General features: G+C 31.2%; 1 protein-coding gene and 1 long non-coding RNA gene across 3 annotated transcripts; both read right to left on the bottom strand.

Moving 5' to 3' along the window:
- Nucleotides 1-23638: 23638 nt before the first annotated feature.
- On the bottom strand, nucleotides 23639-48737 carry LOC119614007. Of its 2 annotated transcripts, none has more exons than XR_005232290.1 (4): nucleotides 48450-48737; nucleotides 45787-46391; nucleotides 40081-41182; nucleotides 23639-23766 (listed from the first exon to the last, which is right to left on the bottom strand). It is a non-coding gene; the product is annotated as an uncharacterized LOC119614007 (long non-coding RNA). The 2 variants fall into 2 exon arrangements; XR_005232291.1 differs by having other exon boundaries at nucleotides 48620-48728.
- A 4234-nt stretch (nucleotides 48738-52971) lies between these two features.
- LOC119614006 (protein alan shepard-like) lies at nucleotides 52972-55804 on the bottom strand (the record flags this gene model as incomplete). Its single annotated transcript, XM_037970084.1, has 5 exons — nucleotides 52972-53361; nucleotides 53469-53638; nucleotides 53760-53915; nucleotides 53984-54360; nucleotides 55628-55804. Coding segments are annotated over 4 exons (863 nt in total), but the record flags the coding sequence as incomplete, so codon positions are not given.
- Between the last annotated feature and the right edge of the window lie 1471 nt (nucleotides 55805-57275).

Below are 57275 nucleotides of genomic sequence, written 5' to 3'. Positions count from 1 at the left end.
TTAGTTAGTTAGTTAGTTGTAGTTAGTTAGTAGTTAGTTAGTTAGTTAGTTAGTTAGTTAGTTAGTTAGTTAGTTAGTTAGTTAGTTAGTTAGTAGTTAGTTAGTTAGTTAGTTAGTTAGTTAGTTAGTTAGTTAGTTAGTTAGTTAGTCTTAAATGGAAATTTAAAATCTCAACTTCCGGGATGTCCGACTTTGCTTTGCTGCGATTGCATGGATTAATCCAGAGGCTTAAACAATTGATTCTTTTATTAGGATTATTTTTATATTACTTGGTATATTTTCTAATAGCAACAACTATTTTCTATGTTCATATTGCAAAACTGTTGGTGATATAGAAACATGTATGTAAGTGTTTACATCGAAAAGTATCCTGCAGGTCATTGAACCTAGTCCCATTTATTAATTAAAAAGTATCCAATAATAACTTAATTATAAGTTATTACGAAAGTCTCATTTGACAACCTTAGCTTAAGCATGAACTAGTAAATTCATTAGCGAAAAGGGGTTTCTTGGTGTCTAACTGAAAGTTAATGAAAAGGTAAGCATTTACACACAATCTTCCAAAGAATTTTGGAATAGAAAACCTACTATGAATTCAGTTAAATTATAAGTTGACTGGTGGCATTTGCCACCTTAAAAACTATAGGGTTCGTATAACAAATATCATTTGAATCCTTCTTTTGTTTCGAATACTATCAGTGTGAGTGAGTGCATTAGTGCATTGTATTAAAAAATTGCTGTAAAATATAAAACAAAAAAAATAGAAAACTATTTGCTTTTTACTTTATTGCACACTGTAATTGAAAAGGACTTATTAACCAATGACTAAAGCTCAATTCAAAATATTGCAATATTAAAAGCTATTACTGTTATTAAAATTTACATATTTCAATAATTAATAATTTAATTGATTAGAAAATCTATTTGGTAGATTATTTCTAAAGACACAAACTAAAATAGGAATGCCTATGAAAGGATCATAGTAAGGTTGTTATAACAAGACTTCACCTAAGTTAAAATGTATGTTAAATAAAAATAAAAACTTTATTTAAGACCTTCTACCTGCAGATCATTTGTACTTCAAGCTCGTCTAACAAAAAAATTATTGGTTACACTACCATTATATGAGAACATTACAGGCAACCCTCTACCACAATTACTTCTACTCTTGGCCTGTTTATTACTATTTTGTTTTGTTATAAATATTTTTCATGAGTATGTGAGATTGTGTGATTTTTCCATTTCTTTTCTTCCTTTTTCAGTTTTTTTTTTTATCGGAAATGTGCTGTTCTGCAATATCCTCTCAAATATGAACCAGCTGAACGTAACAAAAATGTTCACAATAAAATTTTTAGTCCTCCAAACAACAGCAGAAAAAAAACAACAATACAAAGCAAAACGAAAAAAAATTAAATATAAAAACAATAGAGTGTTAAAAAATAGAACATTGGTAGTTTTAATTAATATTGAAAGCAGTCAGTATATAAATGAGTGAGTGAGTGAAGCAGACACGTATGAGAAATAAACCAAATAGAAACAATGAAAAAAATCCACAGACTTTTAAGTTTTTTCTTCATAAGTATATGTAAGTATATTTTTTAAAATGGTTAATATTTTCTAATGATTTATTCATGATGATTGCTGAATCTTCGTTACCAAGGAAATGGGAGGAAAATAGGGAAATAATATGGTAGATTAACTAAAATAAATTTTAGGTAAAAAATACACTGATATTCCATATAAAGACGTAACTTCTCCTTCAGTGATCTGAAATTAATTGGTCGATAGTTGTCTGATTTACATATGGAAATCGATTTCGCTAATTCTGTGTAAAAAATATTTAATATTTGATAAAAAAATCCTGATTATTCAATGAAATTTTAAATCTACTCAAACTCGAGGTAGTATACGCAATGCACAGTAAATAAATATTACGTATACGTCCACAGAGAACAAAATGTTAATGTTTTATTTTAAACAGAAATTATAAATGTAGAAAGTAGAAACAAAAATTTCTTTGTTCATTAGAACTGAATTAGAACTGAACTCGAACTGAACTAAACTGAACTAGAACTGAACTAGAACTGAACTAACTGAACTGAGAACTAGAACTGAACTAGAACTGAACTAGAACTGAACTAGAACTGAACTAGAACTGAACTAGAACTGAACTAGAACTGAACTAGAACTGAACTAGAACTGAACTAGAACTGAACTAGAACTGAACTAGAACTGAACTAGAACTGAACTAGAACTGAACTAGAACTGAACTAGAACTGAACTAGAACTGAACTAGAACTGAACTAGAACTGAACTAGAACTGAACTAGAACTGAACTAGAACTGAACTAGAACTGAACTAGAACTGAACTAGAACTGAACTAGAACTGAACTAGAACTGAACTAGAACTGAACTAGAACTGAACTAGAACTGAACTAGAACTGAACTAGAACTGAACTAGAACTGAACTAGAACTGAACTAGAACTGAACTAGAACTGAACTAGAACTGAACTAGAACTGAACTAGAACTGAACTAGAACTGAACTAGAACTGAACTAGAACTGAACTAGAACTGAACTAGAACTGAACTAGAACTGAACTACTAGAATGCACTAGAACTGAACTAGAACGAACTAGAACTGAACTAGAAACTGAAACTAGAACTGAACTAGAACTGAACTAGAACTGAACTAGAACTGAACTAGAACTGAACTAGAACTGAAACTAGAACTGAACCTCGAAACTGAACTAGAACTGAAACTAGAACTGAACTAGAACTGAACAGAACTGAACTAGAACTGAACTAGAACTGAACTAGAACTGAACTAGAACTGAACTAGAACTGAACTAGAACTGAACTAGAACTGAACTAGAACTGAAACTAGAACGAACTAGAACTGAACTAGAACTGAACTAGAACTGAACTAGAACTGAACTAGAACTGAACTAGAATGAACTAGAACTGAACTAGAACTGAATAGACGAACTAGAACTGAACTAGAACTGAACTAGAACTGAACTAGAACTGAACTAGAAGAAGACTGAACTAGAACTGAACTAGAACTGAACTAGAACTGAACTAAACTGAACTAGAATGAACTAGAACTGAACTATAACTGAACTAGAACTGAACTAGAACTGAACTAGAACTGCAACTAGAACTGACTAGAACTGAACTAGAACTGAACTAGAACTGAATAGAACTGAACTAGAACTGAACTAGAACTGGAACTTATGAACTAAACTGAACTAGAACTGAACTAGAACTGAACTAGAACTGAACTAGAACTGAACTAGAACTGAACTAGAACTGAACTAGAACTGAACTAGAAACTGAACTAGAATTGACTAGAACTGAAACTAGAACTGAACTAGAACTGAACTAGAACTGAACTAGAACTGAACTAGAAACTGAACTATAACGAATAGAAATTGAACTAGAACTGAACTAGAATCTGAACTAGAACTGAACATGAACGGAACTAGAACTGAACTAGAACTGAAACTAGAACTACTAGAACTGAACTAGAACTGAAACTAGAACTGAACTATACTGAACTAGAACTGGAACTAGAACTGAACTAGAACTGAACGAGAACTGAACTAGAACTGAACTAGAACTGAAACTAGAACTGAACTAGAACTGAACTAGAACTGAACTGAACTGAACTAGAACTGAACTAGAACTGAACTAGAACTGAACTAGAACTGAACTAGAACTGAACTAGAACTGAACTAGAACTGAACTAGAACTGAACTAGAACTGACTAGAACTGAACTAGAACTGAACTAGAACTGAACTAGAACTGAACTAGAACTGAACTAGAACTGAACTACTGAACTAGAACTGAACTAGAACTGAACTAGAACTGAACTAGAACTGAACTAGAACTGAACTAGAACTGAACTAGAACTGAACTAGAAACTGAACTAGAACTGAACTAGAAACTGAACTAGAACTGAACTAGAACTGAACTAGAACTGAACTAGAATGAACTAGAACTGAACTAGAACTGAACTAGAACTGAACTAGAACTGAACTGAACTAGAACTGAACTAGAATGAACTAGAATGAACTAGAACTGAACTAGAACTGAACTAGAACTGAACTAGAACTGAACTAGAACTGAACTAGAACTGAACTAGAACTGAACTAGAATTGAACTAGAACTGAACTAGAACTGAACTAGAACTGAACTAGAACTGAACTAGAACTGAACTAGAACTGAACTAGAACTGAACTAGAACTGAACTAGAACTGAACTAGAACTGAACTAGAACTGAACTAGAACTGAACTAGAACTGAACTAGAACTGAACTAGAACTGAACTAGAACTGAACTAGAACTGAACTAGAACTGAACTAGAACTGAACTAGAACTGAACTAGAACTGAACTAGAACTGAACTAGAACTGAACTAGAACTGAACTAGAACTGAACTAGAACTGAACTAGAACTGAACTAGAACTGAACTAGAACTGAACTAGAACTGAACTAGAACTGAACTAGAACTGAACTAGAACTGAACTAGAACTGAACTAGAACTGAACTAGAACTGAACTAGAACTGAACTAGAACTGAACTAGAACTGAACTAGAACTGAACTAGAACTGAACTAGAACTGAACTAGAACTGAACTAGAACTGAACTAGAACTGAACTAGAACTGAACTAGAACTGAACTAGAACTGAACTAGAACTGAACTAGAACTGAACTAGAACTGAACTAGAACTAGAACTGAACTAGAACTGAACTAGAACTGAACTAGAACTGAACTAGAACTGAACTAGAACTGAACTAGAACTAGAACTGAACTAGAACTGAACTAGAACTGAACTAGAACTGAACTAGAACTGAACTAGAACTGAACTAGAACTGAACTAGAACTGAACTAGAACTGAACTAGAACTGAACTAGAACTGAACTAGAACTGAACTAGAACTGAACTAGAACTGAACTAACGCAAAGGTAATGTTCCGGTTTTGAACTGAAGGATGATACACATATGTATATTACGGTCTGCTAACATTTGGGCTGATGATCACAGAAACATGTACCGAATAAAACTGGGCCTAGAAACGACCAGAATATGCAGAGAGCCATGACAGCGTAATATTACAAAAACAGCAATAAGATATAATTTATATATTTTCGTTTTTAGTCATAAACTTGTTTAAAAATTTTGAATTTGAATTTTTGCTTATTTTTAATATCAAACTTCTTGAAACCGTTTCTGATAGATTATTAAAGATTTGGATCCCTAATATATGTATCTGTGGTCTTCAGAATTTTTTTTTGCGACACACATTCAGACAGTGCATACAAACACTTAATAAAGTGATACAATTTAGTAAAAAATACTCTTTATTTTCCAACTTGTTTAAGAGATCAAAAGGTTTTAGCGATTAAATGCCTAGAGTAGAATTTGTAATAAACATAAACAGGTTTATTAAATCAATCTCTATGAAAAATAAAAACTTTCTGTTTTTTTTTTGCCAAAAAAACTGCCCCCTATTACTGTTATTTACATTTATTTGCTGTTACAAATAAAAAATTATTACATTATTTAGATCACGAAAATGTTATCCCCGAAGCCATGTATTAATATCTTAAAAACAAAATCGTTATTAAATGTCTCCCTAGTTTTGAAAAGAAGAAAGGAATTCATTTTATAGAGGCAAGCAAATAAACAAAATAAAAAAATGTCCTTCTATAACAACAACATTGAAAAATAATTTTATTAACAAAAAAATTAAAAACAAAAAACGCCAAAAAATAACCCAAAGACATAAAACTGAAATTCAGAAGATAGTGAGTGGTTAGAGGTGGCCTAAAATAAACACTTGGAATCAGTGGGAAAAAACATACACTGAAACACTTACCACAACAGGAAAAACACAATAAACGCAAGGATGCCCAACAGTAGCAGCAGCAGCGGTGGCAGCAGCAACCGGGGGCAAACCGTAGGCGTTCACACACAAATGATCCGTTTTAAAAATTTTCGTTGGTGGTGGTTGGGCCAACAAGGACGATGATGCTGCTGTACAAGTATAAAATAAAGGTTGTTGTTGTTGTTCTTGTTGTTGCTGCGTGGTTACTGCTGCTGCCGATGTTGTATTATTGTTGAGGGCTGTGGTGTTGGTGGTGGCGTTGTTTGCAGCAGCTGCTAAGGACAACAGTGACGATGTTGAGGCCGTTGTGTTAATGTTGTTGGCAACTGTAGCAATAGTATTTAATATAGATGTTGTTGGTGTTGTTATTAAAGTGTTTGATTGCAAGTTGTTGCTGTTGTTTGTTATGGAAATGTCGCCTAAAGGTTTTAAAGTATTATTAGCAGGAATAATAAAGTTTGCAACAGTATTACTGTTGGTGGTGTTGGTTTCTGTGTTGCTGTTAGTTGCACTTCTACTACTACAACTTGTTGTTGTTGCTGTTGTAGTGGTGGTTTCTATAGACGTTACCAAATACTCAGATTTGATTAAAGTCTCTAGTGTTGTATCAATATTTGAAACAGTTGCTACTTTTATTTCTTCGTCACTTTGTTGTGTTGCTGCTGTTGCTTCTGGACAACTTAAGAATGTGGGGAATGGCGGTGTTGTTGCTTCTGTTCTGGTGGTGGTTTCACAGTTTGAAGGTGTCAGGTTTTCTAATGTGTCCGTTAATGTTTTAACAACTGTTGCCTGTGGTATTTTTAGTTGGTCTATCAAAGATGTTTTCGACGTTTTCAATGTTGTTGCTGTTGTCACTGTTGAAACAACGTCTGCTATCGTTTTCGTTGTCTTTGTTGGTAATGGATTTTGTCTTGCTGCTACAATTGTGGCCGTTGGTTGGTTGTGTTGTAGATGTCTTTGACTATGACTGGTTATAATCTCTATATGTTGGGCTGGTTTTATTGATATGGGCGATAATTTTCTTTTTATAGACGCAATTTTAATGGTTTCAATTGGCACTTTTTCACTCAAAGAAATAAAATTTATTTGATTTTGGAGTTACGTTTTTTTTCCTCTAGTATTGATTTAAATTTTTATTTTATTTTTTTCGTTTTTTATAACTTTGTTGTTTTCTACTTCACTTTGCAATTTGTCTATAAACCGATAAAAAAAAGTCTAAACTTTATTGATTTATAAGTTTATACACGTTCTGTCCATTTCAAAATTTATGTGTAATTTAAGTTTGTATTTTCTTTGGTGTTTTCTTTTTTTATTACCTAAAATTTATGTATATGTTAGCAATTGCTAAAAAAAAGCAAAAATCTTGGCGTAATGTCCTACAGCAACAAAAAATTTGTATTGAATTGTGATCAAAACTTTTCTTTTTCTACATTTTTTTTCAAGGGAAAATAAATGTACCAAAATCATTGGAAATAAATAAAATAAATAAATATTTATATGGCCACAAAGTATCATTTATTATTTATAATAAAAATAAATATTTATAGTGAACAATGTATCCTGCTATTTTTTGTTCTAATTATATTTTGCAGTAGTTTTTTTTCAGAGATCCTGCAGCAGAAATAACAAAAGGAAATAATGTTTTAAAATGTCATAGAAGATAGAAAATAAATATTTCTTTAGGCTCAAATATTTCTAAAAAATTAAACATTTATTTCAAAAACTATTATTGCCAGGAACATAAATAGGAACCTTGATTACGAGCCAAGGAAACAAAACTAATTTGCATTATGAACTTTAGGATTTCTAAATAAAGATAAATTCATTACAAAAAGATAGGACTGTAAATAGGTCCCCCAGAATTAAACTAAATAGAGTTTATTGCCGGAAACGAACCAGAAACCCTTAGATTAATAGACCAACACACAATCAACTAAAGAACAGAAGCAAGAGAACACTATATCATAATAACTATGGACTAGTTTGGAATAATCAACTGACTAGCCCATTATATCTATAGTCTTGAGACAACAGTTCCTTTAGTTCAGGGACAGTAGTATCTACAGTTCAGATACTGTAAACTATATAATCCAAAAACAATAATCTCTATATTCCTAAGCCTAAAGACCCTATAATCCAAAGACTACAATCTATTATCTCTATAGTTCAGAGACTATTGTAAGTATAGTCCAGAAACTATACACTCTATAGTTTTGGAACTGCAGTCGCTATAGTCAAGATAATATAGTATTTATAGAGCAGAGTCTATAGTGCTAACGAGCACAAAGGATTGAGATCAGAGACTGTAGTCTCTATAAATCAAAGACAATACTATCTATAGTCCAAAGACCACAGACTCTATACTACAGAAACTTTACTCTGTTGTCTCTATAGTTCGTAGACAATTGATAGTATAGTCTAGAGACTATATCCTCTATAGTTTTGAGACTGCAGTGCCTATAGATCCTATGGCCTCTGAAGTTTTGTCCATATACTATAGTTTCTACACAGAGTGAAAAAGAAATATACACGCCTGGTACCAAATTGACACCAAAGAGTTTATAATTTTTCAATACCATCCGTTGTCAATTTATATACATACATACGTACGACAACACTATGTAATGTTGACAACATTGCAACAATTCGTTGTCGAAATCTAAATTTTATACACATCCGTTGTCTAAATGTTAACAAACGTGGTAAGCTCACTATTGACAAACAATCCGCTGCCAATAGTGTACGTATTATATACTTTAACAATGGAGGTTATTGAAAAATTATAAACTCCATGGTGTCAATTTGATACCAGGCGTGTATATTTCCTTTTCCCTCTATGTACTTTCTACTAGTCAATGGACTAATTTATGCACTAGTCTATGAACTAATCCATAGCCTAGCTTATGGACATTTTTCTAGTTAATAGACATGAAGTAATCAATGGACTAGTACATTGACTATTCAATTAACTAGTCCATTTACATTTTGATTAGTCTCGGAATTAGTATATAGTCCATGGATTAGTATATGGATATTATGGATAATCTAAGAACTAGTCCATAGCCTAGTCTATTGACTTATATACGGACTAGTCTATTGAGTAATATATGAACTACCCTATGCATTATATACTATGTCTATGAACTAGTCTAAGGACTTCAGTTTCTGGACAAGTCTATTGAGTATTCTATTGACTATTCTCTGGGCTATTATATAGTCTATGAACTAGTCTATTGATTAATCCATTGAAAAGTCTATGGATTAGTACTATTCTTTTTATAAGTATAGGGACTGAACTTTTGATAAGTCTATAGGCGAGTTTTTTCATTAGTCTCTGGACTAGTAGTCTTTTGATTAATTTTTAGGCCAGTATATTGACTAGTTTATGAACTTTTTGACTAATCTCCAGTATAGTCTATTGACTAACCTAAAGACTAGTCTAATTAGTAATCTACTGACTAGACCATAGACTGGTCTGCGGACCATTCTATTGACTTGTGTCTGCACTAAGCTATTTATTAGTTCATGTTTAAATTTGTTAGCTATTTCGTTAATTTATTCCGAAACAAACTTTTCAATTACTACTACATACCTCCTGCATTACTTAGTAAGGACTTACAAATAACTATATATATAAGCACTTACATAATTGTTAATGAAAAAAATTTTCTCAAAACTAATTGTGCGAGCAATGAACGCATCCTCGTAGGCTATATTTTTTTTCAACAACAAAACCTCTTACTTAACTCCTTATTTGCAAGTGATCGGGGTAAGTACTTATCTAACTCCCTACTTGTAAGCGATCGTGGTATGATACTATTTTAATGAAAATATAGTTAAAAATTTTATACTATATTGATGTATAATAAGCTTATTAATACTTCATTTTTAGTTTATTGAGGCCATAGAACGATTTTTTCAAACATCTATATTGACAACAAAAGTTTTGATCTTTTTAGTTAATTTTTAAAACAGGTTTTGTAAGCATAAACATTCTACACTTATTCAACCAATAAATAAAGAAGTCAATTTTAAAATTTACTAATTTACAATTATTTTTATGGAACAATGTAAATCTAATCAAAGAATAATTTCTTTATCATAGACTGTACAAATAAACGAATTTTATTTGCAAACGTTGAAAATTTCAAATGGAGTCTTGGTTTGGGGTTTTCGAGATGAATAAGTATATAATTTGTGTACAAGTATTTGGTATTATTAAAAAAATACTGATCTAGGACTATACAAATATGGAACCACCATCAAGGTTTAAAAATTTTTGACTGAACTTAAAATTACAATAAAAAAGTTCTTAAAGCTTAAATAAAAACTTTGAATACTTCTATCAAACTATCTGTTGGTATCTATCTATATGTATATAATAATATTGAATGTGTATTTGCTTAAAGCTATTAGACTGCTAAACAGCTGGTCCGAAATTTTCGAATTCTCAATATTTCTCAGAGTCTTCCTGTATGTCTGGGCTACTACTGCTTTTTACTTTAAAACTTCAAGTGGAAAGGTGCCTTAGAAATTACAATAGCTCAAATTTCGTATGAACAACATCCATCTGAACAATGGATACAAAATGGGCGTGGCAGCTCCCATGTAAGAAAATCTGAGAAAATATAATAGCTCAATTATTTAGGATAAAACTTAGCATATAAGCAATGGGGCGTAGCAGCTCCCATATAATATAAATACAAAAATTCGTTTATTTGGAAAACTATTAGAGCTTTAGAACTTTAACATCCATGTGAACATTTGGGGGTGGAAACGGGCGCAATTAGGGGTCTTGAATTCTTACATATGAATTGCACAAACGAGACTTTGGCATCTATGTGAACATTTGGGTAACAAATAGGCGGACTAGCAATTTATCTAAAAAACTATTAGAGCTAGAATTTTCAAATTTTGCATCGAAAACTTTAACATCCATGTGAACATTTAGGGAGGAAATGGGCGGACTTTCATACAGGGCGCTTGTAACCTTTCATATAAACAAAATGTAAAAATTCGTATGTCTAAGAAACTATTAGAGCTAAAAGCGTCAAATTTTTTCACAAACAACTTTGACAATCTTATGAATATTTATATAATATATAGTTCGCTAATAGCTGTAGGGGGCATGGCATTCCCCATATGAATTAAAAACAAAAATTCGCATGTCTAACAAACTATTAGAGCTAAAAGCCTCAAATTTAACATGATGAACTTTAACATCCATGTAAAAATTTAGGGGGGAATGGGCGGGCTTTCATAAAGGACGCTCGAAACCTCTCATATGAATTAAATACAAAAATTCGTAAATCTGAATACCATTAGAGCTAAAAGCATCTTTTACACTAACAACTTTGACAACCAAATTAATATTTATGCTCTTATTCATAAACTTTTATCAAAGGTTTATAAGTAAATTTTTCATAAAAAATTTGTTCTATAAACCTTTGATAAAGGTTTATGAATAAGAAAGTTAGATAATATATTGGCGGACTTGCAGTAGGGGTGCGTGGCACCTCCCATATGTATTATCAAGAAAAATACGAATATATGAGTAACTGTTTAATCTAGAATCTTTAAATTTTGCACGAAGGACTTTGACATTTATGTGGACATTTTGGAGGACCTTCAGTAGGGAGATTGGTACCTTCCATACGAATTAATGATATACGAACAAAAATTCGTATATCATTAAATTTTGCACAAAGAACTTTGACATCCATTTGAACATTGGATAATAAATTGACGACCTAGAAATAGGGGGCGTGGTACCACCCATATGAATTAAATATAAAAATTCGTATATCTGAGAAACTATTAAAGGTAGACGACCTAGCAATAGCGGGCATGGTACCTCCCATATGAATTAAATATATGGGAGGTTGCAGTAAGGGGGCGTGTCCCATATGAATTATAACTACAATTGTTTATCTAAGAAACTATTAAAGCTAGAATCCTCAAAGTTTGCACAAAGGACTTCAGCATTAATATGAGCATTTGGGGAACAAATGGGCGTACTTTCAATGTATTCAATTGGGAATAGGGAAAACTAAATTTAAGTTCTTTTGTTTAGGTTGAATAAGTGTAAAATTTGTTAATAAAAATATAATAGTTATTTACTTCAATGGTTGCTTCCTTTGGGTAGAGTTAAATCCTTGATTTTTATGAATTTTTTTTTTAACTTTCTACAACTTCAGTTTGTAATAAACTAATTAATTATTAATTATTTCTAATTATTTTAATAATGATTTTAATTAAGTTTTTTTTTAGTCAAGGTTTATATCTATTTTAGATTTTCTTTAATGTTTTATTATTGTTGTTGTTTTTATTATAAGCTTTTAATTAGTTGTAAGTTTTTGTAGTGCTTTTTTTATAATTTATTGTTTAAATATTAGCATTTAGCTGTAGTTTTAAAACTTTGTTTGTATTTTATAAAATTTGTTTAATAAACTATTAATAAATTGTTTGCCTTGTTTAGGGGAAATGTTTCATTTAGTTTTGTAAACATTGAGCTTTAGTTTTTAAACATGTTTTTTTAAATAATTTGGGTCATTTTAGTTTATCTTGTTGTTCTTAAGTTTAATTTTCATTTAAATTGCAGGAAATATTGAGGTTTTGTTTTTGTTGAGTTTTAGTAGAACTTTTGTAACAAATTGTTTTTTATACTTTTTTTTAATACTTTTAGTAATTTTGAGAATTTTTTTTTTAGCATTTAAGTTTTTATTATAATTTTTTTTATTTTTATTATAATTTTTATCAATTTAATTTATAATATTTTTGTCAACTTGTTTAAGATTTAGAAATTTTTATAACTTTTCTAAAATTATAACTTTTTTTAGAATTTTTATTATAACTCTGCTATTAATTATACTTTTCAAGTATGGTTTTTGTAATAAATTTTTAATATTTGTCTACTTTCTTTTAATAATTTAGGCAATTTTCTTTAAATCATGCTCATTTCTGTCAAATGTGTTTGTTTATAACTTCCTGGTAATGGTTTTTTCAGTTAATAGTTAATTTTTTTATAATTCTAGTAGATTTTTTTAACATTAATTTATTATTTAGTTTTTTATATAAATTTATTTCTAAAGTTTTTTTTATTTTTTTAATTATTTTCTAATTATTTAGTTTTTTTTTACGAAAGCCTTTTAATTTTATTTATTTTTTAAGCCGTTTTTTGTTAATAATTTAAGCTAAATGTTTTATATATTTAAACACTAATTATTATATTTTTTTTTTATTTTTTTAAAAACATTAAGCCTTTTGCAAATCCTTTAAGCCCTTTAAACTTCACACTTAAGTTTTCCAAAGGAATTTAAGCCAAAATTTCCTTGTATTATTTTTATAAAGTTTTTTTTAACGTTTAACAATTTTAAAATTAACAAAAATTATATATTAAACAATTTACACATTTCATAAACGTGTAAATGAAAACAATGACGGAATTATTGATGGACTGACTGTGACTGACTTTAAATCAAATAAAAAACATATATAATGCAACACTTGGTAAATTTAGCACGTTCTGGAATAATATTTTTGTTTTTATTTAAAACACGCACTATTTTTTTATTAAATTTAACTATATGCCTTTAAATAAAATTTTATTTTTTTTATAAAATTTTTCTAAAATAAATATAAATATTTCTATATAATAATTTTGCCGTAGTATTATATTAAGCTTGTTTTTTTTATATCTCGTTTTTTTATATTTTTATAGGGGAATAATATTTTTGGCGTGTTTATTTTAACTTGACAATCGTTGGTCGAATGAATGGTATTGTGAATTTAATATTGAGTAAGGTTTGCCGCCGTTTAACAGAATTACAATGTGATTTTTTTTCCTCGTATATATATATTTATATATACATCAATTCTTTAGTTCTGTTCACTGCTATCAATGTGTATTTCGGTGTTTCTTTCATTTACAAACAAATTGCACACATACGACTTTTTTTCTATATTTTTGGAGATTTTTGCAGATTCAAACATCAGTCTCTACTTGTTACAAAAACAAACACATCATTTTTATCTTTCGTTTAAAACGAATAACAACGAATCCCTTAGATACAACTACAGCTTCTCTGTAACATTTCAAACTTTATACGAAACGAATAAATGTATTCGCGTATTTGTAACGAATATGCAGCAACAGCTCAAAATATCTTATTATTTTCATTTTCTTCTATTACAGTTTCACAAGCCGGCATTTAAATATTTTATGTGTGTACAAGTATTTTTTAACAACAAAAAAAACTTAAATTTCCTTCATTAAGCGCAGGTTTAATGAGCAGCAACTGTGAGTAAGAGAACAGGCACGCGCATGCTTTTGTTTAAACCGGAAGTGGTCGTTTAACAGACAACACGAAACGACTACATTTCATTTTAGCAGCTGTTTAATGTAGACAAAAAATTCATAATGCAAAAAAATGTGGATGATGTGAATTTTTGGGTGCAACCTACCTACCTCTTGCCCATATCAAGTAGGCGATTTTATCTAACAGATAATATTTGTTTTCAAATCAAGAGATTTGTAGTATTATATAAGAGAGCAGTTAAAAACATCGGCAAATTACTCTTAAATTAGTGATCTCTTACTATAAAGGGTAGTTTTACAAGAAATCAAGCATTCTGACAGTAGAATTCTATACCAGCTATGATTTCTTAGATGTTATTAGAGCCGAACTAGAACTGAATTAGAACTGAACTAGAAAAAAGCTAGAAGTAGAACATAACTAGAACTAGAACAGAACTAGAACAGAACTAGAACAGAACTAGAACAGAACTAGAACAGAACTAGAATAGAACTAGAACAGAACTAGAACAGAACTAGAACAGAACTAGAACAGAACTAGAACAGAACTAGAACAGAACTAGAACAGAACTAGAACAGAACTAGAACAGAACTAAAACAGAACTAGAACAGAACTAGAACAGAACTGGAACAGACTGGAACAGAACTAGAACAGAACTAGAACAGAACTAGAACTGAATTAGAACTGAACTACAACTGAACTACAACTGAACTACAACTGAATTAGAACTGAACTTGAACTGAACTAGAACTGAACTAGAACTGAACTAGAACTGAACTAGAACTGAACTAGAACTGAACTAGAACTGAACTAGAACTGAACTAGAACTGAACTAGAACTGAACTAGAACTGAACTAGAACTGAACTAGAACTGAACTAGAACTGAACTAGAACTGAACTAGAACTGAACTAGAACTGAACTAGAACTGAACTAGACTGAACTAGAACTGAACTAGAACTGAACTAGAACTGAACTAGAACTAGAACTGAACTAGAACTAGAACTGAACTAGAACTGAACTAGAACTGAACTAGAACTGAACTAGAACTAGAACTGAACTAGAACTGAACTAGAACTGAACTAGAACTGAACTAGAACTGAACTAGAACTGAACTAGAACTGAACTAGAACTGAACTAGAACTGAACTAGAACTGAACTAGAACTGAACTAGAACTGAACTAGAACTGAACTAGAACTGAACTAGAACTGAACTAGAACTGAACTAGAACTGAACTAGAACTGAACTAGAACTGAACTAGAACTGAACTAGAACTGAACTAGAACTGAACTAGAACTGAACTAGAACTGAACTAGAACTGAACTAGAACTGAACTAGAACTGAACTAGAACTGAACTAGAACTGAACTAGAACTGAACTAGAACTAGAACTGAACTAGAACTGAACTAGAACTGAACTAGAACTGAACTAGAACTGAACTAGAACTGAACTAGAACTGAACTAGAACTGAACTAGAACTGAACTAGAACTGAACTAGAACTGAACTAGAACTGAACTAGAACTGAACTAGAACTGAACTAGAACTGAACTAGAACTGAACTAGAACTGAACTAGAACTGAACTAGAACTGAACTAGAACTGAACTAGAACTGAACTAGAACTGAACTAGAACTGAACTAGAACTGAACTAGAACTGAACTAGAACTACTAGAACTGAACTAGAACTGAACTAGAACTGAACTAGAACTGAACTAGAACTGAACTAGAACTGAACTAAACTGAACTAGAACTGAACTAGAACTGAACTAGAACTGAACTAGAACTGAACTAGAACTGAACTAGAACTGAACTAGAACTGAACTAGAACTGAACTAGAACTGAACTAGAACTGAACTAGAACTGAACTAGAACTGAACTAGAACTGAACTAGAACTGAACTAGAACTGAACTAGAACTAAAACTGAACTAGAACTGAACTAGAACTGAACTAGAACTGAACTAGAACTGAACTAGAACTGACTAGAACTGAACTAGAACTGAAACTAGAACTGAACTAGAACTGAACTAGAACTGAACTAGAACTGAACTAGAACTGAACTAGAACTGAACTAGAACTGAACTAGAACTGAACTAGACTGAACTAGAACTGAACTAGAACTGAACTAGAACTGAACTACTAGAACTGAACTAAAACTGAACTAGAACTGAACTTGAACTGAACTTGAACTGAACTAGAACTGAACTACCACTGAACTAGGACTGAATTAGAGCTGAACTCACCACCTTAAACTCCCAGATAAAAAAATTTTTGACCTTAATAAAATCTGCCCAACATTTCATAATGAAAAATTGTTTCTCCTATTAATGGTTGACGCCATTTCTAGCATTTTAAATATTTCAAGTTATTTTTGTTTTAGTTTAATGTGCAGCTCTTGAAAATATGTTTAATTCATAATAAAATTATTTAGTTACAAGGGTATAAACATAAAGAAAAACTATTTTCAAAAGTGTTTATTGTAGTTTTTGTTTTTAGTTATAAATAAAAAGGAAACCATTAACAATACAACACATTAAAATTGTATCCTTAACGAAAGTGTTAATGTTGTTTTTGTTGTTATTTAAACTTTTCATACAAACACTAACATTACATACATACGTTATGCCACATTTTCTCACGCATACAAAAAAAACCAAAATGGATAAACATACATAAATATATATTTTATTCATTTAAAAGAACTATAATAAAAAAATATTGTTAGAAAACTACACAAACGATAAAATCTCTAAAGCAAACGAAAACACAAAGTTTAACAGCTCATGCTTAAAATAATCTATTCAGAAGTTGGAACAATAAGCCAGGTGAACTTAAGTGATGTGTACAATAATAAACACACTCTACTGTAGTGGGTATAAACTGTTAACATTTGTCAAATGTACATAAACTTTAGTGTAAATTTTCTGACTTAGTTTTAAGGGACGAAATTTTGAATTTTTCGAAAAAAAAATAGGCAGAAGAAGATATCGAACTAGAAACAGAACTGAACTAGAACTGAAACTAGAACTGAACTAGAACTGAATAGAACTGAAAGAACTGAACTAGAACTGAACTAGAACTGAACTAGAACTGAACTAGAACTGAACTAGAACTGAACTAGAACTGAACTAGAACTGAACTAGAACTGAACTAGAACTGAACTAGAACTGAACTGAACTGAACTAGAACTGAACTAGAACTGAACTAGAACGGAACTAGAACTGAACTAGAACTGAAACTAGAACTGAACTAGAACTGAACTAGAACTGAACTAGAACTGAACTAGAACTGAACTAGAACTGAACTAGAACTGAACTAGAACTGAATAGAACTGAACTAGAACTGAACTAGAACTGAACTAGAAACTGAAACTAGAACTGAACTAGAACTGAACTAGAACTGAACTAGAACTGAACTAGAACTGAACTAGAACTGAACTAGAACTGAACTAGAACTGAACTAGAACTGAACTAGAACTGAACTAGAACTGAACTAGAACTGAAACTAGAACTGAACTAGAACTGAACTAGAACTGAACTAGAACTGAACTAGAACTGAACTAGAACTGAACTAGAACTGAACTAGAACTGAACTAGAACTAGACTGAACTAGAACTGAAACTAGAACTGAACTAGAACTGAACTAGAACTGAACTAGAACTGACTACTAGAACTGAACTAGAACTGAACTGACTGAACTAGATGAACTGAACTAGAACTGAACTAGAACTGAACTAGAACTGAACTAGAACTGAACTAGAACTGAACTAGAACTGAAACTAGAACTGAACTAGAACTGAACTAGAACTGAACTAGAACTGAACTAGAACTGAACTAGAACTGAACTAGAACTTGAACTAGAACTGAACTAGAACTGAACTAGAAACTGAACTAGAACTGAACTAGAAACTGAACTAGAACTGAACTAGAAACTGAACTAGAACTGAACTAGAACTGAACTAGAACTGAACTAGAACTGAACTAGAACTGAACTAGAACTGAACTAGAACTGAACTAGAATGAACTAGAACTGAACTAGAACTGAACTAGAACTGAACTAGAATGAACTAGAACTGAACTAGAACTGAACTAGAACTGAACTACAACTGAACTAGAATTGAACAGGAACTAAACTAGAACTGAACTAGAACTGAACTAGAACTGAACTAGAACTGAACTAGAACGAACTAGAACTGAACTAGAACTGAACTAGAACTGAACTAGAACTGAACTGGAACTAAACTAGAACTGAACTAGATCGAGACTAGAACTGAACTGAACTAGAACTGAACTAGAACTGAACTAGAACTGAATAGAAAACTGAACTAGAACTGAACTAGAACTGAACTAGAACTGAACTAGAACTGAACTAGAACTGAACTAGAACTGAACTAGAACTGAACTAGAACTGAACTAGAACTGAACTAGAACTGAACTACTGAACTAGAACTGAACTAGAACTGAACTAGAACTGAAATAGAACTGAACTAGAACTGAACTAGAACTGAACTAGAACTGAACTAGAACTGAACTGAACTGAACTAGAACTGAACTAGAACTGAACTAGAACTGAACTAGAACTGAACTAGAACTGAACTAGAACTGAAATAGAACTGAACTAGAACTGAATAAGAATTTTTAAGAACATTTTCTAAGCCTTAACCCAGTGTAATTTCAAATGAAAAGTAGTCCTTATTTTTACTCTTTGCCACAGGCCGCCTTTAATCCTATTATAGTCCATTCTGTGCTATTTTTAAACTTTTATCTCTCAGCAAAATTTTATCTAAATTACTTCGGTATAGTTGACTTATTTTCACAATGTTTTTCTAAGAAGAAAATCTTAATGATCTTTTACACACATGCAACGTATTTTTTCCAAAATTAATGAGTAAAAAGAAAGTAAGAAAAAATAAGCTTTTATAAAGATTTTGCTGACTTTTAATGTTTGTTTTTGTTGTGTACTTGAGATGCAGGTAAATTTTTCATATGAATTCACTTAAAATAGTTGAGATATTTTGGTTTTCTTAACTCTGTTGTTGGGGCTGATCCACTCATTAAAATGCGTAACACATTATTAAAAGATTCGATATGGCCTTAAAAGTGAGGTTATGTGTGTTTATTAGTATGGCACATAAATTTGAACCAAGAAATTTATAAATATATTTTGTATTATAAATTGAGAACAAAAACTTTTATATTTTATAAAGCTAAGTATTATGCTAATTAGTGTCAACTTGTCTCATACTAAATTAGTGCTACCCTAATGTTGCTTAATATTTAATACTTTCAGCTTAGAGAATATGGTTTGAGGACAAACACCAAATTGCAATAATACTTACAACTAAGAAAATCACAGACACAACTATTAAATAAAGCAAATTTTGCTATAGCAATGATCGGCAATTATTAGCACCAGATGCCGAAACCCATTAGCTATTTACATGTATACAGCACTCTAATCAAAGCCAAAATGACAAAAGGAAACAAAAGCAGAGAATAGAACATACAATCAATGTATTTTAAGCAGATATGTATGTGTCTTTTTTGAAAGTGTGTGAATTAATAGCCCATCTTGCCGCCCACTATCCTAACTGAATACGCAAAATATACATTATTATTTGAATAGGCTCCCCAAAAATTAGTCGATATTAAACATATACACAGTAATACAAAGACAAAGTTATGAAAATATCATAAATCTTCTGGAATAGGCAAAGTCAAACAAACAAAAATCTTAAGGATAATGGAGAGTATATAAAATAAAATCAAACCGAAGAACAACTTTCAAATAAATGTTTATGATTATTTATGTATGTATAAAGATATGGTCTAATAAAGTCAAATTGACGACATTCTGGCCATACGAACAAAGTCCATGTTACATGTAGACATTGAGACGTGATATGTTTATTAAGGTTTATCTATACGACTTGTATATGGATTTTAATAATTATTAACAATAAAGTAACCGTAAATTATTTGAAATAAATTTAAGAAACTTTTTTAAGCACAATTAGTTATGTGAGAAAAATGCTTGTTTTAGAAGTTTAGGTTTTAGACTTAGACATTGAACTAGAACTGAACTAGAACTGAACTAGAACTGAACTAGAACTGAACTAGAACTGAACTAGAACTGAAACTAGAACTGAACTAGAACTGAACTAGAACTGAACTAGAACTGAACTAGAACTGAACTAGAACTGAACTAGAACTGAACTAGAACTGAACTAGAACTGAACTACAACTGAACTAGAACTGAACTAGAACTGAACTAGAACTGAACTAGAACTGAACTAGAACTGAACTAGAACTGAACTAGAACTGAAATAGAACTGAACTAGAACTGAACTAGAACTGAACTAGAACTGAACTAGAACTGAACTAGAACTGAACTAGAACTGAACTAGAACTGAACTAGAACTGAACTAGAACTGAACTAGAACTGAACTAGAACTGAACTAGAACTGAACTAGAACTGAACTAGAACTGAACTAAAACTAAACTAGAACTGAACTAGAACTGAACCAAAACTGAACTAGAACTGAACAGAACTGAACTAGAACTGAACTAGAACTGAACTAGAACTGAACGAGAACTGAACTAGAACTGAACTAGAACTGAACTAGAACTGAACTAGAACTGAACTAGAACTGAACTAGAACTGAACTAGAACTGAACTAGAACTGAACTAGAACTGAACTAGAACTGAACTAGAACTGAACTAGAACTGAACTAGAACTGAACTAGAACTGAACTAGACTGAACTAGAACTGAACTAGAACTGAACTAGAACTGAACTAGAACTGAACTAGAACTGAACTAGAACTGAACTAGAATGAACTAGAACTGAACTAGAACTGAACTAGAACTGAACTAGAACTGAACTAGAACTGAACTAGAACTGAACTAGAACTGAACTAGAACTGAACTAGAACTGAACTAGAACTGAACTAGAACTAACTAGAACTGAACTAGAACTGAACTAGAACTGAACTAAAACTAAACTAGAACTGAACTAGAACTGAACCAAAACTGAACTAGAACTGAACCAGAACTGAACTAGAACTGAACTAGAACTGAACTAGAACTGAACGAGAACTGAACTAGAACTGAACTAGAACTGAACTAGAACTGAACTAGAACTGAACTAGAACTGAACTAGAACTGAACTAGAACTGAACTAGAACTGAACTAGAACTGAACTAGAACTGAACTAGAACTGAACTAGAACTGAACTAGAACTGAACTAGAACTGAACTAGAACTGAACTAGAACTGAACTAGAACTGAACTAGAACTGAACTAGAACTGAACTAGAACTGAACTAGAACTGAACTAGAACTGAACTAGAACTGAACTAGAACTGAACTAGAACTGAACTAGAACTGACTAGAACTGAACTAGAAACTGAAACTAGAACTGAACTAGAACTGACTAGAACTGAACTAGAACTAGAACTGAGAACTTAACTAGAACTGAACTAGAAACTTAACTAGAACTGAACTAGAACGAACTAGAACCTGAAACTAGAACTGAACTAGAACTGAACTATAACTGAACTAGAACGAACTAGAAACTGAACTAGACTGAACTAGAACGAACTAGAACTGAACAGAACGGAACTAGAACTGAACTAGAAACTGAAACTAGAACTGAACTAGAACTGAACTAGAACTGAACTAGAACCTGAACTAGAACTGAACTACTAACTGAACTAGAACTGAACTAGAACTGAACTAGAACTGAACTAGACACTGAACTAGAACTGAACTAGAACTGAACTAGAACTGAACTGAACTAGAACTGAACTAGAACTGAACTAGAACTGAACTAGAACTGAACTAGAACTGAACTAGAACTGAACTAGAACTGAACTAGAACTGAACTAGAACTGAACTAGAAACTGAACTAGAACTGAACTAGAACTGAACTAGAACTGAACTAGAACTGAACTGAACTAGAACTGAACTAGAACTGAACTAGAACTGAACTAGAACTGAACTAGAACTGAACTAGAACTGAACTAGAACTGAACTAGAACTGAACTAGAACTGAACTAGAACTGAAGTAAAGTAGACCAAAAATAAATTATTGATGCTTTGATATTTCATAAATATCACCTCTTGTAATTAAAAAATTTCATACTAAAGAACACAATAACACGGTTCACTGTATATTCCATAAGTTAGACAACATCGTAAAAATCATCTTTATCGATTACAATTTCCTTAAGTATTTTTTAATTTATTTCACTTCTTTTTCTTGAAAATCATATAAAATTATTACAACGGCACTACACAGACATACAATTTAAAATTTCATATTAAAAGTACCTACTTCCTTTCTTATGAATTCTATGCTATTATTAAGTTCTTCCTTTTATTTTTGCTCTCAATTGAATTTTTCTACTTTTTCTTGTATTTTTTTCGCTAGTGTGTTGGTGTGGGAGAAGTCAGGAATAAAAGGGTCTGCCCACATAGATACAGTCATAGGCATATAAATACAAAACTCAATTTTTATACATACATACATATGTATGTTTGCATGTACCTACTTCTATAATATACAAGTAACTAGTAATTTGTTTACTCAACTCTCGCTTGTTCGTATACAGATACATATTTATTCTTAATAATAAATGGAACAATATCTACAATTAATAATAATTTAAAAACATAATTAAAACTTCCACCGCCAGACTGACAAACGGTGGTACGGAAAGACAGAATACGAAGGAACTCACTGGTACACACTTTTGCATTCACTCATTCGATATCGTGTACTTACTCATTCATACAGCACCCACTTTTGCAATTTGTATACTTTTTTTCTTTAGTGTGAGGTTTTATTTAGGGGTATTCACAGATTACAAGTCAAAGCGGACTGTTGCATTTAGCGATGAAGGGGAATACATAAGTACTAAAATACAGCCAAATTTAGGAACTAGAACTATATTAACTGAAACTGAACCAGAACTGAACTAAATTTTACCCAATATTGATATTAGTACCAGTTTTAAGAATGGTTTGAGTCAATTATGGACAAGATCTATAGAAATTGTTGGAGAATCAAAGGATTTTTTCATATATAAAATTTTACCTTAGCACTAATTTAAATAATAACGATAACCAGCTATTCAAGGAGATTATAAAGTTTTACTATAATAGTGTATCTAAGCAGACTTTGATGTCCCTAAATGTTTAATTGTATCTGCTCTCATATGAAGTCAAATTTCATCGGTATATGAAAATATTGAAATGACTTAGATTTGAAATCACTCGCAATATGCGATCAAAACTTCGTTGTTAACTGAGATCTTTTTAATCGTAATTAGTAAAAAATTAATTAACAATTTAAATTATTAAATTACTCAAATTACGTAATACCCTCATCAAATTATATATAAGAAAATTATTTGAAATTTCATGAAATTTTTACTTACATTGGCAAATGTTGGAGGACGTGTTGGTTGTTGTAACGGTGGCCTCATACCTCCATGTGGAGGTACTTGAGGTAAAGTTTGAGCTGGACTATAACGTGGCTGATGCATCATTGATGATAAATCTACAAAGATATAAAATAGAAGTAATTTTAGAAATTTTATTAAACTTTTTTTGTTCATATAAATTATAGAATGCAAGGTTGTTGTGTCGATGTTAATAGTTTTATGTGAAAAGATTAACTTTTAAACGAAATGCCTCCAGAACAGTTAGTTAGTTAGTTAGTTAGTTAGTTAGTTAGTTAGTTAGTTAGTTAGTTAGTTAGTTAGTTAGTTAGTTAGTTAGTTAGTTAGTTAGTTAGTTAGTTAGTTAGTTAGTTAGTTAGTTAGTTAGTTAGTTAGTTAGTTAGTTCGTTAGTTAGTTAGTTAGTTAGTTAGTTAGTAGTTAGTTAGTTAGTTAGTTAGTTAGTTAGTTAGTTAGTTAGTTAGTTAGTTAGTTAGTTAGTTAGTTAGTAGTTAGTTAGTAGTTAGTTAGTTAGTTAGTTAGTAGTTAGTAGTAGTTAGTTAGTTAGTTAGTTAGTTAGTTAGTTAGTTAGTAGTTAGTTAGTTAGTTAGTAGTAGTTAGTTAGTTAGTTAGTTAGTTAGTTAGTAGTTAGTTAGTTAGTTTAGTTAGTTAGTTAGTTAGGTAGTTAGTTAGTTGTTAGTTAGTTAGTTAGTTAGTTAGTTAGTTAGTTAGTTAGTTAGTTAGTTAGTTAGTTAGTTAGTTCGTTAGTTAGTTAGTTAGGTTAGTAGTTAGTTAGTTAGTTAGTTAGTTAGTTAGTTAGTTTAGTTAGTTAGTTAGTTAGTTAGTTAGTTAGTTAGTTAGTTAGTTAGTTAGTAGTTAGTTAGTTAGTTAGTTAGTTAGTTAGTTAGTTAGTTAGTTAGTTAGTTAGTTAGTGGTTAGTTAGTTAGTTAGTTAGTAGTTAGTTAGTTAGTTAGTTAGTTAGTTAGTTAGTAGTTAGTTAGTTAGGTAGTTAGTTAGTTAGTAGTTAGTTAGTAGTTAGTAGTTAGTTAGTTAGGAGTTAGTTAGTTAGTTAGTTAGTTAGTAGTTAGTTAGTTAGTTAGTTAGTTAGTAGTTAGTTAGTTAGTTAGTTAGTTAGTTAGTTAGTTAGTTAGTTAGTTAGTTAGTTAGTTAGTTAGTTAGTAGTTAGTTAGTTAGTTAGTTAGTTAGTTAGTTAGTTAGTAGTTAGTAGTTAGTTAGTTAGTTAGTTAGTTAGTTAGTTAGTTAGTTAGTTAGTTAGTTAGTTCGTTAAGTTAGTTAGTAGTTAGTTAGTTAGTTAGTTAGTAGTTAGTTAGTTAGTTAGTTAGTTAGTTAGTTAGTTAGTTAGTTAGTAGTTAGTTAGTTAGTTAGTTAGTTAGTTAGTTAGTTAGTTAGTTAGTAGTTAGTTAGTTAGTAGTTAGTTAGTTAGTTAGTTAGTTAGTTAGTTAGTTAGTTAGTTAGTTAGTTGTTAGTTAGTTAGTTAGTTAGTTAGTTAGTTAGTTAGTTAGTAGTTAGTTAGTTAGTTAGTAGTTAGTTAGTTAGTTAGTTAGTTAGTTAGTTAGTTAGTTAGTTAGTTAGTTAGTTAGTTAGTTAGTTAGTTAGTTAGTTATAGTTAGTTAGTTAGTTAGTAGTTAGTTAGTTAGTTAGTTAGTAGTTAGTTAGTTAGTTAGTTAGTTAGTTAGTTAGTAGTTAGTAGTTAGTTAGTTAGTTAGTTAGTAGTAGTTAGTTAGTTAGTTAGTAGTAGTTAGTTAGTAGTTAGTTAGTTAGTTAGTTAGTAGTTAGTTAGTTAGTTAGTTAGTTAGTAGTTAGTTAGTAGTTAGTTAGTTAGTTAGTTAGTTAGTTAGTTAGTTAGTAGTTAGTTAGTTAGTTAGTAGTTAGTAGTTAGTTAGTTAGTTAGTTAGTTAGTTAGTTAGTTAGTTAGTTAGTTAGTTAGTAGTTAGTTAGTTAGTAGTTAGTAGTTAGTTAGGTTCGTTAGTTAGTTAGTTAGTTAGTAGTTAGTTATTTAGTTAGTTTAGTGTAGTTAGTTAGTTATTGTTAGTTAGTTAGTTAGTTAGTTTAGTTAGTTAGTTAGTTAGTTAGTTAGTAGTTAGTTAGTTAGTTAGTTAGTTAGTTAGTTAGTTAGTTAGTTAGTTAGTTTAGTTAGTTAGTTAGTTAGTTAGTTAGTTAGTTAGTTAGTTAGTTAGTTAGTAGCAATGGACTTTTATGTTTCACTAAAAAATCGGTTTTTGATGGGGAATTCAAGTGATCACAGATTTTCTTTCTTTTGACCCTAGCGCCTCTAGTTTAGGCCAGAAAACGGACTTTTATGTTTTCACTCAAAAAATCGGTTTTTGATGGGAAATTCAAGTGATCACAGATTTTCTTTCTTTTTGACCTAGCGCCTCTAGTTTAGCCAGAAAACGGACTTTTATGTTTTCACTCAAAAAATCGTTTTTTGATGGGAAATTCAAGTGATCACAGATTTTCTTTCTTTTTGACCTAGCGCCTCCAGTTAAGCCAAAAAATCGGTTTTTGATGTGAAATTCAAGTGATCACAGATTTTCTTTCTTTTTGCCCTAACGCCTCCAGTTAAGCCAGAAAATGGACTTTTATGTTATCACTCAAAAAATCGGTTTTTGATGGGAAATTCAAGTGATCAAAAAATCGGTTTTTGGTGAGAAATTAAAGTGATCACAGATTTTCTTTCTTTTTGCCCTAGCGCCTCCAGTTAAGCCAGAAAATGGACTTTTATGTTATCACTCAAAAAATCGGTTTTTGATGGGAAATTCAAGTGATCAAAAAATCGGTTTTTGGTGAGAAATTAAAGTGATCACAGATTTTCTTTCTTTTTGCCCTAGCGCCTCCAGTTAAGCCAGAAAATGGACTTTTATGTTATCACTCAAAAAATCGGTTTTTGATGGGAAATTCAAGTGATCACAGATTTTCTTTCTTTTGGCCCTAGCGCCTCTAGTTTAGCCAGAAAACGGACTTATATGTTCTCACTCAAAAAATCGTTTTTTGGTGGGAAATTAAAGTAATCACAGATTTTCTTTCTTTTTGCCCTAGCGCCTCTAGTTTAGCCAGAAAATGGACTTTTGTATTTTCACTCAAAAAATCAGTTTTTGGTGAGAAATTAAAGTGATCAAAAAATCGGTTTTTGGTGAAAAATTAAAGTGATCACAGATTTTCTTTCTTTTTGCCCTAGCGCCTCTAGTTAAGCCAGAAAATGGACTTTTATGTTTTCACTCAAAAAATCGTTTTTTGATGGGAAATTCAAGTGATCACAGATTTTCTTTTTTTTTGGCCCTAGCGCCTCTAGTTTAGCCAGAAAACGGACTTATATGTTCTCACTCAAAAAATCGTTTTTTGGTGGGAAATTAAAGTGATCACAGATTTTCTTTCTTTTTGCCCTAGCGCCTCTAGTTTAGCCAGAAAACGGACTTTTGTATTTTCACTCAAAAAATCAGTTTTTGGTGAGAAATTAAAGTGATCAAAAAATCGGTTTTTGCTGAGAAATTAAAGTGATCACAGATTTTCTTTCTTTTTGACCTAGCGCCTCTAGTTTAGCCAGAAAACGGGCTTTTATATTTTCACTCAAAAAATCGGTTTTTGATGGGAAATTCAAGTGATCACAGATTTTCTTTCTTTTTGCCCTAGCGCCTCTAGTTTAGCCAGAAAGCGGACTTTTATGTTTTCACTCAAAAAATCGGTTTTTGGTGAGAAATTAAAGTGATCACAGATTTTCCTTCTTTTTGACCTAGCGCCTCTAGTTTAGCCAGAAAACGGACTTTTATATTTTCACTCAAAAAATCAGTTTTTGGTGAGAAATTAAAGTGATCACAGATTTTCTTTCTTTTTGCCCTAGCGCCTCTAGTTAAGCCAGAAAATGGACTTTTATGTTTTCACTCAAAAAATCGGTTTTTGATGGGAAATTCAAGTGATCACAGATTTTCTTTCTTTTGGCCCTAGCGCCTCTAGTTTAGCCAGAAAACGGACTTTTATATTTTCACTCAAAAAATCGGTTTTTGATGGGAAATTAAGGTGATCACAGATTTTCTTTCTTTTTGCCCTAGCGCCTTTAGTTTAGCCAGAAAACGGACTTTTATATTTTCACTCAAAAAATCGGTTTTTGGTGAGAAATTAAAGTGATCACAGATTTTCTTTCTTTTGGCCCTACCGCCTCTAGTTAAGCCAGAAAATGGACTTTTATGTTTTCACTCAAAAAATCGGTTTTTGATGGGAAATTCAAGTGATCACAGATTTTCTTTCTTTTTTACCTAGCGCCTCTAGTTTAGCCAGAAAACGGAATTTTATATTTTCACTCAAAAAATCAGTTTTTGATGGGAAATTCAAGTGATCACAGATTTTCTTTCTTTTTGCCCTAGCGCTTCTAGTTTAGCCAGAAAACGGACTTTTATATTTTCACTCAAAAAATCGGTTTTTGATGGGAAATTCAAGTGATCACAGATTTTCTTTCTTTTTACCCTAGCGCTTCTAGTTTAGCCAGAAAACGGACTTTTATATTTTCACTCAAAAAATCAGTTTTTGGTGAGAAATTAAAGTGATCACAGATTTTCTTTCTTTTTGGTGAGAAATTAAAGTGATCACAGATTTTCTTTCTTTTTGCCCTAGCGCCTCTAGTTAAGCCAGAAAATGGACTTTTATGTTTTCACTCAAAAAATCGGTTTTTGATGGGAAATTCAAGTGATCACAGATTTTCTTTCTTTTGGCCCTAGCGCCTCTAGTTTAGCCAGAAAACGGACTTATATGTTCTCACTCAAAAAATCGTTTTTTGGTGGGAAATTAAAGTGATCACAGATTTTCTTTCTTTTTGCCCTAGCGCCTCTAGTTTAGCCAGAAAACGGACTTTTGTATTTTCACTCAAAAAATCAGTTTTTGGTGAGAAATTAAAGTGATCAAAAAATCGGTTTTTGGTGAAAAATTAAAGTGATCACAGATTTTCTTTCTTTTTGCCCTAGCGCTTCTAGTTTAGCCAGAAAACGGACTTTTATATTTTCACTCAAAAAATCAGTTCGTGATGGGAAATTCAAGTGATCACAGATTTTCTTTCTTTTTGCCCTAGCGCCTCTAGTTTAGCCAGAAAACGGACTTTTATATTTTCACTCAAAAAATCGGTTTTTGCTGAGAAATTAAAGTGATCACAGATTTTCTTTCTTTTGGCCCTAGCGCCTCTAGTTTAGCCAGAAAACGGACTTTTATATTTTCACTCAAAAAATCGGTTTTTGATGGGAAATTAAGGTGATCACAGATTTTCTTTCTTTTTGCCCTAGCGCCTTTAGTTTAGCCAGAAAACGGACTTTTATATTTTCACTCAAAAAATCGGTTTTTGGTGAGAAATTAAAGTGATCACAGATTTTCTTTCTTTTGGCCCTGCCGCCTCTAGTTAAGCCAGAAAATGGACTTTTATGTTTTCACTCAAAAAATCGGTTTTTGATGGGAAATTCAAGTGATCACAGATTTTCTTTCTTTTTTACCTAGCGCCTCTAGTTTAGCCAGAAAACGGAATTTTATATTTTCACTCAAAAAATCAGTTTTTGATGGGAAATTCAAGTGATCACAGATTTTCTTTCTTTTTGCCCTAGCGCTTCTAGTTTAGCCAGAAAACGGACTTTTATATTTTCACTCAAAAATCGGTTTTTGATGGGAAATTCAAGTGATCACAGATTTTCTTTCTTTTTACCCTAGCGCTTCTAGTTTAGCCAGAAAACGGACTTTTATATTTTCACTCAAAAAATCAGTTTTTGGTGAGAAATTAAAGTGATCACAGATTTTCTTTCTTTTTGGTGAGAAATTAAAGTGATCACAGATTTTCTTTCTTTTTGACCTAGCGCCTCTAGTTTAGCCAGAAAAAACGGACTTTTATGTTTTCTCTCAAAAAATCGGTTTTTGATGGGAAATTCAAGTGATCACAGATTTTCTTTCTTTTTGCCCTAGCGCCTCTAGTTTAGCCAGAAAACGGACTTTTATATTTTCACTCAAAAAATCGGTTTTTGATGGGAAATTCAAGTGATCACAGATTTTCTTTCTTTTGGCCCTAGCGCCTCTAGTTTAGCCAGAAAACGGACTTTTATATTTTCACTCAAAAAATCGGTTTTTGATGGGAAATTTAAGTGATCACAGATTTTCTTTCTTTTTGACCTAGCGCCTCTAGTTTAGCCAGAAAACGGACTTTTATGTTTTCACTCAAAAAATCGGTTTTTGATGGGAGATTCAAGTGATCACAGATTTTCTTTCTTTTGGCCCTAGCGCCTCTAGTTTAGCCAGAAAACGGACTTTTATATTTTCACTCAAAAAATCGGTTTTTGATGGGAAATTCAAGTGATCACAGATTTTCTTTCTTTTTGCCCTAGCGCCCCTAGTTTAGCCAGAAAACGGTCTTTTATATTTTCACTCAGAAAAAAAATCAGTTTTTGATGGGAAATTCAAGTGATCACAGATTTTCTTTCTTTTTCCCCTAGCGCCTTTAGTTTAGCCAGAAAACGGACCTTTATATTTTCACTCAAAAAATCAGTTTTTGATGGGAAATTCAAGTGATCACAGATTTTCTTTCTTTTTCCCCTAGCGCCTTTAGTTTAGCCAGAAAACGGACTTTTATATTTTCACTCAAAAAATCAGTTTTTGGTGAGAAATAAAAGTGATCACAGATTTTCTTTCTTTTTGACCTAGCGCCTCTAGTTTAGCCAGAAAACGGACTTTGATATTTTCACTCAAAAAATCGGTTTTTGATGGGAGATTCAAGTGATCACAGATTTTCTTTCTTTTGGCCCTAGCGCCTCTAGTTTAGCCAGAAAACGGACCTTTATATTTTCACTCAAAAAATCGGTTTTTGATGGGAAATTCAAGTGATCACAGATTTTCTTTCTTTTTGCCCTAGCGCCCCTAGTTTAGCCAGAAAACGGTCTTTTATATTTTCACTCAAAAAATCAGTTTTTGATGGGAAATTCAAGTGATCACAGATTTTCTTTCTTTTTGCCCTAGCGCCTTTGGTTTAGCCAGAAAACGGACTTTTATATTTTCACTCAAAAAATCAGTTTTTGGTGAGAAATAAAAGTGATCAAAAAATCGGTTTTGGTGAGAAATTAAAGTGATCACAGATTTTCTTTCTTTTGGCCCTAGCGCCTCTAGTTAAGCCAGAAAATGGACTTTTATGTTTTCACTCAAAAAATCGGTTTTTGATGGGAAATTCAAGTGATCACAGATTTTCTTTCTTTTTGCCCTAACGCTTCTAGTTTAGCCAGAAAACGGACTTTTATATTTTCACTCAAAAAATCAGTTTTTGATGGGAAATTCAAGTGATCACAGATTTTCTTTCTTTTTGCCCTAGCGCTTCTAGTTTAGCCAGAAAACGGACTTTTATATTTTCACTCAAAAAATCAGTTTTTGATGGGAAATTCAAGTGATCACAGATTTTCTTTCTTTTTGCCCTAGCGCTTCTTGTTTAGCCAGAAAACGGATTTTTATATTTTCACTCAAAAAATCAGTTTTTGGTGAGAAATTCAAGTGATCGCAGATTTTCTTTCTTTTTGCCCTAGCGCCTCTAGTTAAGCCAGAAAATGGACTTTTATATTTTCACTCAAAAAATCAGTTTTTGATGGGAAATTCAAGTGATCACAGATTTTCTTTCTTTTTGACCTAGCGCCTCCAGTTTAGCCAGAAAAAGTACTTTTATGTTTTCTCTCAAAAAATCGGTTTTTGATGGGAAATTCAAGTGATCACAGATTTTCTTTCTTTTTGCCCTAGCGCCTTTAGTTTAGCCAGAAAACGGACTTTTATATTTTCACTCAAAAAATCGGTTTTTGGTGAGAAATTAAAGTGATCACAAATTTTCTTTCTTTTGGCCCTAGCGCCTCTAGTTAAGCCAGAAAATGGACTTTTATGTTTTCACTCAAAAAATCGGTTTTTGATGGGAAATTCAAGTGATCACAGATTTTCTTTCTTTTTGACCTAGCGCCTCTAGTTTAGCCAGAAAACGGACTTTTATATTTTCACTCAAAAAATCGGTTTTTGATGGGAAATTCAAGTGATCACAGATTTTCTTTCTTTTGGCCCTAGCGCCTCTAGTTAGGCAGAAAACGGACTTTTATATTTTCACTCAAAAAATCGGTTTTTGATGGGAAATTCAAGTGATCACAGATTTTCTTTCTTTTTGACCTAGCGCCTCTAGTTTAGCCAGAAAACGGACTTTTATGTTTTCACTCAAAAAATCGGTTTTTGATGGGAGATTCAAGTGATCACAGATTTTCTTTCTTTTGGCCCTAGCGCCTCTAGTTTAGCCAGAAAACGGACTTTTATATTTTCACTCAAAAAATCGGTTTTTGATGGGAAATTCAAGTGATCACAGATTTTCTTTCTTTTTGCCCTAGCGCCCCTAGTTTAGCTAGAAAACGGTCTTTTATATTTTCACTCAAAAAATCGGTTTTTGATGGGAAATTCAAGTGATCACAGATTTTCTTTCTTTTTGCCCTAGCGCCTTTAGTTTAGCCAGAAAACGGACTTTTATATTTTCACTCAAAAAATCAGTTTTTGGTGAGAAATAAAAGTGATCACAGATTTTCTTTCTTTTTGACCTAGCGCCTCTAGTTTAGCCAGAAAACGGACTTTGATATTTTCACTCAAAAAATCGGTTTTTGATGGGAGATTCAAGTGATCACAGATTTTCTTTCTTTTGGCCCTAGCGCCTCTAGTTTAGCCAGAAAACGGACTTTTATATTTTCACTCAAAAAATCGGTTTTTGATGGGAAATTCAAGTGATCACAGATTTTCTTTCTTTTTGCCCTAGCGCCCCTAGTTTAGCCAGAAAACGGTCTTTTATATTTTCACTCAAAAAATCAGTTTTTGATGGGAAATTCAAGTGATCACAGATTTTCTTTCTTTTTGCCCTAGCGCCTTTAGTTTAGCCAGAAAACGGACTTTTATATTTTCACTCAAAAAATCGGTTTTTGGTGAGAAATTAAAGTGATCACAGATTTTCTTTCTTTTGGCCCTAGCGCCTCTAGTTAAGCCAGAAAATGGACTTTTATATTTTCACTCAAAAAATCGGTTTTTGGTGAGAAATTAAAGTGATCACAGATTTTCTTTCTTTTGGCCCTAGCGCCTCTAGTTAAGCCAGAAAATGGACTTTTATGTTTTCACTCAAAAAATCGGTTTTTGATGGGAAATTCAAGTGATCACAGATTTTCTTTCTTTTTGACCTAGCGCCTCTAGTTTAGCCATAAAACGGACTTTTATATTTTCACTCAAAAAATCAGTTTTTGATGGGAAATTCAAGTGATCACAAATTTTCTTTCTTTTTGCCCTAGCGCTTCTTGTTTAGCCAGAAAACGGATTTTTATATTTTCACTCAAAAAATCAGTTTTTGGTGAGAAATTCAAGTGATCACAGATTTTCTTTCTTTTTGCCCTAGCGCTTCTAGTTTAGCCAGAAAACGGACCTTTATATTCTCACTCAAAAAATCAGTTTTTGATGGGAAATTCAAGTGATCACAGATTTTCTTTCTTTTTGCCCTAGTGCTTCTAGTTTAGCCAGAAAACGGACCTTGATATTCTCACTCAAAAAATCGGTTTTTGATGGGAAATTCAAGTGATCACAGATTTTCTTTCTTTTTGACCTAGCGCTTCTAGTTTAGCCAGAAAACGGACTTTTATATTTTCACTCAAAAAATCAGTTTTTGATGGGAAATTCAAGTGATCACAGATTTTCTTTCTTTTTGCCCTAGCGCTTCTAGTTTAGCCAGAAAACGGACCTTGATATTCTCACTCAAAAAATCGGTTTTTGATGGGAAATTCAAGTGATCACAGATTTTCTTTCTTTTTGACCTAGCGCTTCTAGTTTAGCCAGAAAACGGACTTTTATATTTTCACTCAAAAAATCAGTTTTTGATGGGAAATTCAAGTGATCACAGATTTTCTTTCTTTTTGCCCTAGCGCTTCTTGTTTAGCCAGAAAATTCAAGTGAGAAATTCAAGTGATCACAGATTTTCTTTCTTTTTGCCCTAGCGCTTCTAGTTTAGCCAGAAAACGGACCTTTATATTCTCACTCAAAAAATCAGTTTTTGATGGGAAATTCAAGTGATCACAGATTTTCTTTCTTTTTGCCCTAGCGCCTCTAGTTTAGCCAGAAAACGGACTTTTATGTTTTCTCTCAAAAAATCGGTTTTTGATGGGAAATTCAAGTGATCACAGATTTTCTTTCTTCTTGCCCTAGCGCCTTTAGTTTAACCAGAAAACGGACTTTTATATTTTCACTCAAAAAATCGGTTTTTGGTGGGAAATTCAAGTGATCACAGATTTTCTTTCTTTTGGCCCTAGCGCCTCTAGTTAAGCCAGAAAATGGACTTTTATGTTTTCACTCAAAAATCGGTTTTTGATGGGAAATTCAAGTGATCACAGATTTTCTTTCTTTTTGACCTAGCGCTTCTAGTTAAGCCAGAAAACGGACTTTTATATTTTCACTCAAAAAATCGGATTTTGATGGGAAATTCAAGTGATCACAGATTTTCTTTCTTTTGGCCGTAGCGCCTCTAGTTTAGCCAGAAAACGGACTTTTATGTTTTCTCTCAAAAAATCGGTTTTTGATGGGAAATTCAAGTGATCACAGATTTTCTTTCTTTTTGCCCTAGCGCCTTTAGTTTAGCCAGAAAACGGACTTTTATATTTTCACTCAAAAAATCGGTTTTTGGTGAGAAATTCAAGTGATCACAGATGTTCTTTCTTTTGGCCCTAGCGCCTCTAGTTAAGACAGAAAACGGACTTTTATATTTTCACTCAAAAAATCGGTTTTTGATGGGAAATTCAAGTGGACTTTTATATTTTCACTCAAAAAATCGGTTTTTGGTGGGAAATTCAAGTGATCACAGATTTTCTTTCTTTTGGCCCTAGCGCCTCTAGTTAAGCCAGAAAATGGACTTTTATGTTTTCACACAAAAAAATCGGTTTTTGATGGGAAATTCAAGTGATCACAGATTTTCTTTCTTTTTGACCTAGCGCCTCTAGTTAAGCCAGAAAACGGACTTTTATATTTTCACTCAAAAAATCGGTTTTTGATGGGAAATTCAAGTGATCACAGATTTTCTTTCTTTTGGCCCTAGCGCCTCTAGTTTAGCCAGAAAACGGACTTTTATGTTTTCTCTCAAAAAATCGGTTTTTGATGGGAAATTCAAGTGATCACAGATTTTCTTTCTTTTTGCCCTAGCGCCTTTAGTTTAGCCAGAAAACGGACTTTTATATTTTCACTCAAAAAATCGGTTTTTGGTGAGAAATTCAAGTGATCACAGATGTTCTTTCTTTTGGCCCTAGCGCCTCTAGTTAAGACAGAAAACGGACTTTTATATTTTCACTCAAAAAATCGGTTTTTGATGGGAAATTCAAGTGATCACAGATTTTCTCTCTTTTTGACCTAGCGCTTCTAGTTTAGCCAGAAAACGGACTTTTATATTTTCACTCAAAAAATCAGTTTTTGATGGGAAATTAAAGTGATCACAGATTTTCTTTCTTTTTGACCTAGCGCCTCTAGTTTAGCCAGAAAACGGACTTTTATATTTTCACTCAAAAAAACAGTTTTTGATGGGAAATTCAAGTGATCACAGATTTTCTTTCTTTTTGCCCTAGCGCTTCTAGTTCAGCCAGAAAACGGACTTTTATATTTTCACTCAAAAAATCGGTTTTTGATGGGAAATTAAAGTGATCACAGATTCTCTTTCTTTTTGCCCTAGCGCCTCTAGTTTAGCCAGAAAACGGACTTTAATATTTTCACTCAAAAAATCGGTTTTTGATGGGAAATTAAAGTGATCACAGATTTTCTTTCTTTTTGACCTAGCGCCTCTAGTTTAGCCAGAAAACGGACTTTTATGTTTTCGCTCAAAAAATCGGTTTTGATGGGAAATTCAAGTGATCACAGATTTTCTTTCTTTTTGACCTAGCGCCTCTAGTTTAGCCAGAAAACGGACTTTTATATTTTCACTCAAAAAATCAGTTTTTGGTGAGAAATTAAAGTGATCACAGATTTTCTTTCTTTTTGACCTAGCGCCTCTAGTTTAGCCAGAAAACGGACTTTTATATTTTCACTCAAAAAATCGGTTTTTGATGGGAAATTAAAGTGATCACAGATTTTCTTTCTTTTTGCCCTAGCGCCTCTAGTTTAGCCAGAAAATGGACTTTTATATTTTCACTCAAAAAATCAGTTTTTGGTGAGAAATTAAAGTGATCACAGATTTTCTTTCTTTTTGCCCCAGCGCCCCTAGTTTAGCCAGAAAACGGACTTTTATGTTTTCACTCAAAAAAACGGTTTTTGGTGAGAAATTAATGTGATCACAGATTTTCTTTCTTTTTGCCCTATCGCCTCTAGTTTAGCCAGAAAATAGACTTTTATGTTTTCGCTCAAAAAATCGGGTTTTGATGGGAAATTCAAGTGATCACAGATTTTCTTTCTTTTTGCCCTAGCGCTTCTAGTTTAGCCAGAAAACGGACTTTTATATTTTCACTCAAAAAATCAGTTTTTGATGGGAAATTCAAGTGATCACAGATTTTCTTTCTTTTTGCCCTAGCGCTTCTAGTTCAGCCAGAAAACGGACTTTTATATTTTCACTCAAAAAATCGGTTTTTGATGGGAAATTCAAGTGATCACAGATTTTCTTTCTTTTTGCCCTAGCGCTTCTAGTTCAGCCAGAAAACGGACTTTTATATTTTCACTCAAAAAATCGGTTTTTGATGGAAAATTCAAGTGATCACAGATTTTCTTTCTTTTTGCCCTAGCGCTTCTAGTTCAGCCAGAAAACGGGCCTTTATATTTTCACTCAAAAAATCGGTTTTTGATGGGAAATTAAAGTGATCACAGATTTTCTTTCTTTTTGCCCTAGCGCCTCTAGTTCAGCCAGAAAACGGACTTTTATATTTTCACTCAAAAAATCGGTTTTTGATGGGAAATTAAAGTGATCACAGATTCTCTTTCTTTTTGCCCTAGCGCCTCTAGTTTAGCCAGAAAACGGACTTTTATATTTTCACTCAAAAAATCGGTTTTTGATGGGAAATTAAAGTGATCACAGATTTTCTTTCTTTTTGACCTAGCGCCTCTAGTTTAGCCAGAAAACGGACTTTTATGTTTTCGCTCAAAAAATCGGTTTTTGATGGGAAATTCAAGTGATCACAGATTTTCTTTCTTTTTGCCCTAGCGCCTCTAGTTTAGCCAGAAAACGGACTTTTATATTTTCACTCAAAAAATCAGTTTTTGGTGAGAAATTAAAGTGATCACAGATTTTCTTTCTTTTTGACCTAGCGCCTCTAGTTTAGCCAGAAAACGGACTTTTATATTTTCACTCAAAAAATCGGTTTTTGATGGGAAATTAAAGTGATCACAGATTTTCTTTCTTTTTGCCCTAGCGCCTCTAGTTTAGCCAGAAAACGGACTTTTATATTTTCACTCAAAAAATCAGTTTTTGGTGAGAAATTAAAGTGATCACAGATTTTCTTTCTTTTGCCCCAGCGCCCCTAGTTTAGCCAGAAAACGGACTTTTATGTTTTCACTCAAAAAATCGGTTTTGGTGAGAAATTAATGTGATCACAGATTTTCTTTCTTTTTGCCCTATCGCCTCTAGTTTAGCCAGAAAATAGACTTTTATGTTTTCGCTCAAAAAATCGGGTTTTGATGGGAAATTCAAGTGATCACAGATTTTCTTTCTTTTTGCCCTAGCGCTTCTAGTTTAGCCAGAAAACGGACTTTTATATTTTCACTCAAAAAATCTGTTTTTGATGGGAAATTCAAGTGATCACAGATTTTCTTTCTTTTTGCCCTAGCGCTTCTTGTTTAGCCAGAAAACGGATTTTTATATTTTCACTCAAAAAATCAGTTTTTGGTGAGAAATTCAATTGATCACAGATTTTCTTTCTTTTTGCCCTAGCGCTTCTAGTTTAGCCAGAAAACGGACCTTTATATTCTCACTCAAAAAATCAGTTTTTGATGGGAAATTCAAGTGATCACAGATTTTCTTTCTTTTTGCCCTAGCGCCTCTAGTTTAGCCAGAAAACGGACTTTTATGTTTTCTCTCAAAAAATCGGTTTTTGATGGGAAATTCAAGTGATCACAGATTTTCTTTCTTTTTGCCCTAGCGCCTTTAGTTTAACCAGAAAAACGGACTTTTATATTTTCACTCAAAAAATCGGTTTTTGGTGGGAAATTAAAGTGATCACAGATTTTCTTTCTTTTGGCCCTAGCGCCTCTAGTTTAGCCAGAAAACGGACTTTTATGTTTTCTCTCAAAAAATCGGTTTTTGATGGGAAATTCAAGTGATCACAGATTTTCTTTCTTTTTGCCCTAGCGCCTTTAGTTTAACCAGAAAACGGACTTTTATATTTTCACTCAAAAAATCGATTTTTGGTGGGAAATTCAAGTGATCACAGATTTTCTTTCTTTTGGCCCTAGCGCCTCTAGTTTAGCCAGAAAACGGACTTTTATGTTTTCTCTCAAAAAAATCGGTTTTTGATGGGAAATTCAAGTGATCACAGATTTTCTTTCTTTTTGCCCTAGCGCCTTTAGTTTAGCCAGAAAACGGACTTTATATTTTCACTCAAAAAATCGGTTTTTGGTGAGAAATTCAAGTGATCACAGATGTTCTTTCTTTTGGCCCTAGCGCCTCTAGTTAAGCCAGAAAACGGACTTTTATATTTTCACTCAAAAAATCGGTTTTTGATGGGAAATTCAAGTGGTCACAGATTTTCTCTCTTTTTGACCTAGCGCCTCCAGTTTAGCCAGAAAACGGACTTTTATATTTTCACTCAAAAAATCAGTTTTTGATGGGAAATTAAAGTGATCACAGATTTTCTTTCTTTTTGCCCTAGCACCTCTAGTTTAGCCAGAAAACGGACTTTTATATTTTCACTCAAAAAATCAGTTTTTGGTGAGAAATTAAAGTGATCACAGATTTTCTTTCTTTTGGCCCTAGCGCCTCTAGTTAAGCCAGAAAATGGACTTTTATGTTTTCACTCAAAAAAATCGGTTTTTGATGGGAAATTCAAGTGATCACAGATTTTCTTTCTTTTTGCCCTAGCGCTTCTAGTTTAGCCAGAAAACGGACTTTTATATTTTCACTCAAAAAATCAGTTCTTGATGGGAAATTCAAGTGATCACAGATTTTCTTTCTTTTTGCCCTAGCGCCTCTAGTTTAGCCAGAAAACGGACTTTTATGTTTTCACTCAAAAAATCGGTTTTTGATCGGAAATTCAAGTGATCACAGATTTCTTTCTTTTTGCCCTAGCGCCTCTAGTTTAGCCAGAAAACGGACTTTTATATTTTCACTCAAAAAATCAGTTTTTGGTGAGAAATTAAAGTGATCAAAAAAATCGGTTTTGGTGAAAAATTAAAGTGATCACAGATTTTCTTTCTTTTGGCCCTAGCGCCTCTAGTTAAGCCAGAAAATGGACTTTTATGTTTTCACTCAAAAAATCGGTTTTTGATGGGAAATTAAAGTGATCACAGATTTTCTTTCTTTTGGCCCTAGCGCCTCTAGTTTAGCCAGAAAACGGACTTTTATATTTTCACTCAAAAAATCGATTTTTGGTGAGAAATTAAAGTGATCACAGATTTTCATTCTTTTTGCCGTAGCGCCTCTAGTTTAGCCAGAAAACGGACTTTTATATTTTCACTCAAAAAATTAGTTTTTAGTGAGAAATTAAAGTGATCAAAAAATCGGTTTTTGGTGAGATATTAAAGTGATCACAGATTTTCTTTCTTTTGGCCCTAGCGCCTCTAGTTTAGCCAGAAAACGGACTTTTATGTTTTCACTCAAAAAATCGGTTTTTTGATGGGAAATTCAAGTGATCACAGATTTTCTTTCTTTTTGCCCTAGCTCTTCTAGTTTAGCCAGAAAACGGACTTTTATATTTTCACTCAAAAAATCGGTTTTTGATGGAAAATTCAAGTGATCACAGATTTTCTTTCTTTTGACCCTAGCGCCTCTAGTTTAGCCAGAAAATGGACTTTTATGTTTTCACTCAAAAAATCGGTTTTTGGTGGGAAATTAAAGTGATCAAAGATTTTCTTTCTTTATGACCTAGCGCATCTAGTTTAGTCAGAAAATGGACCTTTATGTTTTCACTAAAAAATCGATTTTGGTGGGAAATTAAAGTGATCACAGATTTTCTTTCTTTTTGACCTAGCGCCTCTAGTTTAGCCAGAAAATGGACTTTTATATTTTAGTTAGTTAGTTGTTACAGAAGTAAGCAACTACTAAGTAGTTAGTTAACCGTTCGGGAAATGAACCAGTATGAAATAGTCCCCAATTGTGTTTTAATTTTTAAAACAATCGTAATATGGTGGCAACTACGAACCCTCCAAAACTTTGCAACCATTTAAAAACTTATATTAACAGTATTAAATTAAAATACATATTAAAATTAAAAAACAACAACAAACTAAAAATATGGCCACTTACCAGTAGACGATTAGAAAAGTTAAACCAATTAACCGCTTAACAAATCAAGTGATGGGGATGAATGAGAATTTAAACACTTTCACACTATTTTTTCTAATTATTTTCTATAGATATGGCAATAATACACACACTCACTCTCACTTACACTCACGCTACACGGTAATCGAACGCGGGGGCGAAACGGAAAAAAAACACTTTATTTTTTTATTATTTATAAACACACACTCAAACAAATATACGCGAACGCGTTTAAAAGCAAATGTCAAAAGTTAACCGGCAATTGTTTTTACTTTTTTCTCGTTTACACTTTAAGAGAGACTTTTATTGCGAATAAAACGATTTAAGAGAACGCGAACGATAGACGTTGTTTGTTTTTATTATTGATTCTTGGCTCTGTTATGATTTTGCTGTAAGAAGAACAGATGGCAAAATAACGGGCGTTGTTTTTGTTTTGAATTTCTGTAAATTGTGTTTGCTGTAGTCGGTAGTTGTTGTTAGTGTTGATATTTTCTTTATTATTTGTTTTGGTTTTTTCTAGTTGCTGTTTTTGTTTTTTACGTTAAGATAAGAGTAACATGAATATAAACAAATTAGTTAATGTTTGTTGGTTTTTTGTTGTTTTTTTTTTTTATAAATCTTTTTTAGTTTTATAAATAGAGATAAGATAATTGGGATGCTTTTCTGTTTTGTTTAGAATATGGAAGATTATTTGTTGTTGTTGCTAGTTTTAATTTAGCATAAAGTAGTTGTTGTTGGGTTGGTGTTACGTTTTTATAGAATAGGAATTTCACTCTTTTTGTTTTTGCAAATCAGTTTTTGTTGTTGTTGTAAAGTTTTATAGGCACACTAATGCAGTCTCAGTCTGTTATGGAAATTTAATGTAAACAATAAAAACTCACATTCACTAAAATTTATTAAAGTTTGTTTTTTTTTTTTTGCTCAAAATATTTCAATAATTTGTTTTGTTGTAGAAAAATATGTTATTTGCTGTTGTTGTATATGTATTAATTGTTGTATAAATTACTTTTCTTGTTAGAAATTTGGCATCTCTATGCAAAAATTTGGTTGGATATGTTGTTTGCCTGTAATCTAAGGGCAATGGCTGCAAAATGCCAACAATATCAATATTATGTATTAGTAGCGGACAGGGTTGCCAATGTTAACATAATTATATATTATACAAAGTAGGCATTTTGATTATATTAAGAAAATTATTACAAGGAAAGAAATATGTACTTATTGATCGTAGATTCCTTATAAGATTCTATGAAAAGTCCAATATTTAAAATAGCAGCGATAAAAAAATAAATTAACATTTTAAAGTACTTGGTAACAATATAAGCCTAGTGTTCGAAAATTCGGAAAACCAATTTCCTCTTCTCACGAAGGTGAATTTGCTTGAAATCTTTATCAAAATGTTTGCTAAGAGCTGGGATCATAGTTATAGACAGAAGACTAAAAATGTAACTTTTTGTATTAAAAGTTCAGACGTAAATGTTTAACAAATTTTGATATAGGGTAAATGCACCTAATGTCGGCATCACCCAGTAGTCGGCATCTTTTACATAAAAATGTAAATAAATAAGAAAAGCTGTACAAATTTATTAAGGTTTGATCTATATTTCATAGAAAATATGGTCTTTTTGCTTTATGAAATGAGTAAATTTAAGTAGGATTACTAATTTCCTCTATATTTGACGTTATTTAGTGACAGCTTTGCAGCATTTGTAGTACTGTCAGTTTTCTTAAAAAAAAAAAATTAGTTTTAGTGCCACCTTAAACAAGTGAATATTTATATGAAATTAAATGATTTATTTGACAAAAATTGATTTAAATGAAAGAAAACAGTTGAAATATTCAATTTAAAGTGAAAAAGTTAGTTAAAAATATATTTTTTTGTAATTTTAATCGCTGCCGCCATTAGGAAAACAATTTTTTATGAATTCTTATTGTCGGCATAGGGGTGCCGACTACTGGGTATTAAGTTCGATCATACGTATTCTATAGTCGGCACTCTAAAATTTATTATTTCTCTATAGAAAAAATTGGGTATATTACTATGAAAAATTTCTATATAACAATTTTCTCTTCAAAATTATACGTATAACAGTTATTTTTGTAAAAAAATTTATGTATAACTCTTTTCTCTATAAAAAATTTATGTATATTACAATTTCCTCTATAGAAAATTGATTGTACAACATTTGTTTCTATAGAGAATTATGTGTAAACAATTTTTTTCTATAGAAAATTTTATGTATAACAATCTTTGATACAAAAAATTATGTGTATATCAGTTTTCTCTATGAAAAATTGTGTGTATACCTTTTTTTCTATAGAAAATTACTTCTATAATAGCTTTTTCTATAGAAGATTACAATTTTCTACTACAGAATATAATTTTCTATACAAAAAATATGTGTATAACAGTTTTTTCTATTAAAAATTTTGCATATCTAAATTTTTTCTAACAAAAATTGCTTCTTAACTGTTTTTTTTACAAAAAATTATGAGTATAACAATTTTTTTCTATAGAAAATTCCTAGTATGACAATTTTTCTATAGAAAAGTGTTCTTATTATAATATCCTCTACGAAACTTATGTTTAATTTTTTTCCTATGGGAAATTGCATATTTTTATAAAGATTTTCTTTAAAAAACAGTACATATAACACTTTTCCCTATAAAAATTACTTTTTTCTCTAACAAAAAATATAATATTGTATAGAAAATTGCATGTATAACTCTTTTTCTATAGAAAAAAAATGTTATTATGTATACTTATTACAATTATAATTATGTTTATAACATATTTTTCTACAGAAAAAACGATATTATTAGTTATTTCTATAGAAAAAATTTAATTAAATATTTTCTTTGGAAAATTGTGTATATATCACTTTTTTCTATAAATAAATATGTTTTTTCAAACAAAAAATCTACTGCCGACTATAGGGACATTTTTTGTCGAACTTAGGAACACTGGTGCCGACTATTGGAAAATGTGGAGTTTTTAACAAAATTTACAAATTACTAAAAACTAGTTATTTGTTTTTCAAAAAAGTTAAATGGATCTAAAACTTAACTAAACACATAATTGAAATAACTAAAAATCATCGTAATAACATTTTCCGACTCTTTAGGGGGATAGTTTGAAAAAGAGAAAAAAGTTAAACTGCCGACTATTGGTACATTTACCCTATTTTTCAAACTGTTTGTCACAGTTAGGATCAGCGTTATAGATAAGAGAAGACTAAAATATTAATTTTTGGGATTAAAAATTCAGACGTAAATGTAAAACACATTTTGTTTTTTAGTTAAATTTAAAATTTACACTACAAGTCTCTATATTCTGCTTTAGACTCTAATATATATTCTAGCGTTTAGTCTAGTCTATAGTTTTGTCTAGTATGTAGTCTAATTTACAGTCGAATCTTTAGCATAGTCTAGTGTGTAGTGTAGTATATAGCCTATATAGTCTAGTTTGTAGTTTACTTTATAGTCTAATCTATTGTAAAAACACAATAATCTAATCCATATTCTAGTCTGTAGTCTATTATATAGACTATTGTAAAAACACAATAATCTAATCCATATTCTAGTCTGTAGTCAGTATATAGTTAGTATAGTTAGTCTAGTCTATAGCCTACTCTATAGTCTACTCTATAGTCTAGTCTATAGTCTAAGCTAGTCTAGTCTATAGTCTAGTCTATAGTCTAGTCTATAGTCTAGTCTATAGTCTATTGTAAAAACACAATAATCTAATCCATATTCTAGTCTGTAGTCAGTATATAGTTAGTATAGTTAGTCTAGTCTATAGCCTACTCTATAGTCTACTCTATAGTCTAGTCTATAGTCTAGGCTAGTCTAGTCTATAGTCTAGTCTACAGTCTAGTCTATAGCCTAGTCTATAGTCTAGTCTATAGTCTAGTCTATAGTCTAGTCTATAGTCTAGTCAATAGTCTAGTCTATAGTAGTCTACTAGTCTAGTCTATAGTCTAGTCTATAGTCTAGTCTATAGTCTATAGTCTAGTCTATAGTCTAGTCTATAGTCTAGTCTATAGTCTAGTCTATAGTCTAGTCTATAGTCTAGTCTAGTCTATAGTCTAGTCTATAGTCTAGTCTAGTCTATAGTCTAGTCTATAGTCTAGTCTAGTCTATAGTCTAGTCTATAGTCTAGTCTATAGTCTAGTCTAGTCTATAGTCTAGTCTATAGTCGAGTCTATTAGTCTAGTCTATAGGCTAGTCGATAGTCTATCTAGGTCTAGTCTATAGTCTAGTCGATAAGTCTAGTCTATAGTCTAGTCTATAGTCCTAGTCTATAGTCTAGTCTAGTATATAGTCTATAGTCTAGTCTAGTCTAGTCCTATGTCTAGTCTATAGTCTATCTATATCTAGCTATAGTCTAGTCTATAGTCCTAGTCTATGTCTAGTCTATAGTCAGTCTATAGTCGCTAGTCTATAGTCTAGTCATAGTACTAGTCTATATCTATATCGATCTTAGTCAGTCTATAGGTTCTAGTCTTATCTATCTATAGTCTAGTGCTATAGTCTAGTCTGATTCTCGTCTATTGTCTATCTATAGTCTATTCTACTCTATTTAATACATCTTAATCTGAGTCTAGTCTATAGTCTAGTCTATAGTCAGTCTATAGTCTAGTCGATAGTCTAGTCTATATCTAGTCTATAGTCTGTTATAGTATAGTCTATGTCTATCTATAGTCTTAGGCTATAGTCTAGTCTATAGTCTAGTCTATAGTCTAGTCTATAGTCTAGTCTATAGTCTACTCTATAGTCTAGTCTATAGTCTAGTCTATAGTCTAGTCTATAGTCTAGTCTATAGTCTAGTCTATAGTCTAGTCTATAGTCTAGTCTATAGTCTAGTCTATAGTCTAGTATATAGCCTAGTCTATAGTCTAGTCTATATTCTAGTCTATAGTCTATTCTACTCAATGGTTAATTCTGAAGTCTATAGTCTAGTCTATAGTCTAGTCTATAGTCTAGTCTATAGTCTAGTCTATAGTCTAGTCTATAGTCTAGTCTATAGTCTAGTCTATAGTCTAGTCTATAGTCTAGTCTATAGTCTAGTCTATAGTCTAGTCTATAGTCTAGTCTATAGTCTAGTCTATAGTCTAGTCTATAGTCTAGTCTATAGTCTAGTCTATAGTCTAGTCTATAGTCTAGTCTATAGTCTAGTCTGTAGTCTAGTCTATAGTCTAGTTTATAGTCTAGTCTGTAGTGTAGTCTATAGTCTAGAGTATAGTCTAGTCTATAGTCTAGTCTATAGTATAGTCTATAGTCTAGTCCATAGTCTAGTCTATAGCCTAGTCTATAGTCTAGTCTAGTCTAAAGTCTAGTCTAGTCTATAGTCTAGGCAATAGTCTAGTCTATAGTCTAGTCTATAGTCTAGTCTATAGTCTAGTCTATATTCTAAAGTCTAGTCTATACTAGACTATAGTTGAACCTGTGTTTACTTTATAGTTTAGAGTCGAGTCCTGTTTGTAGTCTACTTTATAGTCTAATCTATTATAAAAAGTATAATCTAGTCCATATTCTAGTTTGTAGTTTATCCTATAGTCCAGTATATAGTTAGTATAGTCTAAACTGTAGTCCAGTCTAGTCTAATCTATATAATTCTAAATAAATTTGAATTAATTTTAATTTATTATGTATAATATATAAAAATGTGCTGGCAACTCTATTTACTAGACCAATAACAAGGTTTCACCGAGAGTAAAATGTTACAAAAATAGAGAGATATTATTCTGCTGCAAAAGAAACACAGAGAGAGAGCACGCGTTAGTTGAATAAATGTTGTCCAACGTATATACGTACATATGTATGTATGTAAATGTCTGGGGTCCAAAAATATGAATAAAAAATAATCACTAAAATGTCACAAAAAAAACTAGACAGACACTTTGTTACAATTTTGTTTTGATTTTCTTTTTTCTTTATTAAAAAACTATGTATTGCACTCTGTTTTTGTTATTAATTATAAAACAATATTTTTAAGTTTATGTTTTTACAACAAGTACCGTTATGAGAATTTGTTGTTACGTGTGTAATTTTTTTAGTTCAACGACTTTTGGCGATTTTGTGTTTTTATTTTGCTTTATGCACTAAATACTTGTTTTTATCTATTTTGGTGTTATTTATCGTTTTTATTTATTTATTATTCGTGTTGTTGAGTTTTTCACGTTTTTTATTCAATTATTTGTTATTTTTTATTTATTTATTGTATTTTATATTCAATTGGTTTTCACTTGCATAATTATAATTAGCATCGCCACAAGAAAAAAGTGTAAATACTATTAAAACGGTGAAGAAGAAGTAGAAAATGACAACATACAAACGAACAAACGGTATTCATTCAAAGTTTAAGGCAAAAATATTACAGCAGCAACAACAACAACACACTAGAGTACTTTTTAAACAGGGTGCCACTACTAAACCAAAGTCTGTCTACTCCTCTTTTGTTATTATGGTTGTTATTATTATTTTCACAAAACTAAAAATGCAGTCCAGACATGGAAAATCGAAATTTTGAAACTAATATCAAAAGTCTAGTCCATATTATGCTCTAAAGTACAATCTATAATCAAGCGTTTCGTCTTTCTTACTCTATACTGCATGTCTAGTCTATAGTTTAATCCAGTATGAGGCTAATTTATAGTCTAGTCCATATTGTAGTCTGTTCTCTAACTTATAGTTCAATATGTAGTTAGTGTAGTCCAGTTTATAGTCTGTAGTCTATTGTACAGTCCAGTCTATAGTCCAGCTTAAAGTCAAGTTTATAGTCTAGTCTATAGTCTAGTCTAGTCTATAGTCTATAGTCTAGTCTAGTCTATAGTCTATAGTCTATAGTCTATAGTCTATAGTCTATAGTCTATAGTCTATAGTCTATAGTCTATAGTCTATAGTCTATAGTCTATAGTCTATAGTCTAGTCTAGTCTAGTCTATAGTCTAGTCTAGTCTATAGTCTAGTCTATTGTCTACTCTGTAGTCTAGTCTATAGTCTAGTCTATAGCCTAGTCTATAGTCTAGTCTAGTCTATAGTCTAGTCTATTCTATAGTCTAGTCTATAGTCTAGTCTATAGTGTAGTCTATAGTCTAGTCTATAGTCTAGTCTATAGTCTAGTCTATAGTGTAGTCTATAGTCTAGTCTATAGTCTAGTCTGTAGTCTAGTCTATAGTCTAGTCTATAGTCTAGTCTATAGTCTAGTCTATAGTCTAGTCAATAGTCTAATCTATATTGTAGTATATAGCATAGGTTTTAGTCTAGGGTAGTCTAGTCTATAGTCTAGTCCAAAGTCTAATCTAGTCTATAGTCTAGTCTATAGTGAAGTCTATAGTCTAGTCTATAGTCTATAGTCTAATCTATAGTGTAGTCAATAGTCTAGTCTATAGTCTAGTTGATAGTCTAGTATATAGTCTAGTTTATAGTCTAGGGTATAGTCTAGTCTATAGTCTAGTCTATAGTCTAGTTTATAGTCTAGTCTATAGTCTAGTCTATAGTCTAGTCTATAGTCTAGTCTATAGTCTAGTCTATAGTCTAGTCTATAGTCTAGTCTATAGTCTAGTCTATAGTCTAGTCTATAGTCTAGTCTATAGTCTAGTCTATAGTCTAGTCTATAGTCTAGTCTATAGTCTAGTCTATAGTCTAGTCTATAGTCTAGTCTAGTCTATAGTCTAGTCTAGTCTATAGTCTAGTCTATAGTCTATAGTCTAGTCTATAGTCTAGTCTATAGTCTAGTCTATAGTCTAGTCTATTCTATAATCTAGTCTATAGTATAGTCTATAGTCTAGTCTATAGTCTAGTCTATAGTCTAGTCTATAGTCTAGTCTATAGTCTAGTCTATAGTCTAGTCTATAGTCTAGTCTATAGTCTAGTCTATAGTCTAGTCTATAGTCTAGTATATAGTCTAGTCTATAGTCTAGTCTATAGTTTAGTTTATAGTCTTGTCTAATCTATAGTCTAATATATAGTCTAGTCTATAGTCTAGTCTATAGTCTAGTCTATAGTCTAGTCTATAGTCTAGTCTATACAAGTCTAGTCTGGGATGTAATCTATTATACAGTATAGTTTACAGTCCAGTCTATAGTCTAGTTCATAGTCTAGTCTACAGTCTTGGCTATAGCCTAGTCTACGGTCTAGTCTTTAGTCTAGTCTATAAGCTTGTCCATAGACTACTCTATATTTATTGATGTCAAAATTACCATACCACTGATTTTTCCAACCCTGACAGCCTGTGCTTCTTATTCCTCGAGTGCACTTTCAGTCCGTTTGTTGTTGTTGTTATTAATGTTGCAAATTGTGGTGGGAATTGTCTTGTCTTGTCTTGATTTTGCTTTCTTTTTACTACACCTGCTGGTCTAGCTATTTTGCATTAATATTTTTTGTTGTTGATTCACTTTATTTCTGCAAATTCTTGTACACTTCTGCTTTTTTCACGTTTCTTTTTGTTTCAATCTATTTTCTTAGCAAATCTTTAACAATTGTATGAAATTATATTAAAATTAATTTCTTAATTTTACATTAATTATTTTTATAGAAATTCCACTTAACAAAACACACTCAACACAATAATAATTCCCCGACGTACTAAACACACGAAATAGTAATAAAAATGCTGTTGATTCTTTATTGCTTTCTCTATTACTTCTTTCAACTGAACGAAAAAAAACCGACCGACCAACAGCGAACACAAAAAAAAAGCGCATCAATTTAATTTGTTTTTGTATTTTTCTATGCTTTTCTTTGTTTTTATTTCTTACTTATTTAACATTTCACCATGAGAACTAGAGAATTAGCAAATGCATAAAATAAACAACAACAATAATAAACAAAATAATAATATATCTAGCAACAACACATGCGCTTAACTTTATATTAGAGTTGCACTAGGAGAACAACATTATTAAATGTTAGTAAACATTTTACAGTATGTGAACCTAACAGAGAGTATGGGGGATTTAACATTGCTGATGCTGTTATTAATGATTTAACATTTCTGTTTACTAAAAGTTACCTTGAAATTTAGTTTGTATGTAGGTGTTGAATGGTATGTTCTGTTAAATGTCACTGTTAATTTATGTAATAGCAAAGAGGTAAAGTATGAGGGTTTCCCTAAATGATATTTTCTATATTGTTGTTATTTTTGTATTTTATTTTAATTATACTTACTTTTGCATGGCATACTTACTAATAATTTAGCTATTTCATATTCATAAATATTTTTAGTCAAAGTTTCCCTTTTTTATAGAAAGTTTTGTAGATTTTCTCCTTTTACAGAGGTAAGTTGATAGGTGTGTTTTTACACACACTGGTTATCTAGACACCTTCGGTCACGAAATCCGAAATTTTGATTAAATTATAGGTCTTAGGTTAATTCTGAGTCCATTTTTGGATTCAGATTGGGAGTGGGGTTTTACCTGAAAGGTTACTTTTAAGTCAGATTCTTTCAGTAGTTTAAAAGATTAAAGCGAAAACAAAAATAAATTTTAAATTTTGTTGTACATTTGTTCCTAGGTCCTAGGTTCTTGTCATGACAATTGAAAATGTTGATAGCTAAGACAAAAACCTTACATATACATATGTAAGAAATATCATAATGGGACATGAAATTTTGCGGGATACCTATTTGGTTCAAAATTTTTGTGTTGAAATTTTTATGAAATATTGAACTTAGCTCAATTCTAAACTTTCGGATACAGCATAGTTATTAGTCTTCAATGACAAATTTCAGTTGCACTTGGCCTCAAGATTCCGAAATTAAAGCACAAATTATTCAAAGTAAACAACTTTCCGGAATATTGATGAAACAATGATTTTTTTTAGTTTTGCTTCAAACTCGGGAACTACTGGCCGAATCTGGCTGCAAACGCACCTGGTAAAATGCCATGCTGAATCCGAAAATGGGATCAGAATGGAGCTGGCACCAATAATTATTCATCAAAAAACATTTTTAATTTTACGCAATTTGTGTCATTATATAGGGATCTTGAGGCCCAGAGCTGCAAAAATTTAACATTTAAGATTAGTGCTTTAGCCGAATCCGAAAATGAAGTCATAGTAGGCCTGAGACCAATTTTACTACATCTCAAAATTTTCTCTACATTTGGCGGTTCTTGTCTTGACTATAGAAAAATTTGCTGGTCAAGTTGTTTGTTTATTTGTGTCTTTATTTTAGATTGGTGTTAAGTATACCTCTACTTTTATCTATCTATCTATCTATCTATCTATCTATCTATCTATCTATCTATCTATCTATCTATCTATCTATCTATCTATCTATCTATCTATCTATCTATCTATCTATCTATCTATCTATCTATCTATCTATCTATCTATCTATCTATCTATCTATCTATCTATCTATCTATCTATCTATCTATCTATCTATCTATCTATCTATCTATCTATCTATCTATCTATCTATCTATCTATCTATCTATCTATCTATCTATCTATCTATCTATCTATCTATCTATCTATCTATCTATCTATCTATCTATCTATCTATCTATCTATCTATCTATCTATCTATCTATCTATCTATCTATCTATCTATCTATCTATCTATCTATCTATCTATCTATCTATCTATCTATCTATTTATCTATCTATCTGTCTATCTATTTATCTATCAATCTATCAATCTATTTATCTATCTATCTATTTATCAATCAATCTATTTATCAATCAATCTATTTCTCTATCAATCTATTTATCTATCAATCTATTTATCTATCAATCTATTTATCTATCAATCTATTTATCTATCAATCTATTTATCTATCAATGTATTTATCTATCAATCTATTATCTATCAATCTATTTATCTATCAATCTATTTATCTATCAATCTATTTATCTATCAGTCTATTTATCTATCTATCAATCTATTTATCTGTCAATCTATCTATCTATCTATCTATCTATCTATCTATCTATCTATCTATCTATCTATCTATCTATCTATCTATCTATCTATCTATCTATCTATCTATCTATCTATCTATCTATCTATCTATCTATCTATCTATCTATCTATCTATCTATCTATCTATCTATCTATCTATCTATCTATCTATCTATCTATCTATCTATCTATCTATCTATCTATCTATCTATCTATCTATCTATCTATCTATCTATCTATCTATCTATCTATCTTATCTATCTATCTATCTATCTATCTATCTATCTATCTCTATCTATCTATCTATCTATCTATCTATCTATCTATCTATCTATCTATCTATCTATCTATCTATCTATCTATCTATCTATCTATCTATCTATCTATCTATCTATCTATCTATCTATCTATCTATCTATCTATCTATCTATCTATCTATCTATCTATCTATCTATCTATCTATCTATCTATCTATCTATCTATCTATCTATCTATCTATCTATCTATCTATCTATCTATCTATCTATCTATCTATCTATCTATCTATCTATCTATCTATCTATCTATTTATCTATCATCTATTTATCTATCAATCTATTTATCTATCAATCTATTTATCTATCAATCTATTTATCTATCAATCTATTTATCTATCAATCTATTTATCTATCAATCTATTTATCTATCAATCTATTTATCTATCAATCTATTTATCTATCAATCTATTTATCTATTAATTTATCAATCTATTTATCTATCAATCTATTTATCTATCAATCTATTTATCTATCAATCTATTTATCTTTCAATCTATTTGGTTAAAATTTCCGCAAGGTATCGAATTATTAAAAATAAAAAATCCTTTAAGATTTTAAGTGAATCGGAAAAACTAAAGTAGTGGGCGTGGCACACTTTACAAACTGAATAACTGGTTACAGTTAACTATTCCAGTCTTCCTCAAAAATATTTCGGAAGGCAGCAATAGTATATAGAACGAGTATTCTTATTATGATGAGCTCTTGAAATAGTTGTGGAACTGATGCAATATTTGCTGGGACCTATGTAACTCGTAATGGGTAAATTTCGTTAAAAGATCTTCTCAAGATATCGAATTATTGAAAACCCTTAAGTGTTTGCATAAATCTACAAAATTAAAGAAGAGGGCGTGGCAACGTTCATAATCTTAAAGCTGACATTTGCACCTTAAAATAAAACTATTCTCACCCTTCGCCCACTTTTATTTAAATTATTACTTACCTTAGTTTTAGTCACAAATTCGGCCACAATTAAATAAAAACACATTCGAATTTTTTTTTTCTTAAAAATATTTTCAAAGTTTTTCGTTTTTATTCAAAATAAATAATACATCCACAATTATTTTTTTATGTTGTTACTGTTTTTTTTTTCTTTTGACTTAAATTTAAAAACATGGTTTTTCTTTCTGTTTTTATTTATGGTTTTTATTACCATTTTTTACTTTATTTTTTTTCAGTTATACTACTACAATTTTTTTCATTTAAGAACTACTGGATTAAATTTTTTTCGATTTCTTTTTTTTTGGAAAATTTTACAAAAATAGTTTAAATAGCTTAAGAAAAAGAGGGGTTTTTTTTAAAGAAAAAACATTCATTAATTTATTACTGAACTACTTAAACTAAACAAATCAAAAAAACATGATGACTTCTAATAATAATAAATTACCGAGAGCACACGATTTAGAATGAGAGCTCCCCTTTTCTTATATTTTAACCATAAAAGTAATAAAGAGATAAAGAGGCGAGTTGTAAAAGTAGAAAGTTATAAAAGGAAAGTGCAGCTTAAAATTACTCAAAAATTAAAATAAGACGAGAGCAAAATTGTTTATAATATTATAATTATTATTAAATATTACACTACCAAAAAAAAAATATATATTAAAATTAAAAACAAAAAACAAAATTATTATTTTTTTCTTTTTTTCACTTAAATTTTTAATTTTTTTTACTTCTTTACTGGTTTTTATTCATTAGATTCTTTCCCCGACTGGATTGTCTTCAGTTGAAAACAAAAATGTTTGTTGGGTTAAAAAATGTTTACGCTCGATCAATCAATCTTAACATCACCCGCGTTTAAAACAAGGTTGCCAACTTGTTTGTTTAATGGAATTCATGTAAAAAATGCCTTAATTGCTGAATTTTTTTTCTTTTTATATTATATTTTTTTTTTTTTTGTTTTTTAAATATTTTTCCACAAAAAGCGTTTTTTTTCTTGTTTTTTATTTTAAATCTTAAATTTTAAGTTTTTTTCAACACAAAAAATTGGAAAAATGTTTTGGTTTCTTACTACACTTCCGCTGGTTTTTTGAATTAGACAGAACTAGAGGGGGAATTATCAAAAAAAAAATAAATATTTGAAAAATTTATTAAAAAACAGTTTTTAACAAAAATAAAATTTAGTAAAAATTTCTTAAGCCACTCACTCACCTTAATAGTAAATTTATCTACTTGGGTGCTAAGGGATGTAAGAATTGCGTATAGGCAGCACCATTAGGCGAAGCTGCAGTACTCAATGTTTGATCTGTAGAATCTGTTAAAGACATGGTAGGAATCATAGGAGGTGCTGGAGCATAATAGGGATATGTAGGGCTTATATACTGAAAATTGTGGGATTAATTAAAATACAAATAATTCTTTTGTTTTATAGTGAGAAAAAAATAATTTTATGTTGTTTGCAAATTATGTAATTTATACATAAAAATTTTAAATATAATTCACCTGTAAAGGTCCCATGGGTGGACCCATCATAGCACCATATTGCATAACAGCCTCTGAACCATTCAAATACATGCCCGGAGCCTGTAAGGCATTTACCAAATCCGGCTTATAAGGAGAAACACTCAAATGTTGTGGCGAGGAGGCCAATTGTAAATACTGTTGAACAAAATATTTCAAAATAAGACAACTCTAGTGTTTAATTTCCCCAACCGTAATTCACTTACCTGATTTTCGAAGGCCGTAGCTGGCTGTGTGGCCGCGGCTGCCATCATATAGCCGGGTATCCAGGGAGAACTAGCCAATGGATAACTACCTATTTGGGGTGTACCAAAACGAGTATAGCCAGCTGTACTACCATTTTGCTGAGCCCCTGGATCAGGGGTCACAGGTATACTTTCCATACCTGTGGTTCCGGCCGATATATCCAGACGTGAGCGATTATTGGGATCTCGTGCCTTCAATAAATTCTTTTTAGCCGACGAACAACTATCGGCGAATTTCACCACCAATGGATCATTAGCACCCGGTATTGTAGTACCATTCAAAACCTGTATAATCTGTTCACATTTCTCACGACTCTCCATGCGTGCAAAGCCCACACCTAAAGAGATTAAGTTTTTTTTTTTGGTAAAATTTGGTTCTTGGTGAAAAGAAAAAAAAAAAGATATTAGTTTGGAACTGGGGAGGCAATAGACTAGACTATATATTAGACTATAGACTAGTCAATAGACTAGTCCACACACTAATCCATAGACTAGCCCATAGAGTAATCAATAGACTTGTCTAGACTAGTTCATGGACTGATATACTATTCCATATACTATTTCATAGGCTAGTCAATAGACCAGTCCGTAGACTAATGAATAGACTAGTCCATAGACTACCCAATAAATTAGTCCATAGACTAGTCCATAGACTACTCAATAGACTAGACCATAGACTTGTCCATAGATTAGTTCATAGACTAGTCCATATATTGGTTCATATACTAGTCCATATACATTTTCATAGGCTAGTTAATAGGCGAGTCCATAGACTAATCAATAGACTAGTTCATAGACTAATCAATAGACTTAACCATAGATAGACTAGTTGATAGACAAGTCCAAAGACTAGTTCATAGACTAATCAATAGGCTCGCCCATAAACTAGTTCCTACACTACCCATAGACTAGTTATTGACTAGTTCATAGAACAATTCAAAGACTGGTCCATAGACTAGTTTATAGACTAATCAATAGAATGGACCATAGGCCAGTCCATACACAATTCCATAATCTAGTCCATAGGCTGATCTTTGGATTAGTCTGTAGACTAGTCTATGAACTAGTCTACGGACAAGTCTACGGTCTAGCCTATGAACTAGTACATGTACTAGTATATGAACTAGTCTATGAAGTAGTCTATGGACAAATCCAGGGTATAGTCTGTTGATTAATCTATGGACTAGTCTATGAACTAGTCTACGGACAAGTCTACGGTCTAGCCTATGAACTAGTACATGTACTAGTATATGAACTAGTCTATGAAGTAGTCTATGGACAAATCCAGGGTATAGTCTGTTGATTAATCTATGGACTAGTCTATGAACAAGTCTATTGACCAGTCTATGGACTAGGCTATGGACAAGTCTATTGACTAGACTATGAAATAGTATATTGACTAGTCTATGGTATATTATATGGACTAGTCTATTGATTAGTCTATGGACTTGTCTATGAACTAGTATTTGAACTAGTCTGTCCTCTATGGGCTGGTCTATGAACTCGGACTAGTCTGTGCTCTATGGTATAGTCTATTGACTGTTCCATACTATGCATGATTTTTACCTCCCCAGTTCCCATATTACTTAAATTTCCCCGATTTACCTCTTGAATTCATTTGTGCATCACATAAGATTTTGGTTGATACCACATGCCCGTACTTGGATAACATTTTCTCTAAATCAGTCTCTTTGAAATATGGTGGCAAATTTGTTATATACAAATTTGTTGGATCTTGTTCTTGTTGCTTTTGTTTTTTGGATATATTCAAAAGAATTATGTTATTAATTTGTTAATATAATTAAGAAAAAAATATTAACTACATAATAAACTACTTTATTAAAATAAGACTACTTTTTATAAATAAATAAATTAATTTGTATTATTTTATTTTTTTTTTTTTAATTCTCTAAGGCCGGTCCATATCTACACTAAATACTTTAAATATCTGTAGGTCTAGTAGTAGTAATAATCAAATACTTCTAAATAAACTTCCAATAAATGTAAAGGTGTTAGTAAACAAGAAATAAAGTTGTAATAGAGAGCTTTTTAAAGCTTTAGGAAATATTGGGAGAAAAATAAAAGAATAACATTGGTCTGAGAATGGACTATTTTAATGAAGATCACTGAAGCAGTTGAGCAACTTTACAGAAAGCTTTAGTGATTTTAAGCTTCTGGAAATAATAGAAAACTTAAAAGCTTATTATGTTTGCTTTTGAAACATCTTCAGAATTTAAAGCTTTTAAGCTTTATAAAGCTTGAAAATTATTCTGGAATTTATACATAATTTTGAAGTTTAGGAAGCTTTTAGGCGCGGAAATCACTTTTAGGATGATAATTATTTCGGCAGAAGGTAATGCGTCAATGGGATTTTTACTTCTTATGTTAGAAAATTTCGAAATTTTTATTTCTTTAAACCACCTTTTCCAATTACTGGAAGTTTAACTAATTTTTATTTTAAACTCTATTTTATTGAATAAAAACTCTCTACTAAATCCTCCTAAATATGTTTTAAAAAAAAAAAATTATTTTATTTAACATATTATACATATTTCTTAAAGAAAAACATTATTTAAACAAAAAAATAAATTCCTACAAAAATTATTTAAAACAAAATTTTAAATAAAATTTAACTTTTCTTTTGAAGAAATTTTCTTCAAAGAAAATTCCTACAAAAATTAATTTAACATAAAATTTAAAGTTCTCTTTTGAGTAACGAACTATAAGCTACCAAATATTTCGAATTCGAATTTGTTTTCGTAAAACTAATTTTCGATATAATATTTTCAATTTGAAAAAGTTTGAAAAAGAAAAACTGAATGTAAGGAAACTTATAATTCTGAAAATTTGAACTAATATTATGTATGTATATGAAATATTTTAATATTAATTTTTATTATTTTGTAACAAGGAGTAGACTAAATAGTATTTACAAAACTAAAAACAAAATGGTGGAATCAAAGTTTTCTTTAATAAGTAATAAGTGGAATCCGAAACTGGCCTCATAATTTATCCTGAACATCGTGTCATAAAGTTAAAAATAGCAAGAACTTTTAACTGGTTTATTCATTAGATTTTTGATTACTCTAGGGACTAGTTTGTGGTCTAGTCTGTAGACTGGTCTATGAACTAGTCTGTAGAGTAGTATGTGGACAAGTTTTTGGACTAGTCTATGGACTAACCTACGCTCTATTCTATAGACTAGTCTACGGACTATTCTATAGACTAGTCTACGGACTATTCTATGGACTGG

Source organism: Lucilia sericata, unplaced genomic scaffold, assembly GCF_015586225.1.
Source record: "Lucilia sericata isolate MDLA Ls3-8-SP2 unplaced genomic scaffold, ASM1558622v1 Contig002490F_arrow, whole genome shotgun sequence".
Classification (NCBI taxonomy): domain Eukaryota; kingdom Metazoa; phylum Arthropoda; class Insecta; order Diptera; family Calliphoridae; genus Lucilia; species Lucilia sericata.
Note: the sequence above shows the minus strand (reverse complement) of the source record. Positions and strands in the feature narration are given on the sequence as shown.